The sequence below is a fragment of the Manis javanica genome, chromosome 1 (genome assembly GCF_040802235.1).
Source record: "Manis javanica isolate MJ-LG chromosome 1, MJ_LKY, whole genome shotgun sequence".
In the NCBI taxonomy this organism is placed as follows: Eukaryota; Metazoa; Chordata; class Mammalia; order Pholidota; family Manidae; genus Manis; species Manis javanica.
Genome location: NC_133156.1, coordinates 1,983,296 through 2,055,384, shown reverse-complemented (window position 1 = coordinate 2,055,384; position 72,089 = coordinate 1,983,296). Strand labels below are relative to the sequence as shown.

At 41.0% G+C, this 72,089-nt stretch overlaps 1 pseudogene; it reads right to left on the bottom strand.

Annotated features, from left to right (window-relative positions):
• Nucleotides 1-18,212: 18,212 nt before the first annotated feature.
• LOC140847826 (relaxin receptor 2-like) lies at nucleotides 18,213-62,109 on the bottom strand (annotated as a pseudogene).
• Between the last annotated feature and the right edge of the window lie 9,980 nt (nucleotides 62,110-72,089).

The following is a 72,089-nucleotide window of genomic DNA, read 5'->3' as shown; positions in this document are numbered from 1 at the left end:
AATGGACCCTCCAGTCTTACAGCCTCACACATCATGACATTTTCATGCTCCTGGCCAATACTCTCCTCCCTGAAGAGCGTAGACGAGTTTGGGACTTCACCCAAACGCACGCTACCGAAACCCACAGGACTGACCCCACCTATCCCCCTGGCCCCACTGCTGTCCCTGAACAAGACCCACACTGAGATTATAACACCACTATAGGTCTCCGCTCTCGAGATATTTTTGCCTCCTGCTTAATAGCAGGTCTGAAAAAGACAGCTCGTAAAGTAGTCAATTTTCAAAAGCTCCAAGACATAATTCAAAAGAGAGATGAAATCACCTCCCAAGTTCTTCGACAGACTCACTCAAGCCCTATTACAGTATACCAGCCTAGACCCAGAAACACCTGAAGGAAAACATGTCCTTATGACATACTTCCTAGCTCAAAGCTACCCCGACATTAAAGCTAAACTCAAAAAGTTAGAACAGGGCGCCGCTACCCCACAGAATGAGATCCTAGCAGTGGCCTTTAAAGTCTTTCATAACCGGGAGGAGGAGAAAGAACGCCGTAAACAAAAGGCTGATCAGGCCAATTTCCAAATGTTGGCCCAGCTGATAAAACCACAACCTGGGCGCCCCTCTACAAACAAGACCCCCCCAGGACCTTGTTTCAAATGTGAAAAAGAGGGATATTGGTCAAGGGTGTGCCACTTCCCCAGATCTCCTACCACTCCATGCCCCAGATGCCACAAATAGGGCCCCTGGGGGTCTGATTGCCCAACCACCCAAAGGGGAGGCTGGACGAACAATCCCCATCCTAAGCCCGCCATAGTGGGGCTGGAAGAAGAAGATTGATGGGGCCCGGGGGCTTCTCGCCCGACCAATTCCATCACCAAACAGGAGCCCAGGGTTACTTTAACAGTAGATGGTCGCCCCATCTCCTTCCTCCTAGATACAGGAGCCACCTTCTCAGTCTTGCGAGAATACCAGGGCCCTACCATGCCAGCCATTACTCCTAGAGTTGGAGTAGGAGGTAGACAGATTTTCCCATTAACCCCCCCTCTTTTATGCACAATCCAAGACAATCCCATACCTTTCTCCCACCCCTTCCTGGTTATGCCCCAGTGTCCCATCCCTTTACTAGGACAGGATATCCTTTCTCTCCTCCACGTTTCCATAACTATATCCACTCCCACAGCCCCCAGTACTCCCTTTCTGATGGCCCTCATAGCCAATGACCCCCCTCTACCCAATGAAAGCTCTGGTTCCTCCCTAATACACCCTGTAAATCCCAAAGTTTGGGACATTACAAGCCCCTCCGTGGCCCTATGTCCCCCTGCCTCTATCAAATTACGTGACCCTTCTCAGTATATCTCAGGCCCAATACCCCCTAACCACTACAGCCCTCATAGGCCTCCAACCCATCATTCAAGATCTCTTAAACAAAATTACCTCAGACCCACTCACTCCCAGTTTAATACCCCCATATTAGCTGTTAAAAAAACCAACGGATCTTTCTGCCTTGTCCAAGACCTTCGCCTCATCAACATGGCCGTTGTCCCTATCCATCCCTTAGTTCCAAATCTGTACACCCTTTAATCGCAGATCCCTGCCTCAGCCTCCCACTTCTCAGTCCTAGATCTCAAAGACGCATTTTTCCTATCCCTCTGGACCCCTCCTCCCAAGATATTTTCGCCTTCACCTGGACGGACCCATACACAAGACATTCTGAACAACTCACTTGGACAGTTTTGCCACAAAGCTTCCGAGATAGTCCCCATATTTTTTTTTTTTTGAGAGGGCATCTCTCATATTTATTGATCAAATGGTTGTTAACAACAGTAAAATTCAGTATAGGGGGGTCAATGCTCAATGTACAATCATTAATCCATCTCAAGCCTAATTCTCGTCAGTCTCCAATCTTCTGAAGCATAACGAACAAGTTCTTACATGGTGAACGAATTCTTACATAGTGAATAAATTCTTACATGGTGAACAGTACAAGGGCAGTCATCACAGAAACTTTCGGTTTTGATCATGCAATATGACCTATAAACAATCAGGTCAAATATGAATATTCATTTGATTTTTGTACTTGATCTATATGTTGATCCCCCATTTCTCCTACTTTTATTATTATTTTTATTTTTAATAAAATGCTGAAGTGGTAGGTAGATGCAAGATAAAGGTAGAAAACATAGTTTAGTGCTGTAAGAAGGCAAATGTAGATGATCAGATGATCAGGTGTGTGCCTATGGACTAAGTATTAATCCAGGCTAGACAAGGGCATCAAGACATCCACGGATGCAGAAGATTTCTCTCAAAGCAGGGGGGGTGAGGTTCTGAGCCTCACCTCTGTTGATCCCCAAATTCTCACCTGATGGACCCCCTGCGACTGTGCCTGTCTTAGGTTGTTCCTCCCTTGAGGAATCTTACCCGTCTCTGGCTAACCAGTCATCTTCCGGGGCCATACAGGGAAATGTAAAGTTGGTAAGTGAGAGAGAAGCCATATTGTTTGCAAAGGTTAGCTTTTTACTTCTTTGCAGATTTATGCCCTGTGGCTTCTATGTCCAGCACTTGTCTCAAGGTATCTTTACCACCTGGAGGAATTATGATACTCGGTAAATTCGATATGAGGCACGAATTCTATTTAAGGGTTGTAATTAGGAAGGAAGAAGAAAAGCTATAGATGTAGAATACGAAGGAAACTTGGGAGGATTGATTATTTCTTTGACATATCTTCTTGTATAGTACCTTAAGTATGTATAGGTTTTAAACTACTAACTAATTTGCACACATATATTAACATAATAGGAATACGGTGACATAAACAAAGCAAATCTATAATTACCATCCATCTCCAGTGAAGCCAAGAAAACCATTTAGGCACCCTAGGCATTTGTGAAAATTTATCTATGATATGATGGATATTGTCCAACTGTACTTGAACCATCAGACAAATTAAAGCAGCCCATTTCTGGGATCTGTTCACATCCCATAAGTTCTTTTAACCATAGATAGTCTATAGTCATGAGATTTTGGAGTGCTACAACTTGCACCCCTCCCAACTCCTGGTTGAGTTCCAACAGTACAGATCCGGTCAAATTCGTTGTCTCACTGTATGCACATGCCAGCCTAGACATCTCCCTCCTCATTCTTATGGCAAGTCCAGGAGATGGTGGGCTGGATGCAGCCACACCCGCAGCATCGTCCGAATCCCTGTGGAGGCTTTTTGATGATCATCCCCCGGCACAAGTCCTCCAGAGAGTGCTGATGCCGGAAGCTCCTCCTCATATCGTATCTTAGTTCATTTTCTGGGTATCCAAGCTAGGCCTTGATCTCCTGCATAGAAACAAACAGACCCTTTGCCCACACTTTGACATGCCCTCTATACCACTGTGCAGAACTCATTGGAGGTCAGCACACAGTAACTGCTTTTTTTTTTTTTTTTTTTAATTAAGAGAAAGGAATATTCTCAGAAAAGAGTACCTCCATAGCTGATCATCTGACACCCTTTAAGTGATCAACATTAAGGATATTTAAAGCATGCGTTGATCTTTGATTTACCAATAGTTTTATCCTATTAAGGAGTAATCCCCCTTTTCCTTCTTCCTTTCTTTCTTTCTTTCTTTTTTTTTTTATTTTAAATTTTTAATCTACACTTATATGAAGAATACTATGTTTACTATGCTCTCCCCTATATCAGGTCCCCCCTAACAACCACATTACAGTTACTGTCCATCAGCTTAGCAAAATGTTGTAGAGTCACTACTTGTCCTCTCTGTGTTGTGCAGCCCACCCTCCCCTTGCTCCCTCCCCCCCATGCATGCTAATCTTAATAACCCCCTTTTTCTTCCCCCCCCTTATCCCTCCCTGCCCACCCATCCTCCCCAGTTCCTTTCCCTTTGGTACCTGTTAGTCCATTTTTGGGTTCTGTAACTTCACTGCTGTTTTGTTCCTTCAGTTTTTCCTTTGTTCCTATACTTCTCAGATGAGTGACATCATTTGGTATTTCTCTTTCTCCGCTTGGCTTATTTCACTGAGCATAATACTCTCCAGCTCCATCCATGTTGCTGCAAATGGTTGGATTTTTCCACTTCTTATGGCTGAGTAGTATTCCATTGTGTATATGTACCACATCTTCTTTATCCATTCATCTACCGATGGACATTTAGGTTGCTTCCAATTCTTGGCTATTGTAAATAGTGCTGCGATAAACGTAGGGGTGCATCTGTCTTTCTCAAACTTGATTGCTGCGTTCTTAGGGTAAATTCCTAGGAGTTGGATTCCTGGGTCAAAAGGTAGGTTTGTTTTGAGCATTTTGATGAACCTCCAAACTGCTTTCCACAATGGTTGAACTAATTTACATTCCCACCAGCAGTGTAGGAGGGTTCCCCTTTCTCCACAGCCTCGCCAACATTTGTTGTTGTTTGTCTTTTGGATGGCAGCTATCCTTACTGGTGTGAGGTGATACCTCATTGTAGTTTTAATTTGCATTTCACTGATAATTAGCGATGTGGAGCATCTTTTCATGTGTCTCTTGGCCATCTGTATTTCTTTTTTGGAGAACTGTCTGTTCAGTTCCTCTGCCCATTTTTTAATTGGGTTATTTGTTTTTTGTTTGTTGAGGCGTGTGAGCTCTTTATATATTCTGGACGTCAAGCCTTTATCGGATCTGTCATTTTCAAATATATTCTCCCATAGTGTAGGGTTCCTTTTTGTTCTATTGATGGTGTCTTTCTCTGTACAGAAGCTTTTCAGCTTAATGTAGTCCCACTTGCTCATTTTTGCTGTTGTTTTCCTTGCCCGGGGAGATATGTTCAAGAAGAGATCACTCATGTTTATGTCTAAGAGGTTTTTGCCTATGTTTTTTTCCAAGAGTTTAATGGTTTCATGCCTTACATTCAGGTCTTTGATCCATTTTGAGTTTACCTTTGTATATGGGGTTAGACAATGGTCCAGTTTCATTCTCCTACATGTAGCTGTCCAGTTTTGCCAGCACCATCTGTTGAAGAGACTGTCATTTTGCCATTGTATGTCCATGGCTCCTTTATCAAATATTAATTGACCATATATGTTTGGGTTAATTTCTGGGGTCTCTAATCTGTTCCACTGGTCTGTGGCTCTGTTCTTGTGCCAGTACCAAATTGTCTTGATTACTATGGCTTTGTAGTAGAGCTTGAAGTTGGGGAGTGAGATCCCCCCTACTTTATTCTTCTTTTTCAGGATTGCTTTGGCTATTCGGGGTCTTTGGTGTTTCCATATGAATTTTTGAATTATTTGTTCCAATTCATTGAAGAATGTTGCTGGTAATTTGAGAGGGATTGCATCAAATCTGTATATTGCTTTGAGCAGGATGGCCATTTTGACGATATTAATTCTTCCTAGCCATGAGCATGGGATGAGTTTCCATTTATTAGTGTCCCCTTTAATTTCTCTTAAGAGTGACTTGTAGTTTTCAGAGTATAAGTCTTTCACTTCCTTGGTTAGGTTTATTCCTAGGTATTTTATTCTTTTTGATGCAATGGTGAATGGAATTGTTTTCCTGATTTCTCTTTCTATTGATTCGTTGTTAGTGTATAGGAAAGCTACAGATTTCTGTGTGTTGATTTTGTATCCTGCAACTTTGCTGTATTCCGATATCAGTTCTAGTAGTTTTGGAGTGGAGTCTTTAGGGTTTTTTATGTACAGTATCATATCATCTGCAAATAGTGACAGTTTAACTTCTTCTTTACCAATCTGGATTCCTTGTATTTCTTTGTTTTGTCTGATTGCCGTGGCTAGGACCTCCAGTACTATGTTAAATAACAGTGGGGAGAGTGGGCATCCCTGTCTGGTTCCCGATCTCAGTGGAAATGCTTTCAGCTTCTCGCTGTTCAGTATAATGCTGGCTGTGGGTTTATCATATATGGCCTTTATTATGTTGAGGTACTTGCCCTCTATTCCCATTTTGCTGAGAGTTTTTATCATGAATGGATGTTGAATTTTGTCAAATGCTTTTTCAGCATCTATGGAGATGATCATGTGGTTTTTGACTTTCTTTTTGTTGATGTGGTGGATGATGTTGATGGATTTTCGAATGTTGTACCATCCCTGCATCCCTGGGATGAACCCCACTTGGTCATGGTGTATGATCCTTTTGATATACTGTTGAATTCTGTTTGCTAATATTTTATTGAGTATTTTTGCATCTACATTCATCAGGGATATTGGTCTGTAATTTTCTTTTTTGGTGGGGTCTTTTCCTGGTTTTGGTATTAGGGTGATGTTGGCTTCATAGAATGAGTTTGGGAGTATTCCCTCTTCTTCTATTTTGTGGAACACTTTAAGGAGAATGGTTATTATGTCTTCTCTGTGTGTCTGATAAAATTCCGAGGTAAATCCGTCCGTCCCCGGGGTTTTGTTCTTGGGTAGTTTTTTGATTACTGTTTCAATTTCTTTGCTTGTAATTGGTTTGTTTAACTTTTGTGTTTCTTCCTTGGTCAGTCTTGGGAGGTTGTATTTTTCTAGGAAGTTGTCCATTTCTTCTAGGTTTTCCAGCTTGTTGGCATATAGGTTTTCATAGTAGTCTTTAATAATTCTTTGTATTTCTGTGGAGTCTGTCGTGATTTTTCCATTCTCATTTCTGATTATGTTGATTTGTGTTGACTCTCTTTTTCTCTTAATAAGTTGGGCTAGAGGCTTATCTATTTTGTTTATTTTCTCAAAGAACCAGCTCTTGGTTTCGTTGATTTTTGCTATTGTTTTATTCTTCTCAATTTTGTTTATTTCTTCTCTGATCTTTATTATGTCCCTCCTTCTGCTGACTTTAGGCCTCATTTGTTCTTCTTTTTCCAGTTTTAATAATTGTGATGTTAGACTATTCATTTGGGATTGTTCTTCCTTCTTCACGTGTGCCTGGATCACTATATACTTTCCTCCTAAGACTGCTTTTGCTTCGTCCCACAGAAGTTGGGGCTTTGTTTTGTTGTTGTCATTTGTTTCTATATATTCCTTGATCTCTATTTTGATTTGTTCGTTGATCCATTGATTATTTATTAGCATGTTGTTAAGCCTCCATGTGTTTGTGAGCCTTTTTGTTTTCTTTGTAGAATTTATTTCCAGTTTTATACCTTTGTGGTCTGAAAAATTGGTTCGTAGAATTTCAGTATTTTGGAATTTACTGAGGCTCTTTTTGTGAGCTAGTATGTGGTCTATTCTGGAGAATGTTCCATGTGCACTTGAGAAGATTGTATATCCTGTTGCTTTTGGATGTAGAGTTCTATAGATGTCTATTAGGTCCATCTGTTCTAGTGTGTTGTTCAGTGCCTGTGTGTCCTTACTAATTTTCTGCCCGGTGGATCTATCCTTTGGGGTGAGTGGTGTGTTGAAGTCTCCTAAAATGAATGCATTGCAGTCTTTTTCTCTCTTTAGTTCTGTTAGTATTTGTTTCACATATGCTGGTGCTCCTGTGTTGGGTGCATATATATTTAGAATGGTTATATCCTCTTGTAGGACTGAGCCCTTTATCATTATGTAGTGTCCTTCTTTATCTCTTGGTACTTTCTTTGTTTTGAAGTCTATTTTGTCTGATATTAGTACTGCAACCTCTGCTTTCTTCTCACTGATGTTTGCCTGAATATGTTTTTCCATCCCTTTACTTTTAGTCTGTGCATGTCTTTGGGTTTGAGTTGAGTTTCTTGTAAGCAGCATATAGATGGGTCTTGCTTTTTTATCCATTCTATTCCTCTGTGTCTTTTGATTGGTGCATTAAGTCCATTTACATTTAGGGTGACTATTGAGAGATATGTACTTATTTCCATTGCAGGCTTTAGATTCATGGTTACCAAAGGTTCAAGGTTATCTTCTTTACTATCTTACTGCCTATCTTAGCTCGCTTATTGAGCTGTTATATACACTGTCTGGAGATTCTTTTCTTCTCTCCTTTCTTATTCCTCCTCCTCCATTCTTCATATGTTGTTTGTTTTGTTCTGTGCTCTTTTTAGGAGTGCTCCCATCTAGAGCAGTCCCTGTAAGATGCCCTGTAGAGGTGGTTCGTGGGAAGCAAATTCCCTCAGCTTTTTCTTGTCTGGGAATTGTTTAATCCCACCCTCATATTTAAATGATAGACGTGCTGGATACAGTATCCTTGGTTCAAGGCCCTTCTGTTTCATTGCATTAAATATATCATGCCATTCTCTTCTGGCCTGTAAGGTTTCTGTCGAGAAGTCTGATGTTATACTGATGGGTTTTCCTTTATAGGTGACCTTTTTCTCTCTAGCTGCCTTTAAAACTCTTTCCTTGTCCTTGATCCTTGCCATTTTAATTATTATGTGTCTTGGTGTTGTCCTCCTTGGATCCTTTCTGTTGGGGGTTCTGTGTAATTCCGTGGTCTCTTCGATTATTTCCTCCCCCAGTTTGGGGAAGTTTTCAGCAATTATTTCTTCAAAGACACTTTCTATCCCTTTTCCTCTTTCTTCCTCTTCTGGTATCCCTATAATACGAATGTTTTTCCTTTTGTATTGGTCACATATTTCTCTTAGTGTTGTTTCATTCCTGGAGATCCTTTTATCTCTCTCTATGTCAGCTTCTATACGTTCCTGTTCTCTGGCTTCTATTCCTTCAATGGCCTCTTGCATCTTATCCATTCTGCTTATAAATCCTTCCAGGGATTGTTTCACTTCTGTGATCTCTTTCCTGACATCTGTGATCTCCTTCCGGACTTCATCCCACTGCTCTTGCATTTTTCTCTGCATCTCATCCCATTGCTCTTGCATTTTTTTCTGCATCTCTGTCAGCATGTTCATGATTTTTATTTTGAATTCTTTTTCAGGAGGACTAGTTAGGTCTGTCTCCTTCTCAGGTGTTGTCTCTGTGATCTTTGTCTGCCTGTAGTTTTGCCTTTTCATGGTGATAGAGATAGTTTGCAGAGCTGGTACAAGTGACCGCTGGAAGAGCTTCCCTTCTTGTTGGTTTGTAGCCTTTTCCTGGGAGAATAGCGACCTCTAGTGGCTTGTGCTGGGCAGCTGTGCGCAGACAGGGCTTCTGCTTCCTGCCCAGTTGCTTTGGGGTTTATCTCCGCTGTTGCTGTGGGCTTGGCCTGGCTGGGGCTGTTCCTCCAAAATGGTGGAGCCCCGTTGGAGGGGGAGCAGCCAGGAGACTATTTATCTCCGTAAGGGGCCTCTGTGCTCCCTGCTGCCCAGGGGGTTAGAGTGCCCAGAGATCCCCAGATTCCCTGCCTCTGGTCTAAGTGACCTGTCCTGCCCCTTTAAGACTTCCAAAAAGCACTCTCCAAACCAAAACAACAACAGCAACAAAAAGGAAAAAACAAGCGATTTTTTTTTTTTTTTTTTTTGTCCTCAGGTGCCGGTCCCAGGCACCCGCTCACTGGTCCTGCTGCCCTGTCTCCCTAGCACCAGGGTCCCTGTCCTTTCAAGGCTTCCAAAAAGCACCCACCCACCGGTCCCGCAGGGAAGGAACGCTCGATATTCTTTGTCCTCAGGCACTGGTCCCAGGCACACGCTCACCAGTCCCTCCGCCCTGCCTCCCTAGCACCGGGGTCCCTGTCCCTTCAAGGCTTCCAAAAAGCACTCGCCAAAAAGAGAGAACAAAAGGGGAAAAACGCGCGATTTCTTCCGTCCTCAGGTGCCGGTCTCAGGCACCCACCCCCCCGGTCCCACAGGGAAAAACGCGGGATATTCTTTGTCCTCAGGTGCCGGTCCCAGGCACCCGCTCACCAGTCCCGCCGCCCTGCCTCCCTAGCACCGGGGTCCCTGTCCCTTTTAGGCTTCCAAAAAGCACTCGCAGAAAAGAGAAAAAAAAAAGGGGAAAAACGCGCGATTTCCTCTGTCCTCAAGTGCCGGTCTCAGGCACCCGCCCACCGGTCCCGCAGGGAAAACTGTGGGATATTCTTTGTCCTCAGGCGCCGGTCCCAGGCACCCGCTCACCAGTCCCGCCACCCTGCCTCCCTAGCACTGGGGTCCCCGTCCCTTCAAGGCTTCCAAAAAGCGCTCGCCAAAAAGAGAAAAAAAAAAAAAAGGGGAAAAACGCGCGACTTCCTCCGTCCTCAGGCACCGGTCTCAGGCACCCGCCCGCCGGTCCCGCAGGGAGAAACGCGGGGTGTTCTTTGTCCTCCAGCGCCGTTTCCAGGCACCTGCTCACCGGTCCCGCCACCCTACCTCCCCAGCAACGGGGGCCTGTCCCTCTAAGGCTTCCAAAAAGCGCTCGCCAAAAAAAAAAAAAAAAAAACCGCTCCGGTTTCTCTCCACCCGCCGGGAGCCGGAGGGAGGGGCGCTCGGGTCCCGCCGGGCCGGGGCTTGTATCTTACCCCCTTCGCAAGGCGCTGGTTCCTTGCAGGTGTGGATGTGGTCTGGATGTTGTCCTGTGTCCTGTGGTCTCTATTTTAGGAAGATTTTTCTTTGTTATATTTTCATAGCTCTATGTGTTTTTGGGAGGAGATTTCCACTGCTCTACTCACACCACCATCCTGGCTCCGCCAGTCCCCATATTTTTATACAGGTCCTAGCTCAGGCCCTCAAACAGTTTCATCATGATCACTCCAAGTCCACCTTATTACAATACATGGACAATCTTCTACTCTGCAGTCCCTCGTGGGAACAGTCTCAACTTGACACTGCCTCCCTACTTAACCTTCTAGCTTCCAGAGGTTACCGAGTATCCCCCATCAAAGCTCAAATCTCTTCCCCTCCTGCCACTTACCTCAGATTACTTCTATCTCAACAAAGAAAGTCCATTACCTTAGACAGAAAATGGCTCCTCTCTGACCTGCCCGTTCCCAAAACCAAGACAGAAATCCTTTCCTTTCTAGGCCTGGCTAGATATTTTAGAGCGTAGATCCCTAACTTCTCCCTGTTGGCAAGACCCCTATATGACCTCTGCAAGGGCCCCCCTGAAGAACCATTATCCTCCTCACCCCGACACTCCTTCATTAAGCTCCGTCAAGCCCTTGTGGAAGCGCCAGCTCTCCATCTTCCCGATTTGTTGAAGCCCTTCTCATTATACATTCATGAGAGGTCCAGTCAAGCTCTAGGAGTCCTAGGCCAATATTATGGCCCATCCTTTGCCCCAGTAGCTTATCTCTCCAAGCAATTAGACCCCACAGTTCAGGGATGGGACCCCTGCCTACGAGCATTAGCTGCTAGACAGCTCTTGCAGAAGGAAGCTCATAAACTGAAATTCAGGGCACCCCTTACCATTCTGTCCCCACATCACCTAAAAGATCTCTTAACCTACAAAGATTTACAGACTCTCCCTCCCTCCAGACTCCTGACCTTACTGTCTTCTTTCCTCCAAAATCCCATTCACCCCCTTTGCCATCCATACCCGAATCATGACTTTTTCCTCCTTTACTGCTCTCTCGCTTTTTTTTCCTCATTCCTATTGTCTTCCCCACCACCCCAGCCTCCTTTGTATGGCGATTCAAAGTCAGACAGACTTACACACAGCATCAAACAAAAGTTACTGCCCTCATTGCCACACCAGACTGCCCTCTGAAAAGCTGCTCTGAGCCTTTATACCTCCACTTTCCTCCCTCCACCGAAGTGTTCACTAGCAGCTACCCTTATTCTCCCTACCTCTGCTTCCTCTATGACCAAAAACAAGCCTATTGCAGGCGATGGCCAGACACCTACAGGAGATGTCCCTACTAGTCTTGTGCCATTCACTACATGGGTAACTTCCAGTACCCACAGTATTACTCCTCCAACCGTTTCATGAAATATCCCAACAGCTCATTCTCCTTATCAATCCCAGATCCCTGGGACTCTTGATGAGCTGCCAGAGTCACAGCCTCAGTTTACTATGGGGCGTCCTCGACCCCCCACGGTACCCTTCATATCTCTCGAAAGTATGTTCCCTCTCACTCCCAGATCTCTCAAGTTGCATCAGATATCAGACATTCCGAAAAAGTCCTTATCCAAACTCTTGACTGCGCCTCTTCATCTTATCACCTCCCCTCTTCCCATTTCTCCTACTCTTCATTACAGCTCATTCAGGACACCACCATCTTTCTCAGCCACACCCTTAACACCACCAATTGTTTCTTGTGTGCATCACTACAGCGCCCACTGCTGACCGCCGTGCCCCTTAATATTTCCAACTACTCCTTCCATGCAGAACGACAACCCTCTGCCCCCTGGCAGACATACCCCTATGAGAACCAGAATATGCAGATAATCTCACCATCCACCACTGTGTAGGCCCGACTCCACCACCCTCCAGCGCACTTCACTGCCTCTCTATCTACACCCCTACCTCCGGCTCTAAGACTTTTATGCAACCAGGACACTTCTTTTGGTGTAATGGCAGTCTTTTCAACTCACTGCCTCTCAACTCCGATACACCCTGCATTCTCGTCACCCTAATCCCACAGCTTACACTTTACAGCATGGCAGAATTTCTTGAGTTCCAACCTCCCTTGCTCTCACGCACAAAAAGAGCTGCTTTCCTTCCCATCATGGTCAATATCTCTTTGATCACCTCAGCCATTGGGGCAGGGTTTTTGGGAGAAGCCTTGGGTCTCTCTCTATGGGCAGTTAGAGATCTCAACACCAAACTTTAGGGAGCCCTGACATCCACTGCTGATTCCCTAGCCTCTCTCCAAAGACAGGTCACATCGCTACCTAAAGTCACCCTTCAAAACCGGCGGGCCTTAGATCTGTTTACAGCCGAGAAGGGTGGCACCTGCGTCTTCCTGCAAGAACAGTGCTGCTATTACATCAACGAATCCAGCATTGTAGAAACTGACATCACCAAACTCACCGACCTTGCCTCCAGCCTCCACTCTGCTTCCAATTCCAACCCATTCTCTTCAATACTAACAAACCCCCTCCTCACCTGGCTCTGGCCCATTGCAGGCCCCATAATAATCATTCTTCTTGCCTGTCTCTTCTTACCCTGTATAATAAAGTTAATCAAATCCCAAGTCGGAAAAATCTCTAATCAAGCTTTCAACCAGCTTTTACTCAGGAACTACCAGCTTCTGGCCACAGAAGATCCCTCACCCTCACGTGACCTCCTCACCACACGCGGAGATGGACCCCTCTCTCCGCTGGAAACTGTTCCTAGAAACAATGGCTGCAGATGCCTGGCTTCTGGCACCTGTATCCTCCTGGCACCACCATTAGAATCAACAAGTCCTCGACCTATAGTTACAGGGAACCTTCATTGATTTCCAACCTGAAGAAGTCCACATCTACTCATCCTTACTGTGGGGGGTCCTATTAACCCTTTCTTCCCAATCCTCAAGCCCTCACTCCCTTCTCTACCCCTGTTCAGCAGGAAGCAGAGAGAAAGCAACGTCCACAACCCCATAGAGGAAAAAGGGGGGAATGAAGGGCCCCCACCAGTAAGATGGCAAACTTCTGGCTTCTCTTCGGGGTCCTCGGTTCCCACCAGCACCACCTGAAGCCCAATCACCTCTCGCCCTCCCTCCCAATCCCAGCACCTAGCCAACAGCCACCAGCCCTGTAGAAGTGACACCTCAATCAATTCATGCCCCTTCCTATATAACCCAGAACCTTTCCCTAATAAAGCGGAACTCTCCGGTGAATTGCTGCTGTGTGTCGCTCCTTTCCTTTCACCCTCCATTCCAAGAAAAGAGTTTAAAGGAGGAAGTGGTCATTAGGAATAAATCCTCCAGAAAGGTCAAGTAATGGGGACACCCTCAGGGGCGTGGTGGGGGTGGAGGCTTTCAGGGATTGAGAGGTCAAAGCACTGATGAAATGCTTTCAAATGTTCAGTTATAAAGAGCCGGTGAGCATCAGACAGATGCTAAAGGAGGGTGTAGGCTGGTGGGGCTGTCTTGTTAGATGCGAGTCATCTGGGCACTGTGGGCTGAGGGGCAGGAGCTGACAGAGAGGGAGGGGAGGAGGGTACAAGAGCTCACGGCTGATGGTGCCAAGGATGAAACAAAGGTCAATCCCGGGTCCAGAAATACATGTTTTATCCTAGTTCTATGAGGGATTTAGATATGTCATTGTTGCTTTCTCTGGATCACACTTTTCTCAGGAATATACCCAGTTATACACACTCGACTTCCCTGTGCATCTGTGTCTGTTTTAGGGGGTATTGTAGGTGATAGGAGACCTGTTTATACACTCACGTGAAGAGAGGAGTCTGAGATTTACAGTTAAAATGGTCACGTGTTGATTGCCACGCTGTCTGCCTTCCCAGATTTTGCTGGCAATAGGTCACTTAACTTTTAAGTTGTGCCGACTGCCCTGCTGTTGTGATCTGCCATGTCTTAGAAAAGCTTCATTGTTTGAAGCTATGCCTCAGTTTTCTTTCCCAAATAGAACAGGGCCCTGTAATGCTCCCCTGGAGACGTGGATTTCCTGTGCATTGAGTCTGCCTGAGAAATGTGTGACATCCCAGGAAAACGGAGAATTGGATGATCCTTGAACTTCATGTGAACTTTTGGATTTTTACTTCACACAGATCGTCAGGAAGTGGTTTAATCCAAGTTATAGATCTTCCCAGAAATGGGACAAGACATTGGTTTATGTGACAGGATCTTAACGAACTCGGGTACAGAGAATGGAGGAGATTGAAAGATGCTTGGCTAGGTCTTACAGCAGTTGATGGCTGAACAACTGCAACTATGACCCCAACCCACTGACATCTCACCCTGCATTTCCTCACCCTAAGTGGATGTTGTCTGTAACAGGAAAGTGTATAGCTTCCATTACAAAACCATTACTGAACTAAACACCCTAGCACCATGAGTTCAGAAAATCAGTACACAGGTGACAGTTTTATTGGTTCCCAGACAGCCCAGAAATAATTTCTTCTTGTATCCAAACTAGTTAGGAGTCTATAACTCAAAATAGTTAGGAATTTGCTCAGGTCCCAGAGGCAAGAGGTGTCACCGAGGGCTGGGGCCAGGCGCTTTCAGAGAGCAGATCCCCATTTCTGAATCTGCAGTTTTGTCACATGGCCTTATTATTTTCTATTTCTTCATTTGTAGTTTCTCTTTCCTGTGCATGTCATGTGAAAGTATGTCCTGAAGACTATGCTAATGAAGCACACTGAGTAATGAATAGGTTTCAATCGGGACTTTAGGAAGAATTTCTCAAGGACTGAGATCTCCTACTGAAAAAATATTTAAAGGGAGAATAGTCTGATTTAGCTTTATTTTCCTTGTTCAGAAATAAACATTATTATTAAATATTCATCTTCATTTTTCATAAACAGTATAATAGACAGCTGACATTAAATTAGGTAAATATATTGTAACTCTGGGGGGAAAACATGTTCCCAGCCTGGGGCAAATTACCTCTGAAGCCAAAATCATCAAAAGGAGAAATAAAGTGAGAGAAACTTGTTTATTGCTTGAGGCAGTCATCCACTTCTGCTTGCCCCTGTCTCACTATCCCACTGCAAAAAGGGCCCTACTAAACCTCTCCAGGTCAGATATACCATTGCTCCGCCCACCCTTGTAATCCCCTATTAATATGTAGATGGGCTACTTCTCTCCACACTTTGGAAACACCTATTAATGTGGAGATGCACTAAGGTTAGATGAGAGATTCTGGAAATACTGTCATTTTACCCACATATATAAACAGATATATACAAAGAGAGATGTTTGAAATCACTTTTTCTTATTCACCAGGGTAAGAGAATAAGAAAACACAAATGCTTATCTTCAATACTTTGTTTCTTGAGTAAAGTATCTAAGTCTATGTATTTAATATGAATATATGCCCACTTACTCTACACTGCAAAAACTAAAAAGAAATACACCGGAAGATGCATTTCCTTAAGATGCCCTTGGAGCATTTATAAAGCAATAGTGTGGATATCGTTGGTGACACTTTACCATCTCTCATTTGTATCTTGTGCCTTCTCTGGATCTCTGCATTGCTTATGAACTTGAGGATGGAAAGCACAGTGAAGAATCACCTTGGGTGAGATAAATTCTGGAAAATGTTACATGACTGGATTTGTAGCAAATTACCAAATACTGACTTTTTCAGGCCCCCGAGTCAGCCTGAAGAGACAAACGTTGAGGGGGTGGGTTTGCCTCATGATGAGAGTCCATGATGCTATGGAGACCAGGTAGATGGAGATGCAAAAGTGTGGGGCAAGGTAGGGGTGGGGGACTCTGATACTGCTGCCTGTCTACAGAAGCTCGGATATGTGTGTCTCGTTTAAAGCCCTGGGCCATCAAGAAGCTAGTTCAGCAACTGCAGTGGACATCAACTATTTTAATTTTAATTGGAGATAAACATTAGGAATGGAACAAAATGATGTGAATAAGCTTAGCCATGTGTAACACAGACAAACCATGTACCCTCTTTTTGTACACTTCTCTGATGCGCCACGTCAATTTTTTCGGGTATCTTTTTTTTTCAAGACAAGATGTCAATCACACACAGACACACAGAAGGAATACAGACCAGGTAATTCACCCTTATCATTTCCTACTCAGAGATGGCACAGTCCATGGCCACTTAAATTCTGGAGCAATGTTTAATTGATGTTTATATTGTTGTGGAAAATGATTCAGAGGTGGTATTTTCATAACCACACAGAAGCACTGGGTTTAAAAAACAAGTCTGGCCTAATAAAAAAGACCTCATTCGATCCAGGTAAAAGACTATTATTTGCTAAAATCAAACATACTCCTGATGGCTTTCTGCTTACACAGCAGTACAGAATGAGATTGTTAATCACACAGCTGTCAGAATTCAATTCCGTACCATTTGTTGGCATGCTGCTGACCAGTACGTTGCTTCCATTTCTCTGTGCAATGTGCTCCCACCTTCCTTGGCTCTCCTGACCTTCTGATTTTCCTCATGTCCTCATCTCAGCAGCAGGAGCACGGACCTCACAGACTCGGTTCCCCCACGTTTGATTCATAGGTTATGCTTGACGTTTCTCAAGATGGGGAGATTCACATTCGTGCTAAGATTGCAATACCCTAGGCTCAGGGTCTATTATTTACTTATGCTCCTGATGTTGGGAACTGTATTAGGAAATAAATAATATGGTGATCAAGAACTGGCAAAAGACATTTAGTAAAATGTTAGTGAATGTAGAAAGCAACTGATTGTTTGGAACTAAGCTAAAAGCTGGGAAGCAACCAATCATAGTGAAGATACAAGATGGAGAAAAGTTCAAAACCATAAGGAAAAAGGCAGCCTACCTGATGTGTAGGAACATTATTTGTAGAATCCTACTGGAAAGATTTCACTGATGTAAGAAATATCTCACTTGATTAAAAGGAAGGACCATATGTGATGGCTTTAGTCAATACTAAGTAACAACAGGTAAGTGACTAGAACAGCTGTGATGCAGAAACTGAGATTCTTCCTTGCCTGGATGCTACTGGATAAAAGGTCGTCCCATTAACAAATAATCGAGACGACCTGGTATTCTCGGTCAGTTGCTTACATTTCGTTTCATTAAAGGAACTCGGAATGGAGCGCACAGTGAATAAGCGAGGCTACCGCCTCTTGCTTTGGTAAAAGGGGAGAGAAAGAAAAAGGTAAGATGTGTCTTATTAAATGAAGCTGTTTCCGAGCTATACTGTCTGTCAGGAGAAACGTGGCTAATAGTCAATAAATCCACGGTCTGTTAAACTGAAAGTAATATATGGACAAATGCAAAATATAATTTTATTTACCTGATTTTTTTCACATATACTTCCAGTATAAACCATAGCGAGGCCTTCGCAAGTACTTCTCATTTTCAAAAAACGAATCCAAACTTACTGGGCTTTTTGTTAACAACAATGGGAATTTACCAGAATAAGCAAATGGTCCCAATCAAACCACTATTCTTAAATCCTCTTTAACACCTCTTATTTGTGTGTTCTCTGAAGGCAGAACTTTCCAGCAATGACAGTTACACTTAAAATTACTTAAGAATATAGATCTTATTAATATTTTCATAAAAATGTTTAAATGTAAATCTTGACAATTTGTCCACTTTTCCTCTTGGGCCTGCAAAGCAATATCCTGTTTGGAATCTGTTCTTCTGACATTAAGTAAAAGCCTAGAAGGCAAATGGTACTGGGCTTCGTCCGTCTACCTCTCTGGTCATATGCTAGGTGTCATAGCCTGTATGATGTTCTGCTTTCAAAGTTGCTACTCCCCCGCCTCCGTAGGGCTGGACTTGAGAAATCCTGGCTCAGAAATCCTGGGCTAGCAATTCAGCAGTAAGCTGCTGATTTAATTTGACATGGAAAAAGTAAAGAAAGCCATGTTCTTACGGCCACACTGGAATTGCATGTCATGAATGTCTTTATTTTATGGACAGTGCACCTCAGTTTAAAAGCAGAGCAAGCAGTGCCCACATGCGGGCCTGGTAGGTTGGTAGTGCTGACTAGCTAGAGACCAGCTGCACAACAGCCTCCTGTTAGTTGATTCACTAGTGCATTTCAAGGATGCAGGGTGAGAAGAACCCTCAGGTACAGTTCTCAGCACAGCTTGTAAGTAGTAAAGCTGCCGCCAGAATGCAGTCCCAGCGGGCATTCGGTTGTGCCCTCCTTGCAGAAAGCTTGGCCGTTGGTAAAGCTGAAAGGCTTTGTAGATGTCATTGTCCAAGTGCTGTACTTTTTTATAGGTAGCCCACCAATGTCCAGTGAGACAAAACCATTATTAGGAAATTGGTTTCCCCATACTGTCGCCAAGGGCTATTTTGTTCAGAACCCCAAGTTTAAGTGAACAGGAATCATCTGTCCACACAATGGACGTGGATAAACTCTTGTTTTTAGTTTTGAAAATTGATTTCCTTTGATGTTTGTGCAGCAGCTGTTAAAACTTGTCCTTGAAGAGCTGGTTGTGAGTGTGTAGAGGATGGGGTTCAAGGCACTGTTGACCAGCAGGAAGAAAACGACCACCCAGGAAGTGATTGTGCCTGGAGAAGGAAGCAGAGAATGAAAAGCAGAAGTTGGCATTTTAAAGAGACACAAAATGCACATGACCTTGTGTAGTCAGGGGTATTTTCGAGAAGGCTGCCTAGTTCCTTTAAGTTTTCTCTCACCTTATTGAATATTTATGGAAGCTATGAATTCAAGTTCCTACCATTTAACATCTCTGAATGTCAGTAACCACTTCGTGAGTTGTTGTGAGGCCAACGGAGAGGAAATGTGTGAATGCATTTCACAAACTATAAATTGGTATGTAGTGGTATTTTTGTTATTATTGCCTTTCCTTATAAAAAATAAGAAAATGAGGGAATCATTCTTAACCAGTGGAACAGTGTTCAGGAAACTGTGGAGCTGGGTCAGATCTGACCTTGACCCTAACTGCAGCCCTGAAGGCCTTCTTGCCCCCCTCATATTCCAGGGGTTCTCAGCAGACAGGACTCTGACAGTTTGAAGGGCAGAAAGGAAGGCATCTCCAAACTTAAGGAAGTCCTTTTATGTAGAGCCTCACAAATGCTAAAAGAATATTAAGGGAAAGATGCCACAAAATGTTCTTTGTGAGGATAAAATCTGGGATGATGCTGTACCTTCCGAATACATCATTTGCTTGGTTCGGAGGAAGTGGATTTCCCTGTTACGTGCAGCTAAGACGCCTCTTAGCTATGTCACTGTGGGCAAACTGTCTCAGCTCCCTAGACCTCCCCTGCCTTCTGTGTGAAAGGGGGCCCCCGTAACTTACTGGGAACTTACTGGATGGACGTCAGGGGCCTGGGCCAGTGTCAGCTCTGCTGACATCCCTTTTCAGCATCAGTGCCTGAGGCTGATTCTCCACTCCACCCCCAGTAGGAGGCCTCCTCCCCCTTTTCAAAGAGCTCCAGATAGAAGCTGGATGGTGAGACCAGAGGTACTATGCCTCTCACTCTCTGTCATCCCCCCTGTAATTTTCTTACCCTGCAAACCCCGTGACTTGTTCCTCTTTGCCCTCTTCCTTCCTTCCAACCTTTCTGGTTTTCTCCTTTTTTCTGATTCTTCTCTGACTGCTCACCTGACCTGTCCCCAGTCTCCTTTCTCTATGTCTACCCCCCTTTCTTCCCAACCCATCTTCTCTTTATTGTCCCTATTTATTTATTTTTAACTGGAAAGAATAGGGAAGAAAAAGATCTATATTTGGCATATCTTAGACTTATTAAAGTTTCATATTAGTATATTATTTGACTTTAATTTTTAAAAAAGGAGAAACTAGGCACAGTTCATGACTGAAAAAAAACAGGGTAAGTTGCTTTTTGCCTGTTGGGTCCACCAAGGAACTGGCTCAGGAAAGAGACTTCCCACTCAGTGTCATGGGGACACTCTCAGGACTCCCCTGAGATTGCAGGGCTAATGCTGGCTTATCTTTTTGGTCTGACCCCACTGCTGTCGGTGACAAGAAGCCTCCACCAGAGTTCTTGGTGGAGACCAGAATGGGCTTAGGACAGTGGGTGCATTTCTGGCAACACCGTGGGAAGCCAGGCAAGGAAGAAGGGGCTTAGCCAGATGTGAAGAAGATTTCTAGGTGCACTGAGCTGTTCAAGACAAACCTCAAAGTACACACTATAAACATAGAGAACGGCAGTGTGGTCTGATAATGTTTTCACAAGACATTTTTTCTGATTCCAGTTCCCCACCATGATCTGAAATGTCTTAGTCTCCCAGAGGATGATGACTGCTCTTGCTGCCATCAGATACCCTTGATCACCTATCATCTCCTGATTCTAAATCAGAGAATGTTGTGGGCTGAATAGCATTCCCCCAAGTTCATATGTTGAAATCCTGCCCTCCCAGAACCTCAGAGTGTGATTATATTTGGAGATTGGGCCTTCAAAATTTTAGGTTGAGTCCATTAGGAAGGGCCTTCTTCCAATCTGATGGGTGTCCTTATAAGAATGGAAGTCTTGGATACACACAGAGACACTGAGTATGTGCACCAGAGAGGGGACCCCATGAGGACCCCGTGAGAAGGTGGCTACACTGAGGAGAAGCCAAGGAGAGAGGCCCCCACAGGAATCTGCCAACACCTTATCCTGGTGCAAGAAATGCATTTCTGCTGTGTAAGTCTACGGTATTTGTTATGACAGCCCCAGCAGACTAGCACAAGGAGAGAAACCCTTAAGGAGTTAACAGATTCAAAGAACATTAAAACTGGGAGGCATCTGAGAGACCATCTGGGAACAGCCTGGGTGAGATGAGGTGAGGTCCTAAGTTCCCTCAGTGGCAAGGTCAGGACAGGAACCCAGGACTCCTGCCTCCCCCGGTCCTTCTCCCACCACACGGGCTGCCTCTTCCACAGCCAGCTCTGTGGTGGAGAAGGGCACTGAAAGGTGTAGAAAGAGGAGCCAGGGAGGATGACACCCCACCAGCCCCATCTACCACTCTCGGACCAACTCAGCATCTTTACCTGAAAAAGCATATATTCAATAACATTATGTGGAAAGACAAACCAGACGTGGTCTCTCCTCTCCCGAAGCTTATAATCTGAAGGGGGCAATGAATACACTTAGAAAGTACTACTGATCTGAGGCAGTTCAAATGAAGCTAGTAAGTAAAATGCAAACAGGATATAGCTGACATTTAAGCAACTGGATTGAATGGGAGAGGGGTGGAGAGAGGTCCGGAAGGGGGAGTATTTGGGGTGAACCTTGAGGGATGAGAAGGGGTGTTTAGGAGGCTATTTACTGGTTGAAAGTACAATCCAGATGGAGGCAACAGCTTCGGCAAAGGTAGAACATCAAGGAAAGGCAGATTTTTTAAAAGGCCAATAATTCTAATGGGCCTGGATCACAGAATTAATGAGGGTCAGGTGGGAAGTGAGAAATATTTTAGTGCCAATCCCAGCATTTGGACTTCACTCCATGAGGAATGGAGGCCAAAGGACATCTTGGTCCTGTTGAATTTGCAGGGTAGGATGTAGAAGTTGAGATGTCCAGGAAGCTGCAGTTGACTTGAGACTGTCCATTAGGTTCCTCATCTGGGACATGAGCACTTAATTAACTCTTCTCTTCAGGGATCAGGGATCTCACACACATTCTCATGGCTTCTGCTCCCACCACCCAGGAAGGGCTTTGGAGTAGCTAACCCTTATCAACCTCCTGGATCTCCACTTCTACATCTTCCATGGCTCTAGGTCCATCTCTGCCTTGTTATGAGACTAAGCTGACAGGTTAAGGGGATGCTGTGTGTCATTTTGCAGTGAGGCATTTGACAAGGCCTCCCATGACTTTGTGTACAAGCCAGAGGGGCATAAATTGTGACAGCTGTTACTTGTAAATTCATCATTCTTTTATAAGAGCTTCCGACATGTCAACCACATGCTTGATGCCAGGGTACCAAGACAAATAAGCACAATTTCTGCTCTGGTTGAACTCTCCAAGGAGATTTGCGATAGCCTGAAACGATGAGTTGAAGATGATCACAAACTCTGGTTCACAGGAAGGCAGCCGAGAGCTCTGGGTGGCCCCTAGATGGCTATGACTTCCAGGTCCCAGAAAGGGCGACCTGATAAATTTCTAACTAGTGTGAGGGTTTGCAAACATCTAGCACTCCACAGAGTGGAGCCCAGTGTGACAACCACAGGGCTGGGTCAGACACAGACTGGTGGTTCTTAACCAGAGGTGTATGTGTGCCTCAGGGTCACCTAGGCAAGTTTTCCACAACACCCATGTATATCCCTTTGTCCCTATAGGTTAAACTAAGAAGCTCAGGGTGGAACCTGCGCATGTTCATTTTGATATTTTATGTGTACAGTTGGTCAAGAACCATTATATGTCTCAGGTAGGAGCAAGACACTAAGAGTTAATGTTTTTCTAGCTCCTGTTTTTTGTTATTCTTGTCTGAATTGCACTCCTACCCAGTTGGTATCTTAGAATACTGATTATAAAGCATTGAGGGAAATAACTGGTTGTACTGAAGTTGTACGTATTTATGGAGCATTTACTATACATAAGTCATTGTATTTTGACCTTGCCAAACAAAGAGCATAAGAAGGCACAATGTACTGCGGAATAACCGAAGGGACTGACCTGGTATTTCCACCTGGAAAAGGGAAAGAATTTTAATGACAAACACAGGAATCCAGCAGATGGCATCAGAGAACACTATAAAAAAGAAGCGATTTGCAACGGCCACCTCTCTTCCAATGTGATTCTTCACATCCGAAGTTTGCAAGGCAGTTTTTTGAATGGAACCGAACATGATAGTATAGGAAAAGATGATGATGAGAAAAGCCAGCAAGTTCACACCTGTTGGGAAAAGTTCACACCTTTTAACATTTCAGGTGCATAAATCAACAGGAAAAACATTGTATTACTTAGGTGTTCAATATGGTGCCTCTTATGCTGTATTTCTAAGGAGCATTCTTTTGTATAAGCCCAGTGTTAATCAGCTAAAACCCTAAATCCAGGGCTCTGTGCTGGGAAAAGCAAAAGGAATTGAGCTTGCCAGATCAAAAAGATACCTCAAATACAAAAACGTTTTATAAAGAATTATAGAACTCCAAGATTCAGAGCTAGGTATGTATCATGAGGTAAATTTTAACTTTTTTGAAACAGGGAAAAGCTATTTTTGTTTTTAGCTCTCTGCAAATTCAAACCTTAAGGGATTACTGTAATCATATATATATATATATATATATGTAAATAAAATAAATATGACCCCATTCCTTTATCTTACAAATATGAATAAGATGATCTTGGAATATCAAGAAGATAATAGCCCCAGGAACAGTATTACTGTTTTTTGGTCTTAAATGAAAGTACTACATAAAACAAAAATACATTATTGTTTTTCTTCAGATTGCTTACTGTACCTTAAACTATCATAACCTGTTAGACATGTTTTAGAAAAAAAGACACAAGAAAAAAAACTTTTAAATTTAACTATATGACTTCTTCAGGGTCAGATACGTTCAGAAGACTCTCACTTAACATCACCATCCTATTATGCTGACTTCTAAGTCACTTTGTTGTATTCCTACTACAATAAAAAATCCCAGGAGCGATCATATAATTCTTCATTGTGAGCATAATACTGGAACATACTTTCAAAGTTGTTTTAAAAAAATGTTCATCTGAATCTAGACTCTGTGGAAGATGGGCAAACTCTAAGGGAAAATTCTATAGATTCACGGTGGTCTGCTGTTTTTATCCAAAACCTTCATATTCCACAGAATCTCATAGTAAAGTCACACTATAGAAGTTTATAAAATTGGTGTATCTTGGGCCTCCTGTCAGGAAGTTTAATTAATAAATAAAAACAACTGTTAAGGAGAACCCTCTGGGACAAATTGTGAAAACAGACTTACAGAAAGGCTCAAAAGTGTATGTTCTGAAAACCCCACAGGTCCATAAGAAGCTAACAACCAAGGAGCCTGGGGGCGGGGCGTGTGGAAACTACTCTCCTCGCAGCTTTCCTCTAAATCTAATTCTATTCTCAAATAAATAATTTAAAACTGTGTTTTCTTATGTTCTTCAGGCAGAAAAAAGGGCTCCAGGAGTCATCATCCAGGTGAGCCATGGGTATAGAGATGATGATGTGTGTGTGCGCGGGGGAGGGGGGCGCATGAGTGCACGTGTGTGTGCACATGTGTGTTTGCATGCTGTAGGTCTTTGTCTGGAGCATATCCCCTCTTAGCCTCCTCCCTGCCCCTAACTGAGTTCCAGCTGCACCCAGTTTCTTTCGCCTTTCGTCTCGGCCTGTTCCTTGGCTTTGGGCCTTGAGATCCACTGTCTTTTCCTGGAAAGGACGTCACCTGGCTAGTGCCTCCTAACCCTTTGGGCTTCAGTTGGGAGTCATTTCTGTTGGGAAGCCTGTTGGGCCCTGCGATTTGGGGCTCCTAGAATGTCCTGCTCTCCTCCTTCGTGGTTTTGTCAGCCTGTGACGGAAGGATGTTGACTTGTCTTCATCCTCCTTTCTGGCTGTAGGTCTGTGAGGGCCCATCTGTTGTATCTCCAGTCCGCAAGGGAGTGCGTGGCCTATAGTAAGTGCTTATTAAATCCTTGTTGAATCAGTGAATGTAAAGGAGCATACGTGTGTGTCTGTGAATGTGTCTGGCGTGCACCAATGCTGGGAACAGCTTACCATATCCTGGTGTAACATATCTCTGAAAAATAACTACAAAACAGGGTGGTATCTGAAGAGTGTTATCAAAATGGCACCAAAAAAGTGTATTTTTCAGAGAGGGAGGGGAAGGAATCACTGGAGAAGAGATGGGGACAGTGGTTAGGACCATTCTCTGATTAGTTTAAACTTGTTCTTGCAGTAGCAGGGAGTCATAGAAGGTCTCTGAGCAGAGGCACCCAGTCTTTTTGGCACCCAAGTGGTGAGCAGATAAAGAAAAATAAGGCCCCCTACAGGCGAAAAGACCAATAAGAGCTGATGTAATAATTCCAGGCTGAGATTGTCAGGTTTTTAAGGAAGGTAATAGCAGTAGGTAGAGACTGGAAGAAATAGAAGACAGGCATATTTTGATGTAAAATATTTGATGAAAAAGAAAGGGTTATAAAGCATATTGACCACTTAGCTGAGGGGAATTGAAATGCTAAGAAACAGAGGACATGAGAATGGCCTTAACTTGAAGCAGAAGAGATACCTGTTGGAAAATAAGAAATGTGTTTTTTTAACATTAAATGCCTGATCTTCTCATTCATCTGTTACAGAGAAGGTGGGGGCTTCTTTTCTAAAAAATTAGGAGAAATTAAAACCTTGATCACTCTTACATTGCTGACTTTAGAACTACACTCACCAAGATAATAAATCTTCTTGGTGTTTCATATAGATAATCTCCTGCTAGTGAGTTTCCATAATTTCATCATTATTATTTATCTAATTCATTCTAGGTTGTAAAACAGAATATGAGTTCGAATAACTTGGTAGGGTTACAGGACAAGGCGCTAAAATAGAATTCCTTCAGCTCATAGTCACTACGTGAAAAGCAAAGGGTCTTAGAGATAATGCAAGATCAGCCAGAGATCCAGACAGTGTTTTTGTTCCCCCTACTGAATCTCTATAATAAGAAGTTTAATAAACATTTCCATACATATGGAGCAAGAACTTTTCTTTAGGAACGCACACAGTCTTGTGTACTTTCTGAGATAGACAAACATGCCTTTGCTGAACTTTCTGCTATTTCTACTGCAATTCATTTGTCCAGGAAATGAAAAAATGTAATTTACCTAGGAAAATGCCCAGAGAATATCCTTTGCTCCCGACGTCTTCTGTTTGGTCATAATAAAGGGGGAAACAGACTCCATTTTTTCCATAAAAGTTTCCAAAATAATCCTCATTCCAAAAGGGAATCACCGCTATTAAAAACCCCACGATCCAGATGCCCAAGAGGATGACCGGAGGTCTGCCGTTTTCCAGGACGAAGGTTACTGAAGGGAAAGACAATGGCCAGGAACTTCTCCAGAGTCAAGTAGGTCAGCAAGAGCACGGAGACATTGGTGGACAGCAAGGCCAGGAACCCCATGAGGCGTCACTGCAAGCTCTCCATCCACAGCAGCGCGTACTTCTGATACTGCCCGCGGTATTTTATATGGGAAAAGCCAATGAAGAACAGATAGACGCCCATCAGGCAGTCTGCACCTGTTGGGGGACCAGTACAGAGTGTGTGGTTGCCCCGAATCTCTGGTGCTCCCACCTAGATCTACATCTTTCATCCTGTATTAAATAGACGTCAGTAACACCTACAACTCTACCTGGAAAGCAACGGACTTCAAGTAAATGTAATGTTTTTAAAGTACCACCTCGGATCTTTGTTTGATCATTTAAAAGAACAGTGGTGGTGGCGGGGGTGTAATTTTGTGAGGGGAGTTAGTTTTTAAACAGTAGATACGTATTACACAGTTAATCAAGGGAAATATTTTCTGGGCTTGAGGAGCATTGGTGCTATTATAATTGAAGGTTAAACAAAGCTTAGTTTTATAACCCATGACCTGTCCTCTGCATCCATCCTTGACTCATTGGTTCCTCGTGACCCCATTTCTAAGACATAACTGCTAGGAGTAGGTGCTCGATCACTGCAAACCTATGCAATATAGAACAGAGTGGCCCAAGGGAACAGTGCCTTCATACTTAGAAAAATGAATTGCCCAGCATATATAATTCACATTAAATGCCATTGCTGAAGGCCAATATATGTCTAGTCACAGCTCACAGAAGATAAAAAACATACTTACAACAAAGGATTTTGATGGACATAGCGTGAGTCGTATTTTCAGCTTTAATGATAGATCTCATGCCAAAGATAAAAAGATTTCCAAGGCAGGTTATGAAAGCTACAACCCAGACAAATATTCTGAGGATATTGTAAGCCAAGAGGTCCTCAAATGAAGAAATGCCGTCAGTCAAGGGCATACATATTCGGACATGGGGAGCATAGGAGCAGTATCAAAAGTTTTTAAAATAACTAAAGTGAAAGGGAAAAAAAAGAGTCACTTTACATGCAATGACACAATGAGCAGCTGCAATCCCATGAGCTCTGTTAGGTGTGTGACTTCACTAGATCTGTTTGTATTTGTTTAGTAGTGATAATGTAACTATAGAGCTCTTTATTCAATACTACTCTACCCTGGGTAATGTTCTCGTTTTAAAAATGAAGAACTGAAAAGACAAATGAATTTGGTGTCTTGTCAGAGGCAAGTCAGGGGAGGACATGAGATTGAAAGTGTCTGGGACCCTGTATTTTCCCCCGCATCATATTGGACTCTTCTCTAGGGTTTTATAAAAAGGAGATTGCTACTGCTAAATTCATCTTTACCAACAGTCAGGCTCTTGTGTTCGGGGTGTAAGGGACCCAGAGTAACTCATTAGGAGCATTCCTGCATTGCACTTAGTTTTAAATAGACTCACTTAAGCCAGGCCTCCTTTTCTCTGACATGGGCAGGAAGGGAGGGTCTCTGCCACTAGGAAAATTCAGTCTCACTGGGGCTGGGAGGAGAAGCAGCGGCCTTAAACACAGATTTCTGATCAGGGCCTGGAAAGACTTAAAATAATGTCTAGAGGGAAAGGTAGGTTTACGTGTGATCACTGTATTTATGACGTAGGTGTGTGCAGTCTTGAGGTGTTTGAACTGGGAGGTCATTTGGTTTATTGATAGTCCCCAAATATCTGTGTTTAGGATTTTCTCCCATAAAACTCATTCTATGAATTTTTTTTCACCATATTTTCAAGTTCATTTCTTTCCATCTATTTTTCTGTCATCTCCCCATTCAGTTTCTGGACCAGCAAGTTAGACAAAGCTTTATCTGGCCCTGGCGGGACTGGCCCCTGAGGCCTCACTGCCTCCCTTCCTCACTCTCTCCATCCAGACATGCTGACCGTCTAATTCTCAAGCAGGCCAGGCTCATCCCCTGCCCAGGGCAGCTCTTGGACTGCTCCTTCTGCCTGGAAGGTTCTTCCCCCAGATATGGGCAGGGCTGCCTTCTCCCTCCCTCCAGGTCAGCTCAAATGTCACGTCTCTCTGATACCCCTTCGTCTTGCTTTACTTTTCCTCACTGAATTTATGAACTTTTTGAGCATTGACTTCTTTACTCTGAATGGCAACTCCATGGGGCAGCCACTCGTGTCTCCTGTTCAGCCCCGTGTTCTCAGATCCAGCACAGAGCCTGACCCCTGGGAAGTCCTTAGTACTCAGCAAATACTTAGGTGAACAAAGGAATGATGGGTAATTTGGTTCTGGGCATGTCAGGTAGAGAACCAGGAGACAATCCCTGACCTTAAGTAACTTCCTGTCTAGAGTCCTGATATCATTTGTGCAGTTAAATGCATTTGACATATAATTCTTTTGCTTTCCTCTTCCCTGGAGCCTCCTGGTTCTTTCAGGATTCCACTGTGTCCACTATGTTCAGAGAGAGCCAGCCAGCATCTCTCAGAGACACAACCTCTCCTCCCACTGTGGCTATGGCGCTGGTTGGAAGGTGTAACCAACTGACACATTTTCTGCCAATCATTGGTCCTTCTTGACCTCATCCTCAAGTTTACATGTTAAAGCAGTAGCTTCTCCATCAAATTCTGAAGAGGTTGCATTTCTCTATTTTAAAACGACCTCACATTCTGAGTGCAACAAGGACATGACACCTTCCTTAACTATTTATCTTCTGGTGCCACAGAAAGAGGTGTGGTGAAAACCATGTAGTGTACATCAAATGCTTGTCTTGTAGCAATCCACCTGCTGCACAGATATAAACAAAATGTTCTCCCAAAAGAGCACCTTGGCACCAACCATTTCATCCACTGGCTGCACCCAACTTGTAATCTTAGATCAGAATCCTCCCTATTGTTGTGGATAACAAGGGTTAACTTTTGAGATTATGAACACATAGATTATGCAGTTGATAAAGAAATGATCATGTCATAAGCACATATATTAACACAACTTCCATAGTGCACTTTAGCCAAATCTAGTAAAGTGACTTATCAAAAACTATGATAAAGATTAATTACCTCAATTTTGCAGTGCACTTAGTAACAGTAACACCTGAAATTTATTATAGCACCTTTCTTCCTAGGGACTCAAACCATAGAGCAGCCGACTGCTCATTCATGTGAGGTGAATTAATGATTCCAGGCCTCCTGAATACCATTTAGCCAGCGACTTCATCTCATGTAATATGTGGCACTCTGGTACCCTGATCTCTTAGTGGGCCTCAATTGGATAAACAGCGTGTTTCCAGAGAGAACTGTCATTCGTGTCAGCACATCACAATATTGAACTCTATTTGAACAGGGACCAAAGGTGACAAAATTAAAAAGTTCTCAATAAAAAGACTTTTCTTGCATAAAAACACATTGCAGTGATACATTAGACAGTTTACACTAAAAACACAGGTAACATTGCATCATACTTTCTTCTCCATTTTTTCATGCATACATACATGTGAGAAAGATTCTTCATAGTCTCAAACATTTGTGTATGTATATTTGGAATCTCTATCCCTTCCAGGTCTCTGGAAAATATGCACAATAGGTTGCATGTTTTTAGGGCTGAACTTTTTAGCAATTACATTCTGTCTCATATCAGAAATGCCATGTTTAAAAATCTCTATGTTCCCCCCCAATTCATATCAGGATTTGAAAATTTTACAGGTAGTCTCTTAGAAAATTGCCATTTCTCTTTATGCCCCCTGTAGTTCCAAGCTGATGTGTCCCTTACTGTGCACAATGACATTGTAATAGAATGCACTTGTTCCTTTAATTTAAACATGGCAGATGTGATTTGTGTGATTATGAAATTGGCCTTATGGTTTCATTTTATAAACCATGTGCATTTAGGGTCTCAGACAGAAGCTGATATTTCCAACCAAAGAATATCACTGAAGCAAGTATTGTGAGGATGTGGATTTAATCACATTATAATTTCATGACAGGCCTATGTGTCCTTAGAGGGAACACCAGGGAAGCAGTATGAGCAGCTTCAATTCAGGATAATTGTTCTTAAGACAACAGTGTGAAGGGTAATTCCTTTCACTCCTGCAGGCCCCATCAGTGGCTCTCAGAGGGCTGTAAGGAGAACCCCTATGCTCCTCACTTATCCAGAAGCTTCTTCCAATATGGATGCTTTGAAGACCCTAGGACGGCATGAATTAAGGGAGCCTGCCATGTTCTCAGCAAACACAGGTGGAGAGAGAAAAATCTAAAAAGGCAGAGCCTTACCCCTTTAGGGTTTATTTGGAAAGATGTTTGATTCTCAATTACTTTCTTTTTGGCTAATCCAAATAAGGATTTCTTGGCATGGCTCTGAGTTTTCCTTTGCCCACTGTGTACTTCAGAGAGGAACTGCCCTGTTCTTTGGCAGTCAGGGATGAAATTTAGGGGGAGAAATTTATACACTGAATCATCAGAGGGTCAGTCCATTTGAAAGGATGCCCCCCCTTCTCTCTTCTGTTCCCCAGCTTTCTCCTAGACTTGTCACCACTGTTAGCTTTACAATGGATGGTGAGATTATGTGATTACAAGCTCATAATTTCCAAAACTGCAGAGACCACTGTCTCCTGGGTGCCAAAGAGTGCTATGAATAAGTGGGTGGCCAATAAATATCTGCGAAGTCAACGTGTGAGTCTTTAGGAAAAAAGGAATGAGACAATAAAGAAAGGAGAAACATTGTTTAAGTGCGGAGTAGGTCATCGCTACTCCAACTTGTAGAATGGCCTGATGTGGTGACATGGCATCTCAGCCTCAGAATTCAGTGTGTGCTGAGTGCAGGGAAGAGTCACTCAGCCTGCGTCCTGGGGTCTGTTTTCATATTTAAAAACAATGTGTCATTTATATTTTTTGCTTTTGTATTCTAACTTCTTGAGAGCTGGAACCCAGTCTGTTCCATCAGCAGATGTTCCCTAATATCTTTGAGAGAGAACCTAAATCTTGCAGTATTTTCCAATAGAAAATGATTTATCAAGAATAAAAAAAGTATGGTGTTAAAGATGGGTCTTTGGGATGAAATGAAGTCAGACATTAGGCTGAGATTGGGTCATGTAGTAGAAACAACATGTTTCTGTGCAGAACAAACAAGCAAGCTTCAGCTCACAAGGGCTGTTTGTGGGAAAGGAATCATGAAGCTCGTATGATGAATGGCAGAATTCTTGGCACTGAAGCCAAACATGTTTGAAATTCTAAAACACTACACAAAATGAATTGTCTGTTCCTATTTGTGGGATAGTTTTTTTCTCTACTGATAGAAGAGTAAAAAGCATGCTCTGTAGATCAAGATCAAGTGGACGGTTTTAGCAAAAGGGACAAGGAAAACACAGGTGAATCTTAATTTGTTCTTTTCCAACTGTTTGGTAGCAACACTATTGAAAATTCAATTCTTTGGGAAACTTTAAGATGAGACTCTTGCATATGAACCAGTTTTCAGGAAGGAATTATATCTAGCTTCAAAAGCAGAAAGGGTCTTCACATAATTTGAATGGTTAAAAAAAAGATTCAGTACATACTCCATGGTAACGTCTTTGAATACATGTTTTATGGTAACAACAGTATTTGCAACTGCCCTGAGGATGCAGGCTCAAGTCAGAAGCCTTCATGTATATTAAATACACCCACTTAAACATAAATTTGGGTCTAAGTATATCCACTCAAATGATAATCAACATCCTATTAAATTTCACTTACAGAGACTGGAGTTGTTCAAGGTTTTCAAACTGGTTCTTATGGAGATATAAAAGAGGATTGGATGACAGATTCCTTTAGGAATTAGAAGGAGGAAGAAAGAAGCATGAGAACATTATTATTTCAAAGATCAAGATGTTGCCATTTTCAATCTGATGAGAGTAGGAAAAACTTACAATTTTTGTAGAAGCATGAGGTTTTCCAAAAAATGTGGGGGTGGTAGCTCCATTATCATATTGCTAGACAGGTCCCTGTGGGTGACAGTGAAAGAGGCAATTACATTGGAAATAAATGACCATACTTATTACTCTTCATAATTATCATCATCCCATTTGACATAACAGAAAATATGCTCCACTTTACCCAACCTGATAAACTGGTTTACCCAACTAGCCAAATGGGTGTGGTTCTCCATCATTCTCAGATGTGATACTTTGCTCATCCAGTTCCTGCCTGGAATTTACCCCTCAGCCCTTCTCCAGCACATTCCTAAACTGGCTTCAACATTTACTTTGATTTATTTCCTCTGTTTTATGTACCCCTATGTACACTTTGATTTCTCCATTGTTTTTGTGATTTCTACTTGGTTCATGTATGATGATATCTTGTTTATCCAACTATACTGTAAGCTTTCTGAAGTTAAGACCTTCATCTTCAACTTATTTCTCATTCCCAACTAAGATAGTATTGGCCACACAGTATCTGCCCAGATAACCTTGAATGAATAAATTCGACACATTTTTAACTTATTTTAATATGGTACTATTTTTCACAGGAAACTGAGAATTTAGAACTGAATATAATAGGACTGTCCAATCTGGAAAGAATCATAGGGAAGTATTTCTACAGAATGTGGAAAAGAGATGTCTTAAGACCCAGAAGAAATCAGGGATCTTTAGGGGTCCAAAATATCCCTCTGAGTCAGAGAAGATGTTAAGAGTGAAACAGATGTGAAGTTGCCTAAGAGTCAAAGAAAAGATCCTGTTTTTTGGAGCTGCTGATATGTGGGAGTTACAAACAACTAGGACTTAGGTCTTTCACAGAGGGAGCTTACAACTAGGGTAAGCAACTAGACTATAAAGCTAGGATGGAACCAAGTGCTATTACCGAAGTACAGATAAACATCAAGGAAGAAGTCGTCAAAGTGGGCCTGGGAAATTAGGAAGTGTTTGGTCAAAGCTTGGTGATTTTTATGGGTGGAATAAAAGAAGAGGATCGTTCAGGTGAGGGTTAAGCAGGGTCAGAGAAACAGACATTGGTAATTCAGGACATCTGCAGGAGTCAGCAAATGGTCCAACGTGGGTAGAGGGGGAAATGTATGGGAAGATATGGAGACAAAATGGGAAGGCCAAGGGTACATTCTGAAGCAGGGTTTCCCATAGTATGTCCAGGCGTCAGGATCAGGGAGGGTGCTGGCAAAGAGCATATTCACGGTGTCCACTCCAGAAGCATTAGGCGGGAATCTCTGGGAGGGAGCCTGGTAATCTGCAATGTAAAGGCCATATCCCCGTGTGGTTCTTCTGAACATTAACATTCAAGAACTGCGTCAAAAGACTTTGCTCAACAGCAGGCACCAAGGATCGAGGACATTAAACAGCACGCGGTGGCATATGTCCCATGTTCTGACTGTGGGATGATGATTCGTTCAGAAGCCTGAAAAGTCATAGAGGCAAAGGAGAGAGACCAGGCCGGAGTCTCTGGCCCTGTCCCAGGGGGGACCTGCTGGGCCTTCAACGGGGCACAGGTAGGGCTTGCGGTCAGCTAGGGTATGAGGAGTAGAGATGGGCAGAGGGAGACGGAGCCGCCTTCCAGCCGGCTGCTAGGAAGGATGCTGATAGCACTAGGACAGCAAGTCCGGGGGAAGAAGCTGGCAGTGGGGTAAGGGTCATGTACAAATTACTTCTGAGGTGCTGCTTTGACATCCCAGTGGAGACATCCTGGGAATTCTGATCTGATGCTCCAGATGTGAGGAGCACACCTGGGTCGTGTGCAGAAGGAAAGCCACAGGTATGCAGGTGGAGAGAGCGTGCCAGCAGAGCAAGAGGACGGTGATCTTGTGCACCTAGAACACGTTGAAGTGTCTATTGAAAAGTCAAGTTGAAAATCAAGGACAGTCTTTCATGGGGAACAGACTTTAGTGGCCTCACCTAAGTGTGCTTATTGCTCTCTGGGAGGGGTGTCTTGAATTCCCTCCACTCGTGTAACCCGAATTCAAGTGTCCCTGTGAGGAATGAGTGAGCTCTTCTGAGGGAGCTGTCTGTAATTTTTTGCCATCGCATGATAACATTTTCAGTTCTAATACACGGTCTTGCACAAAGTAAGTACTCCTAAATATTTGTGGGTTTGACTTATGATACTTACTTATTAGATTGAGTTATCGTAATTATTTGAGAATTACTTTTCAAATTCTCTTACCAAGTTATTTTTTTCCCCAGCCCTTTCTGGATGTCAGTACAAGGCATACAGAATGGGGGAGAGATTAATTTAGAAATTATTTTCCATTTTTAGGATTTAGATCAAGAGAATGATTTCTCTACCTTAATTGCTATGATTTGTAATGTAACAGACTTAATTTTAACTTCCAGTGATACGATAATTGCATTAGTAGCAATGAATTAATAGCAAGCCAGATGCTTTTTACAAGGCTCAGATCTACAAACATATATTTGGACAGAAAAAAATTACACAAGCTCTCTGAATATTTTTCAGTGAACCTACTACTACTCTTCATGCTGGATATTTGTATTTTTTTCATGTACCCTAGAGGCAATAAGTGTCTTCATTCCTTTGTTCCATTATAATTCATATTATGTCAGTCAGTCACTTATTCATTCAGCAAACATTTAGTGAGAATTAACTATATTCCAGCCATTAGACATGATGATCCCTGAGTTTAAGGAGCTATGGAAAACTCATTTATCCCAAACACACACACACACACACACACACACACACACACACACACACACACACACACATATATGAAATAACCCAAAGAAAATAGGGAAATTTGAGTAGGTTAAATCCATATTAAGCCCACTGTCCAATTTCCATTTGCTTTTGGTGTTAGGATAATGTTGGTTTTCTTAATTGATTTTGAATATCCGGTATTCTGCAGGATTTTGATTGCTGGTAGTGGAAAGGCAGTCTCACTTAGTCATTTAAGTTTATAATCTAAGAAGAAGCAATCAGATTCTTCTGGTAGACAGTGCTACTTACAGTTCTCCTAAATTTTTTAATGAGGCAAATGTCGTCTCTGGAACAAAATCAATTTGATTTCTAGGCAGAAACCTGCAAGACACGGTGAGAGTCAGCCCTGGTATTTGCGTCTGGCGTAACCGCCCGCTCTCACTGGGAGCTGCCATTGATCTGGGTGTAACTTAATGAGCCTCCTTTGAAGTCCTGAAGTGAGGCATGTTCTGTGGTCGAGCGCAGGCAGGAGTTTCTCACAGAGGATACCCGGATGTCCAGGAACTGCTGCCATAACTAATTGGGGGTGCTGGGTGTGGTCTATAAAGTGGCACCTTGTTTGGATTCTCGTTACCTTAGAAAGTGTTTCTTTCCTAATATTCCCAGGTGTAATGTCAAGTCTGGACATTGTTAATAGTTTTCAGAGAGGCTGTGAGACAATCCTTGCATAAGGAATGTTCCTTAGGAGAAGATGAGGAAAAGCAATGCTCGAACCAACCTCATAGCAGTTTCTGGGGCCACAGACAAATTTTAAATGTGGTGGGGGGATGGTGTTTTTACATTTCCTTTGTCTAGAAATGTACTCCTCCAAGCATAACAGCAAAAGGACGGGGTCAGCAGCTAACTGCCTTACAGAGGTGTTAACACATAAGATGATGAGTATGAAAGTGATGCAAAAGCTACATGGAGCTATCAAAAAAAATAGAAGCTGTCAATGTAATTTGTTTGGTTTCAGTGTTCTTTCTCGTTATCCATGAGAAAAAAAAATAAATTCTGCATCTCCTAAGTGGGGATAGCTTCTTTCCTCATTAAATATGCTAATCTGAAATCTCATTAATAAATACACACCCTGGAAGTAGCCTTATCTCTTCCTTTGTTGGAGAAGAGGGGTTAAACCACTAGGAATGGATATACTCTTATTTTTCTTTTCCAGCCATCCACCCAGCCAACAAACTACCAAGTGCTTACTACATGTGGACAACTAAGGCTAAAACAAAGGCAAAATTCTTCACTTTCTAAGCTTACCAGTGCAAAAGTTGCCCGTTAACTGATCTTTCCGCCTTCCTGACTCCACAGAAACATAATCAGTAATCAGAATCACCAATCAGAACCTTTGGCCAATCAGAGTACATTAGACAGTCTTCCTTTTAGAATAAAATTATGGCTTTCTTCTTTAGAAAGAGAGAGAGAGAGACATCAAGTAATCAGTGTGATTGGCAGTGACAACTAATTGTCGATTAGCTAACCACTTTCACACACATTATCCCATTTCCTTGGTGATGATGGGCTGGGTACCAGTTCATCGGAGAGGATGCACAGAAATGATGATTGCCCTCAGATAAAAGGAGAGCCGCTGGAGACTTAAATGGTGGGCGATTGAGCATAAGGCTCAGCCCCACCATCAGGATCAAAACCCATGTATTCATTTTCTAATACTGCAGTGTCAGACCAAGGCTGAACACAGAACACAACTTTAAAATTCCTTGTCAATATTTTCATGTGATTTCCAAATCCCTTGGTCTTCCCCTCATTTGCTGAATTCCATTGTGTACTTACAGCACAGTGAGTGAACTGCATGACAGAAAGGTGGAATTCGTAAGGTATTTTATTCCATTGCCTTCCAAATCCCTAGAAAGTGTGGAGGAAAAACATTTTTAATGTTTTTGCACAAATCATATATCTAGAGGCACCTTTGTTGATATAACAGCTCTGAGCTTTATTTTTAATTCATTCCAAGGTTTATGTCTGTCTCCTAATTATTGTGGGGCTGGTTTAATGCACATTATGCCTCCTTTTCCCTTCCGATTAATATTAGAACTTAATAAAATTGAGGAAAAGAACAGCCGATCATTTTACTGAGCGTTTCTCTGTGCTGAATACCATGCTATTAATTACTATAATATCGCCACAATAATAGCAGTAACTATAATGTATTGGGCTTTGATGGTACCAGGTGCTGTTCTGAGGGCCTAACACAGCACTCCCCCTAAGCTGGTATCATTACCCCCCTTTTAACATAAGAGGAATTTGAGGCTTGGAAGTGCACTTTCCTTCCTGTCACATAGCTGATAAGCAGTGGGACTGACCTCGTTATCCAGGTCTGTCTGAATGTAAACACTGACCATGGCATCATAGACCGTTACCTCCCTCATTTCCCCCCAACATCAGGAGGATATTTTTGTCTCTATTTTGCTGAAGGGGAAATTCAGGCCAAAGTGCCTTCCAAATACTGAATTGCAGAGTCAGGATGCGTGTCCCATCCTGCGAGGTGGAAAGCCAGGGCTCTCTCTGTGGGGGGCCAGGGACGCTGTTGCTGAGCGCAGTGCTGCTCCCAGGGTGGCTGTGGGGGGCCTCTGTTCCCTGGAAACTTATTAGAAATGAAGATTCTGGGCTCCACCGCAGACCCTGGATCTTAAAACATAGGACTGAGGTCCAACCGTCTATGCTAACAAGTGCTCGCCTTATTTGCGATGCACGCTGATGCTGGAGAAGCCCTGGTGGAGAGATGACACTGTGCCGATGGCTCCTTAAAACAGGGGCGGCACACGTACCCCGGGAATGCCCTCGGCTACACTGCTGCATTGCTGCTTCCTGCAGGGCCTCAGAACGAGAGTGTTGACTTTTCTGCCAACTTGTATTTATAGTTAGTCTTGGACAGTCTTCCTTACATATGATAGTAGCTATTTTGCTGCCTTTGAACCTTACTCAAGTTCATACTGAAACCACCAATCCATTTGTCATTTCCCTTGAAACCCTATTTTAAAGCCATTTAGGAGGTCTTGTAGGAGCTCAATATTTTTTTCACTGTCAAAATATGGATTAAAATAATAAGCACTGTAGCCTCTTAAAAGTCTGAATCTCGTTAAATGGGAAAAATGTTTTTATGTCCCACAAGTGTTAAGAGAGTGACATACTCACAGTAGACCTCTATTGACTTAAAAGCCTTTTGGTGGCAGGTGTATAAATAAATACAAAAAATAATCAGTAAATAAATACAAGGTATCATCTTATAGGTACCCTGATTTCGCAATGAGCGGAGGGGACAGTACAGTCACATGTCACAGGGCAGGGAGTCACTGGCTGTGACAGTATTGCCTGTCTCAGGAGACTGAGAAGGTGAATATGACAGGGAACGGCAGGTAGTGGTGGGGAAACTTTACATAAGCGAGACTTACATAAATGCTTTAATGACGTATTGGTTAAAAGCTAACAAGGAATAGAAATGGTTTAGCACATTCATTTAATAAGGATTTGTTGAGCACTTATTATGTGTTGATCATGGTGTCAATATCAGGATATAAAATCACAAGATAGGTTTCTGCCCTCAGAATTTACAGAACCCTACAGGGAAAACAAGTAAATGAACGATTCTATGCTGATAGTACTGTGAGATAGGGGTGTGGTGTAGACAATGGGTGGCTTGCTGGAAGTCTGTTCATGGTGTAACGGGAACATGGAGGCAGCCACGGAAATTGGTTGGTATGTCCGGGGTGGCTTCCTGGAGTGATGCTTAAGTGGACTTTTGAAGGAAATGTTGGAGTTAATCAAAGGAATAACTGAGTAAGACTGTCCAAGGTGAAGGAACAGTATGTGCTCAGGAAATTGATCAGAGGAGCTGTGGATTGGTGGCACATGAGGGGGGCAGGGAAAGAGACTAGATGGGGGGAGGGATAGAAAATGAGAGGTCCTGAGTGCTTCGGGGGAAGTTTGAACTTTACCCTGACAGCCGTGGGAATTCTCCAAAGATTTAAACCAGGAAGTAACAATGGGATTTGGGGTTTGGAAAGAAGATCATGGATGGGCTTTTTCGGTAATCATGAATTAACTTCAGGATTACTTTCCTTAATCCAGTCAAATAGCAAATTAACCCCTAAATGCATACTCACATCCAGTTGAGGTGAGGCATTTGGGTGCACATCTCCTTGGGAAGGGCTTCCAAGTGGTTATTAACCATAGACCTGAACACAAATAAGACATTAGAAACACAGTGACCTGCCACTTTGCAAACAGCATTTTTACTGTTTCCACAAATTGAAAATGTGCATGCTAAAATCGATAAAGTAGGATGAAGAATATAAATGTAACTGCCTCTTCAGAATGGCCTCTAGACATGGATATGGTGTCGGTAAGGGAGCAGACGTCACAGAAACCACAAATGGAAAAGTACAATCTACAACCTAGGAATAAATATGCACTTTAATTTTATGAAATGAATCAAAAGTATATATTGGGTAATAACTTTGAAGTCCATGGTAATTTTCCTTGTGAATTTCAAATTTACAATCATTTCCAGCATCGTACATCCAAAGTTTCTTTTTAAGGGAAACACTAATCATTTCTAATATTAAAGTGCTGCATTGGAAACTGCATTAAATCTAAGAAGTGAGAATAGGAGGCATTTGGGGAGAGAAAACAGCTCATCAGCATGTTAAGCGGCATGATTAATTTATGATATTGTGGCTCCTTTTGACAAATGGAAAAATAATGAGCTATATGATCAACTGTAAAGGAACATAATAAAACCCTGCTGATAAATCATTCCAGTGTATTAATAAGCACGGAAAATGTAATTATGAGAAAAGCTCTGTAGGATGAAGATTTTAGGATTTTCAGTGACTCTTGCTGGGCACAGGCACATTTTACTCTGTTAAAAATGTAGTTGGAGCTGACCCCCTGGGAGATTCTAACAGACTTATATGTAGTCAGGAGATAAACATGAATAGTATCTTTGGTCAAAAACTGCAGATAAAAACATGCCTGAGGACTAAAGGAAATTAAAAAAGAAATCAACTGGTAGACTCAAAATATACCTGGAGATACGGCCAGGAAGTAGCAACAGTAATATTGTGGCTGGAAAGACAGGAAAGGTTTTGAGTAATACAAATTTTAATTTGATTTTGTTAAAGCCCTGTGCGTAAGCTAGTGTTTGGTGTCCTTGCAATTTATAGACAGATGTATCGAAATGTAGAGGAATACTTACAGGAAAAATAAGGACTTCAATCCTGTAAACAACCGCTGTGAAATTCTGGCAATTGGATTGTCGTCTAGAATTCTGACAAAACACATCACAAACACGTCCAGCATCAGAGACATTTGTGGAATGAAAGCAGAAAAACATAAAAGGCCTATGACGATCCTGCTTCCCCCAACACCTGCCCTTGATCTTGCTGCCCTTCCACACTCGGCACCCTTCTCTCCCTCAAGAGCGTTTCCGGCTCCCCATGGTTGGAGCTGTCCTTTGCTCCAAATCCCTACAAGCCCCATGCCAGCACTTGTCAGGTCTATGCTGCTTGCTTCCTCTTCCTGCTTCCACCTCCCACTGGACTTAAAGACCCAGGTCATACCCTTCACCTCTGGATACTTGGGTCTGGCACAAGCTGCACTGATTGACTGACTGAGTACGGGCTCCATAAATGCTTAGACCTACTGACTGACCAAATGAAGAATGAATGGACAAAGGCTCAGGAAATCACGAATGGTTCAGCGGTCTCATGACGTTCATGTGATTGTAAGGTCTGTACAAACTCATGAAGGCCTTTGAAGATGAAAGACTGAAAATATTTAAATATTCAAATCACTGGTTTTTAACTATATATGGTGTTTTCCTAGAAAATATTAGATGAAGGGGAAATTTGCCTTCCTTCCCTTTCCCTTTGAAGCTAGGTACCATTTCATCTTCCTCTCAGAATTCCTGATGTAGGATTTAGAGAGGGAGTTAACATGAGCACCTACTATATGCCAGGGGCTCTGCATGTGGCACTTCATATGTGCATTGTGATTTAATCCTCACAACAGGACTCTTCAAAAGGAATTAGGACTACAGTTTACAGATGAGAAAAAAGAGGTCTAAGAAGACTAAGAGCATTGCCTGGAACATTAAGCACGGGGCCAGGGCATATCCAAGGATCTGCATGAAGCTGATGTCCTGGCTTTGCCCCCTAGACCAGGCCAACCTATGGAAACTGGGCAAATACAGAGAGCCCTGCAACTGATGGAAACAAACAGGTATCTAGGCTGGAGCTGCAGGCTCAGGCTGGAAAGTGGTGAAACGCCAGGAGCTATCATATTTTCAGACTTTTCTATGAATGCTCTGGAAATCACAAAAGTCCTGAACTGGCTTACTTTTCTGGTGAGTGGTTCTCAACAGATGGCATTCCCCCAGGGGCATTGGAAATGTCTGGAGATACTGTGGGTTGTCACAACTCTGGAAGCGAGAGCTGCTGGCATCTGGTGGGGTAGAGAGACCACAGATGCTGCTGACCACCCTAAAATACACAGGACATATTTTCCCCACACTCCAGTCAAAGAATTATCTGGCCCCAAATACCAATAGAGTTGAGATTGAGAAAACCTGCTGTGGGTAAACACCAGATGGATGGGCCAAGCAAGCTTACTGCTGGGCTCAGAAGGCCCCCTGGAAAAGCATGGTGCCAGTTTCCTCACACACAACTTTCATTCGGCATGCCATTATCTGAATTGCTTGGGTAAAGTGCTCCAGATTGTATGACAATCAGAAAAACAAGATACACAAATGGAATTAAGACCAGGATCCTTTGTGGAGGAAGAAAGAGCTAGCATACTTACAGCCAAGTGAGCTGATGCAAGTCTTTGAATACTCCAGGTCTGAGAGCTGTAATGCAGTTGTGGCTGAGATACCTACAAACAGCATGGGTGAGTTAATTAGGCAAAGTCTATACTGTCTGTCATTCACATATAATTAGAATATGAGCTTCTCATGATGATTATGAAGTATGGACATCTGTTTCTGAAAGCACTCTGCCGGCTGAGCAGAAGAGGAAAAATCAAAACACAACCAAGAAATACAGATGTCCCCAAGCCTAGTGTTTGCAATCCCAGGGCCAGTCCTGGAAAGTGCCTCAGAATAGTGTGTGGAATATTACAGTATGTTAGAGTATGACTGTAATAAATATGTGGGGCGATTTTTGCTTTTGTCCTTTTGGGTCATATCCTTAAAAGTCTAGCATTTTAAGAAAGTACATAGGTAAGTTAGCAAGGGTTAGAAAAAATAAAATGCTCAAGAATTGTGGAAATAAGCCTCACTTGAGAAGATAAGGTTAAGGAGAACCTTTGCATCCACCTTATGGTAAAACTAGGAATCTTTTAATAATTCCTTCAGGGTAATAACTAATCTAAGTACTTTGTGATAACCTGTTCCTCCTGTTTCTTTATAGTCAAATCATCCCTTTTAAATATACCATTCTACCCTTTAATCTATACTGAAAATTGTACTCATAATATAACTGTAAAGAAGTTACTCACAATATTTGCAGATTATGTAATCCAAAATATGCTTTCCTGGATACGTGTCTAATACAGTTATGCTGCAGGAATCTGGTAGGAATAAGACAAATGCCATGTGATTACGGTTTTTGTACTTAGTAGGCTGTTGGGTGGGCTCTCCACTTTCTTTACCTAAAGACAATTTGTGAAACTGGTTTATAAACTCCCAAACCCTATTCTCATGTTGAACCCAGCCAATGCATGCTGTCCCCCTACCATCCCTCCAGTGAGACTCAGGCATGCATGATTTGGACCATGGAACTCCAGTGCGATGTGTTGGTGGAGGGAACTAGTCCTGTTGCCACAAACCGGAAGTCTGGGGGCCTTCTTGTTCTGACTTGCTGGAGTCTCACACCACGTGAGACTGGCCAGCCTCTCACTGCTGAGCTGTCTTGCTCTCTCTGCTCAGAGTTCCACCCTGAACTCCTCATTAACTCCCCAAAAGGGAGAGGGCAAGTCTTAATCATTTCTATTTTGAGATACAGAGTGAGAAGCACAAAGCCAGCTGGCGAGGTCCCAAGTAGCATCAGTAGTTGAACTGGGGCTAGTATACACAGGGTCATGCCTTGTTTAACCTCTGAAGCAATTTAGCAATATAGTATTGATTCAATAATAGCACTGTTGGAAGCAATCTAAGTAAATAATTTCCATTTCCTGTGCTCATTATACAATGGGAGGTTAGCCCTGAATTCATATTTTCTAAAGACCTTTCAGGACAGGAAATAATATCACTAATAATAGTAACTAATGGCACATAGTCCTTTGAATGACTTTCCTTTCTCTTTTTTTATTTGGTTTGGCTCTTGCTATATATAATATGTAACATTTACTTGTTACGTTACTTCACTGCAAATCTATGCTGAAACATATGCTCATTCAGCCACCTGTGAATTTTGTTATGCCACAATTATTTCCTAGCAAAACTTCCCAGCCTTTGAGTCATGAATGTTGTACCAGGTATGCCAGGATATTGAAGCCCTCAGCCCCATAGACAGCTAGGTAAAGAGGAGACGAGGCTCCAGTTACCAGCAAACCCATTTTTTTTACCCTAAATGTTGAACAAATATTGTCATTTTATCTGTGTACTGCCACGTGGAAAGATCGGTACTACAGAGCACCTGCAATACATCCATAGCAGTTCAGAAAGCATCAATTTCTCTCCTACAAAGTAGACCGGAATCCCAGAAGACCTTGTGCCATTCATTCCAAACCCACAGTCTCTGGACGGTGTCTGTGAGAAGACGCTTCCCATTGCAACATAAATTCTGCCTTTGGTTTAAAGTTCTACTATGAATAAAATAAACCCATATAGATCAGTATCCGTTTCAGCATTTTCAAAGCCCTTGCAGTGATGTAATGAAAGTTAATATGATAAATTATGTTACAACACCATGTGAAAAAGGGAAAAGCATATATTATAAGAAAGGTATATTGAAGTTCCTCCTAAATATAAAATGTACTACCTATCTAGTGCTGTTTACATTTTATTCAGGGTAAGTAATTCAAAAGCACCATGCACATTTTACCCACATGTTGTCAGTACTGAAGGGATGCATGTAATCGTGAGTTCTGAATTTGACCTTGTGCATTTGATCTGCATGACTCATCTGACATGTACAGCCTAACTGCCTTCCTGACCGTGAGTTAAGATTCCAATGCCTACAATAATAAAGCCTCCAGTCTTCTATTTAGTCAGCTTGCTGGCACCCTGTTGAGAACTGGAGTCCCAGATATCTTGTCTCAGACTTAGGCTGCTGCATTTTCACTTGATCCCCTAGCACCTGCTTTCTTCTTTGTGGAATAGTAGCTAGGTGAATATAAGGGGAAATTCGGAAACATGACAATTTGGCAATGGTGTCCTCTTTTTATACAGAGCTGAGATAGGAGCCCATTTAATATACTTTACATGAAATGGCTTTTCTAAGAATAACTTACTAGTTCATGAATTCCTGCTGTTTCAGCTGTCAGGGATTTTCAAGCAGAAATGCCAGGAATTTATGTACCTGAAACTAGAGCAAATAAATGCTGTAATGACATGTGTGTTTATAGGCTATTTTTTAATCCAACATTTTGCATTCATGAGTCAGGCAGACTTGAATTACATTTTGCTGCCAATAATTGCATTGAATAAGAACCCAGTTTGAGAAGGAATTCCTGGTTTATGTAAGGTTTATATTACAATGAGGAGGAAAATTGCTGTTGGTTTCCATGGTAGCAGTGATAAACTATTATAGTCAATCTCCTGAATTATATTTTATTTCTCTGAAAGGTCATCTGAAATTGCTCCCCTCCATGCAATGTTAGAAAGGCTAGATATAGTAAAAGATTATTAAAATGAATAAGCTGATCAGTAGTAAAAGCATTCAGATAAGTTGAGCAAGAGTTACCCATCTGGCAACTAGAATTTCATTTTGATTTAGGAATTTGTTTTTCTGGACGCCTAAATGGCCTCTATTCCACTGTGAATATTTACAGCATTCCAGACCAGAGAGTTACTTAGCATTAAATATTAAATTTGGTGACCTCCTAGGATCTATCCCAATACAACTTAAAAATGAATATTAAGTTTATTGGTTCAATACAATCTAAACCACACCTTTGGGTAGGCCTTTTCCTTGGTCAAACAGAATAAAACTGAAATTCTTTAGCCAGGAATTTAAAGGTCCTACAATTATGATTCAATGATTTCTCCAGCATATGTTTCATTGTTTCCTATGGGAACCCTTTTCTCTTATAAAACTGCCCTTTTCTCTCTTGTCACAATATCCTTTGAGGGTTTCTGATTATGTTTTTCATTCTCCCTGCTGAAGATGCTCCCCACTTTTGCTTTAGTCCTGTGGGTTAGTTGTACACATCATTCCTTCAACAAATAATCATTGATCCTCATGTGTGTTTGACATATGCAACATTGAGGGGTGGTGGTACATGGTACTGGGAGAAAACTAGGACCATCCAACTCAGAAGGAGGTGGTCAGTGGGGGTGGTTCTTCAAAATTCAAGGTTTAATGGGAAGGGTTCATAAAAATGGAATCGTAGTCCAAATAATGATCTAAGTCATGTTCAAAATCAAGAGAGTAAAGAATACTGTGGGAAATGGAAATATATTTCTAGTTATACTTTATAAATAAGAAAATGTTAAGGAAATGACCAAGCCTAGTGTATGGAAACTGTTTTATAATATGATGAAATAATATATAAATATAAATGCTCAACTCCTACATTATTCCTGTCATCTCAGTCCAAGAGATAATCTCAGGATGGCAATGAATAGAGAGAATACAGGGTCGTTGCAGTTCAAGCCCAGATGGTAGAGTACATTCATCAAAATGAGTTAAAGCCCTCTGGCTTGGGCAGTTTCTCCTAGAAATTGAGAAACACCAAAAATGAAAACACAGAATCATGACCAATTACTGAGGAATCTTGAAAGGAGAAGATCAGCTGGAAAATTAAAGATGGAAAGCATAGTTTTCATTTTTCAAAAATGGAAAAAGTAGATTTCACAAGCTCCGGCTGGATGAGCTTGACATTTGTTTAAGGAGAGATCATAGAGCAGGCTCATAGGACACTGCTCTGTGAGCACCTCAAAGAGGGAGAGAACAGGGCATGTCAGATCCTCCTGACCTTCTTCTCTGAAAGACTGATCGACAGAAATGCTCAGTATAATGTCAACTAGACACTGATCATGTGTTTTCATGATGTGTTTATGGATGAAACAGAAGACAATACTTATTGTCTGAAGGATGATGATAACAGGCTCTGGAAAGGTGACTTGGCCACATCCTCTCTGGTATTTTACACCAGATCTTGGGTAAAGATGGGTCATCTTATTTTCAGATGACAAAGTGCTGGGAGGATAGTGAGTAGGTGGAGTTTTGCTACCTTGGTTACTTGAGCTGTTGTAATGCAGAATTTGGAAGAAAAGGTAGTGTTTAAGGACAGGAGATACCAGGGCTGGGCTGAGCCCAGGGGTTGGAGAAGAGTGGCAGGAGCTGCTGGGAGGCGTGAGTGGAGCGGCCGTAAGGAAGGGTTGCCAAGCTTATGATTGGCTCTACAAGCTTCTAGTAACACTTGTGAAGAACTTGAGTCATTCTCAAAGCAGAGTTTGGCTCCTGGACATTTTCCTTGATGGTTAACAATATTCTGAGACTGGACCGTGTGGATAAGCTTCCAAAGGATCATGATCGGAGGTCTGGCTTTGAGGCCAAGCTCTGCTATTCATCAGCTGGCTGACTCCGGGCAAACAACCTCTCTTTCCCGAGTATGTTTCCTCATCCTGAAAGGGACCTTCATGATTTCTGCCTCACCTTGCAAATTTTGAGGATCAGATAAGAATTCCAAATCTTGGAACCCTTTGTAAACGTTAAAAAGTGACATATGAATATAAGGCATTGCACCTTGCATGGCATAGACACTTAGTGAATATTCATTGATGACAGTCTCCTAGTCTCTTTCTCTGAGGCTCTAGGAGAATCAAATTGCCTAGAAAGCATCAAATAGCACCTTGCATCAGGAGAACCCTTGCTGGATGATACTCCGGTTATGATGTGGTACCTAAGTTCCCTCAAAGCAGAATTAAATATTTATATGGAGAAGTTTCCAGCTGATTCAGGCAGTTAAGGTTAATCCCTACTCTTTTTAACTAGGAAAAACTGGGGCCTGAATTAGCAAAATTAGTGATTCCATATTCTTCCATTGAGTGGAATAGCAGATACTATGAGAGATAAATACAGACGTAGCACAAGGCTTTGGGTCAGAGGTCTGGGAAAGCACTTGGCCTGAGAAGTCTAATTTTAATGCTCCTTTGCTTGATCCTCAATTGATCCTTCTGCCCCCCCAAAAGATGGTTTTCCCCAAATTAGAAGGAAAAACATGTATACAAGTGGGGGGTGGTCTGTGTGTTGAAGAGCAGTATGTGTTGGTAGAAGATTCAATTAGATGCTAGAACAATTTCTTTCCATCTCTATGTTTCTGGTTATTGTGAAATAAATGCTGCATTAGGCATCCGAAGACAGGCTCTAATTCTAGCTTTTCCACTAACTAGTTCTGGATCTTAGGTAACTCATTTAACCATTGCAGACTTTAATTACCTCATGAATAATGAAAAGATTTAATTAGAGATTCATAAAACTTCTATGACTCCAGGTAATAGAATTTCAACAGGTGCTCTAAACTGTGAATCTTGTCCCTTTTTTCTGCTAGTGCTCTTTTTTGTCCTCCCTTGAGCGTAAGTGAGGCAGTGCAAGGACAATATTGATTCACAGAATGAGTATGTGGTGATCCTAAGAATTCCCAGTAAGATTAAAAGCCGTGTGTTCTCTAGAGGAATCTGGAAACCCAGAGCTAATGCACAGCTACTCCTGTGTGACAATGACAGTGTGACCACATTTCCAGGATTGAGAAGAAGGTCCTGACTGCAGATGAAATTCACACAGGCTATAGTCAAACCCAGGCATGGTTATCTATGTTCACATAAAATTCTACCTCACTAATGGACCTACATCAATGACTCCCTTTCTTGTACTAGGGATTCTGGACCTGGATTCATGAACAGCACGCAGCTGTCGGTGGGATCTGAAATCAAACATGTTTGTCCAGTATCAGCAAAGGATCAGACTTTTTTCATTCCTGGTTTTGACATATTCCACATTTCTAAAAACTCTTCCTCTGTGCCAAATGTTGATGGATAAAATAAGCTGATGGCCCTGCCAAGGGGCCTTACAGCGTAACTTGGCTAATTTTTAAGTCTACTCTAATGACCATCTTGGCAAGTATAGAAACTTGATCTCTCCATTAACCCAGAGTGACTGGGCATAGAGGGACTGATGCACAGTAGTCAAACTCATAAAAGTTTGAATAATCTCATTTTCTTTACTCAAATGGGAACTATCTTATTCCACAAATAAGAATGTTTCCCAAATATGTTAGTATGAGTAATTTGGAAAGTTAATGTAGTTATCATAAAGTTGTTTGGTGAGCTGGCAATCAAAGCAAGGACTCTCTATCAAGAGACAGTTATGTAAATTGTGACAATTAGCAGTCCATCCCTGTCCCCCCATAGAGGCTGTCTCTAGGTCATATACCTCTGACCCTGGCTTGCTTTCTAGGATGATATTGGCAACATTTTGACACTTTGTTCATTACTGATTACCATTTTTTCACTGCTGACTGCAACCAATTTATTAACATTTTATTTCCTCCGATATACTCTTATCCCTGATTTCACTCAGATTGTGTTTTTGCTCCTATTGGGAGACAGCCTGTAGCCTGTCATGTGTTTCAAATGATCTGATTATTCTTGCCTATGCTCACATTTTTCATTGAAGTTAAAAAGTGCATCTAATGTCTCTGAATCTGCAATGTCATTTTCCAAATATCTTGGAGAAAATCATTTAACTATGTGTTTTCTTATTAAAATGCCTGTTCTCAACTCTTAACTCTATAAAAGTAGTTTAAATCAAAATTAGCTCAGCTATGTTATGAAATGTAAAGGTACTACTTTTCAATGCTTTCTTTTCTAATCTTCACTATATTTAGAAAAATTAATTTAATGATAAAGGTAATCAACATTGTATTTCATTTTACTTTAGGATCAAAAATATCTTAAACAAAACATCACAAGGATTTCCCCCTAAAAAACACTATTAATAGCTACTTACATCTTTTTAAGTTCTGTGTATTTGATTAAACTTTATCTGGAAGACTGAATTTTTTTTCTTAAGAGACCTAAAATAACATGTAAATCAGACTACATTATGGTTGTTATGACCAACCAAACTCTTCCTTAGAAACTGTGCTTGAGAAGAAAATATCTGGTAATGTTCCAAGCTACTTAACACACACTTGAAAAAAAAAAAGTAACTTAAAACTTTATCATGGCAGAAGAAAAAGCTTAGGAAGTACAATTAAAGCAGTTTGCAAACATTTGACAAGTCTAGTCAGCTAGTTAATAGTCTGGAATGTCTACAGTGATTTAACTTTTTTACTCTACTTAACAAAACCAAAAAGTCCACAAATCCTAACCAACTCACGCATGCCCAAATTATGACATGACTGAAATTCCTGAGGCTCTCAAAAGGTTTTTTTCACAGCACAGAAAAACTCACAGGATGATGACATAGCTAGTTTCATAGCTCTTATATCTCTGCAGTCTTGGCCACCATTAAAAATGAGATCAACTATGTGAGTATTCTTCCTTTTTGAGTTTTCTTTTTAGTTGTACAGATCTGGCATTTTCCTAATAATACATACATCAGAAAGCAATTAAAAATAAGAACTCCGGACATCTGTGAACTAAAGCATAACCTGGCTAATTCAACATAGAGTGTTGAATATGTTTTTTTCCCTGGAGAAGGACTGGAATTCTCTGATGGCTGGTGGTCTTAAAAGCAGGTGCTGTTATTTTGCCAATATACAAGTAGCATAAAACAGAACAAAGACACATTGGATCAGGTTACATGGCTTTCATATGACTTTAGGGGCAAATAGCATGAGGATTTGACATCTACTCACAGTAATGTGGCATTGCTGGAAGTCAGGGGCACGAACTTTAAGCCAGCATCCATGCATTCCAGCTCAGTTTCTTTGCAGTCACAGTGCTGTGGAAACTGGTCTAGAACTAGGGGCAAAAAGAGTGAGATTTCACTAGGGCAAAAATACTTTGCTTTAATTATGACTTTGTCTCTAAGAACTGATGTTGTTCTCTTTGCATTGAATGTATATGACATTTATGTCTTGTTAAAAGGACTAACTCAGCCCTGTGATAAAAACAAGTCAGAATCCTTTCCTAGTCAAATATAGACTGATGTGGTGTTCATCTCAGTTCTAGCTTCCAGGGGTCACTTCATAGGCATATAATAAGTGATTAGAAAGAAGCCACAGAAAAATTTAAATATCAGAAAAGTATCTAGTAAAGTAATATTAAGTTTTCCTCAATGAAAAATGTTACTATAATTGCATGTATCTCTGTGGTATAATCTTTAAACTTGAATGGGTATAATTGAGGCAATTTGATTTAATTGAATGGCACAAAGAGCTTGCTCAATAAATACTGTTAATTTAAATTCAGTTCAGTTCTTTTCCCATTTTCAAACCTCTTAGAGCTGTGAGAAGTTGCAGGTTTTTATAATAGACACCATTGCACCTTATTAAAATAAAAAGTCAGATACCCTGTCATTTTGGTTCTTGTTTTTCCTGGCTAGGAAGTTAAAGTAGGTCGTACAAGTTGTTGAGAAGCTGTAAAGTTGAGAAAAACTTAGATCCAGCTATATGAAGCATTCAGAAGAAAGAAGAAGGTTTCAGAATTTACTCTGAAGAAACTTACATAATTATGGAAATAATGGCATATAAAGGTGTGAAGAATCTGTGGAGAAACCAGGCCAAGTCACTCCATGGGGCAGTCACTTTGTGTGGATGTGTTTGTGTTTGTGTGTATGTGTGTGTGTTCGGCAGAGAGAATGACCGGGCTATACTAATGGAGCATTTGATTTTGTCTCTGATTCTATGGGTATTTGTTTTGATGGCACTAAGAAAAATGAGAATTATTTTCAAATTTTAACTTTTAAAATTTGTTGAAATCTGATTATAAGTTCTCTCAAGTTGCTCTGCTTCTTCTAGATCACTTTTAAACTTTATTTTAAAAATTAACTTCACTGAATTTTAGTAAATTCAACACACTTATTTTGAATGCCTGCTCAATTCAAAAGATGCATTTTAGCATACAAAGTTTTGGGAAATAGTCAATGTTGTTTATAGGTTTATGCTAGGTAGCTCAGCTTCCTAAAGATAAGTTCAAAATGTTTACTTTAACATATATTTGCATTGAAAATAGTGGTTATTAGATTAAAACCTTGAGGTTGCAGACTTCTATTTACCGATAAATAGATGTTCTCTAGGGGCAAAATTGTCCCAGGGAGAAAACCACCATCCTAACCCATTCTCTACAATTCTGGTGGAGGGATCATTTTCACATATATTTCTTATCCTGTGCTTCTCCTCCTCATTGAAAGAAAATAAGCACACGACTTGGGGGGCTGCCCACTGTGTACAGCAGTGACGGCCACATGGGACATGTGTAAGGCATCAGGGAGAGAATATTAGGACTTCCAGTTCTGTCTGTTTCTAATCTTCTTCATTTCTAAATTTATACATGATATACTTGTGAATAAGTCTATAATAAGTGGTAATTATAAACTGGTATTATAAAGTATATAAGATATTGTCAATGCAGTATTTAATACATATATACATTATGTATGTAATCATATGTAATTACTAATGTGTATATAAAAACATATATGCACCTACATAACTATGTCTATATTCACAGTATACATATATAATACATGTATATACATAAACATATTTCTATCTCCAGCATCAAGGCCAATCTCCAAAGTGTGTACCCAGAGCCCCTTAGGGGCTGGCCCCTCTCTGGGTTCATGTCCTTCACCTTGTGCACTCAGAACCATTGCCAAAGGCATGGGGAACCATGTTCTTTACCTTCCCATTCCAGCACTTTCCTGGCCTTGCTTTCCTGCTCATCCTGTTACCTCCTACCCTTCCCTCCATCTAAGGATTTCAAAGTCCATCTCACTGTCATCTTTTCTGTGGATCTTTCCCCACTCCCAGCAGGGCAATCATTTCTACCAGTGGGCGTCCACGTTGCCTGTGCAAACATAAATCTTCCAATTTAGCATTAATAGTGTATCCTTCCTGCCTCTGTAAGGATTTGTCTTTCTTACTGCAATGTGAACTATGTATTTGTGGGTTGGGGCCACATCTTACGATAGTCTCAGTGTCTGATGTAGGGGCCGGAAAGTAGTTAGTGCTCAATATCTTTATTGAAGGAAATAATTAGAGGGAATAAGATCTTTATTATTTGTCACAATCATTCAATGCCTATATATTCTTGCAATGATAGACTAATACATAAAATGATCATGAATTGAGAATGTCTTTTTCTTCTTTCTTTTCAGCCTATGGGCAAACAACAGATGAGTTGACCCTTGAAATACTCTGAACTGAAATTGAAATTCTAAAGGGAATTTATCACACTACCCATATAAATCCATAAGCCACAAACCGTGTTGCTTGCAAAGCTGATAATGAGTCTTTGAACCAATACCACTTACAGCACTCCTGTGTTAATGTCACATTATTAGCATTTCCATGGACTGTGCCAAATATAGTTGCCCATCCACTTGTGTCTCCTGTGAAATAGTTATGAATATGTGTCAGTTATTCTATAAACCAAATATCAAACTACAAAGCAAAAGTATAAAAATTTGATAATGAAATCAATTAAAAATTTGTTTAAGTATTAATAACATCAATGGTAAGGGACAAAGAGCTAGGTAAACATTTGGAGTTTTCCCCTTTTTCACAGTTACAAATATTTCAAATGTATTTATCTTGAAATATATAATGGAAATCAGTAATTATTTTACATACACGTATCCATCTTGGAAACTGTCACCTATTTCTATGCTGACATTTTAAATTATCTTAATTTTGAGGTCCTCAGAATAATACAATATAATCTGAATTCTGTTTTGTCAAATGCATAAGCATTACATATTACATTGATAGATGTAATGAGTTCTGATAAAAGTCATGTCTCCTGATCTTTTTAATAAAGCAAAAATGAAATTCCTTTTCATGAAGGCTATCCATTCCTGTTGAAAGAAATAATATTTTCTTAATTTGTCAGAAGATATGATTTTGCTTATTTGCCAAGGTTCTTTTCCTTTTTTTGCAATAAAATCATATTCATTTTAAAAAGGAGGCATCATTTGAAGTATAATTACTTTAGCATATGCTCTTAAAAAGGTATACACATCATATGTATGATAGCAAAGTCCACACAGACAGAAAAGTCAGTTTAAAATGTTGTCCACAGGTGCCTTTGAGCCCTGCGATCTTTAATTAATTTCTGTCTTATAATACTTTCAATGGTTTTTTAAATGATTCAATTTGATGCCTTTGTAGGAATTATCTAATTTGCATTCAGAATATCCTCATGAGGCAGATAAGCCTGCAGAATCTCTGATCCCCGTGCCATGAGGAGGAAAGGCCAGGAGCTTGATTCACTTGCCCATGGGCATCCGGAGGGCTGCCCCCTATCACCGATTGAGAACCTGCGACGGACTTCTTTGTTTTAGGCTCTGGGACAGCAAAATAAATCAGCCACAAATAAACTCTTTTCGAGGAACCCATGTCTAGTGACATAAGTATGTGAAAAGACAAGAAGGTCCTTAGTACATCACAGCAGATACACTAGGATGCTGTGGCCACAGACCAGGTGCTCATCCTAGACTGATGGGGAGCTTCCGGGTCAGGGCACATGGCCAAGGCAGCCAGCCTCTCCATGAGGAGGGGACACCTGGTCAATGAATTCATTCTCAGGGCGGGATTAGGATATTCTTGCAACTGAACCATATTAGTAATCCTTAAGGAGGTAGCCACAGGAAGCCATTTAAAATCAAAATCTGGGGATCCAAGGAGATTTCAAAATACAACTTCAATTTTTTTTTTACAACTTCAATTTTTATAAAATATTTTAAATTCTACAATACTGTATTTTATACATGTTGTTCTGTATTTTATAATATATTTTATAATACTGTATTTCTGGAATTCAGCAACCTTTAGGAAAATTCAGGTCATCACGACAAATCAATCAGGGATCAATTACTTGTGTTCCCTATAGAAGAGCAGATCCGCCCCGCTGCCTGGTGAGCATTACTGTTCCGTGTGCAGGTATCAGGCGGACTCACCGCAGTTGCCCTCGTCAGCCCCGTTCCCGCAGTCGTTCATGCCGTCGCAATGGAAAGCGCGGGGCAGGCACTTGGTCAGATTCCCGCAGGGAAAATTTCCTTTTGGGCACAAAGGAGTGACTGTACCGCCTTCAGTCAGTGCAAAATCTAAGGGAAAGGGGACCAAAATGTTATGTAATAGCAAGAAAGTGCTAATATGGCTGAGCTCTTGTCATGGTGCCCCATTCATTTTACTTCCCCAGGAACACTCTGTGTTGAATCTGTCTCATGTTATTCTCAGTGCAAAATTTCTTTGAAATTCTTAATTAGAACGTTCTACCCAATCACCATCATGAACCCAACACCAGCCGTACCAGCAATGGAGTCAAGGCCGATTTTGACTCCACTTGATGAAGGCAATAGTAAACAAAACCCAAGCTACTGTGCTACTTTTGTATGAAATCAAAGCTAGCAGAATCCAACAGAGGGATTTGCTTACTCATTAGTCCTTTACAAGGATTTGAGGTGACATATAATAATAGACGCATAGGCAAAAGGACGGCTGAAGCATGAATTAGGAGTGCAGAACCACCTCTGAATAAGGAGAGCTAATAGTAATAATATCTGACACTCACTGAGATTACCATGTGCCAGGCCTTTGCATAATGGTTATCTCAGCTACTCCTTCATCCATGTGTGGGTGATACTGTCCTTTATGTTTCCGGAGTAAGGAGGTCAAATGCCATCACCCATCTGGAAAGTCACATATGGCTGGTTTAAATCACCCCCATCCCCAGTCCCAGAGACCCACTCTTAACCACTCTGCTCTGAGGACATCAACTGAGTCAGGAACCTACATTTCAAGAAGCATATGTCCCCTATGAGTACGAACTAACAACAGTCCCTGTGTTGAGAACGTAAGAGAAGACAAGAGTTGAACAACTGCTGGGTTGAATGAAGGAATGCGGTAAGGACATATAACTAGCACTGAGAACATGTCCTGCTCTGTGGATAGGATGACCAAAACATGCCAGACATTTAGACGTAAGAGACAGTCTTTCAATTTTATAACAGTACTTTTCAGAAAATAAAGAGGTATGTTCTTTGTAAATACTAAAATTGTGGAAGTCACGTAGTTTTAAAAAAGGGGGACAAGGTGAAATGTCACAGAAGCTGATTTAAAGAGACTGTAGACTCAGGCATGGCTACAGGTCATTATGAGTAATTGAAGGAAGAGAGGGGTGTTTGCAAAGTTCCTAACCATGCCCCTGAATCATGGCCAGAAATTTCCTTGAGTCAATGGTAAGATGTTTGTTAATATAGTGGAAAGATAGAGAACAAACCTTCGTGGAGCACCATCTACATTGTACTGGGCGTATCCTAATTATCTCACTTTAATCTTAATAGCAATTTTGTGTGGTTGGTGTTATTACTTCCATGGAAAGATGACAAAATGAAGCCTGAGACTATGACGGCACTTCTGACTCTGGTTCTTCAGGAAATGCCCTTGTTACATCTGGGTCCTTCAAGAAAATGCTGACATGGAGTGGTCTGCTGCCCCACCCAGGCAGGCTACCAGGCTTTCCTCAAGATAGTGGAGCCTGATGGCCCTTGTTGGTTAGCAAATAAGACCCCTTACCACAAGGCAGGAATTTCATATAGGCACTAAAGACATGTCTGAGCTACATGTGCATGTTAAGCTTTTAGTGATTTCATTAGAGAGGAAGAGTAGTGATCTCATTACTTGAGCTTTAGACCTTGAGTCATAATGACCCTCAAAATCCCATAAATGCAAAGAAGGGGAGTCTGGCCCTCTCTGGGGGACAGTCAATGTGACAGTGACACTGTCCCCCAGAAGCTGATGCATCTGCTAGGCCTTTCCTAAGTGGGGATGTGGCCTATGCTTTCTATCCACTGGATTTTTGTTCTTACAAAAGCAAAAAACATTTTCTCTGCTTCTAAGGGAGTGACAGATGAATGATTTACTACCAGCAATTAGGCACTAGAGACCAGTCAGGTGTGACTATTTTAGGGACCCTCAGCTGCACGCCTGTGGAGTTTGGCTTGTGAAGCCTATTCACCCAGCAAGAAGCATACTGAGTCTTAGATTTTTAAATCTCTTAATTTCTTTTGTGTAAAGATTTCTGTAGAGAGCAGAGTCATAAAAACTAGTAGTCCTTCTATGTTTGGAACATGAATGAATGAGAATCAATACATCTCAGTGCAACAGTTTTGGAATTTTTTAAAGAGAGTTACTCACAGTTAGAAATAAGTTTTGTATTACAAATAAGCAAGCTCGCACATGAACACCACTGAAAACAATTTCTCAAATACTCCTTGCCTTTTACTATGTGGGATGTGCTCTGATCATTGCTCTTCTGACTTACTCAGTTGAAAAGGACTCATAGGCCACTATGTTGATCTGTGACCCACTATTTAAAAATGTACCTTAATGAAGTGCTCTGGAAATTATCAGACCTGCCTGGATTAGAATTCGCTCTGCCACTCACTGGTGGTGTGACTTTGAGCAAGATACTTGATCTCTAAACTTTTGTTTTCTCATATTTAAAATAAAGTAATGATAAGATCTCCCATATGAGTATGTTTCAGGAGCTGGCCAAGCTAAGGCTTGTGAAGTACTGGAGACTGCAGGGCTCTCAGTTAACCTTGTCATACAGGCAATTTCAGCACAAGCTCAGAAAAGAGGACTTAAGGAAGGTGTGGTGCAGAGGGAGGATTGCTGTGCCTTAGCATTGCACCATGTTTTGTGACCTCTATGAAAAAATAATAGGAGCTGTAATAAAGCTTCCCCTACTTCTCCACGTTTTTCTCTCTTAACTGCCCTAGGACATTACAGCTTCTGTTTTAAGCAGCCTCAACTCTCTTTTGAAAATTAATGGGGTCTTTTAATGATAAATAAGCAATGAAAATGTCATGAACTTTTAATAATAATACTTTCTTAACGATCCAGAAAAATGGCTCAAACATTTGATCAAAGACAATTTTGCAATAGAAGGCTGAGGCCTTATAAGGTATTTTGAAGACAGTATTTTGTGTTCCCTCATGAGATTTACCATGAAGATAACCTTGAGTTCTTTGAGGGCTGGATCCAAGTAATGCCCATCTCCCAGCGACAGACTCACTTAGGGGGAAACAAACATTCAACTGTTACAGATGAGAGGGATCAAGATAGTTTCTTTTTCTGTGGGAAACCTGGGTCACACCTAGAAAGGATGCGTGAGGGAGGGGAGGAGGAAGACTGGCCATGCGCAGAGTTTGTCCATTGCGTTTCTCATAATTCCCCACTTTCACCCCAGAAAATCTTCCTGAAGACATCTTAAGGTATAAATTTTATATGAATTGAAAGTAAATAAATGAAATCTATCCCCTACCCCTTGCCCTCTGCATCCTAAATCCCCATCCTGTAACTTAGGCCTGGGTACACGATGCTCAATAACTTTTTAAATTAATGAATGAATTAATGGATCCTTTAGGAATAAAAGAGGAATCAAAGGAAGAGGCCCTTACAAGACTTAAACCTCCCAAAGTTTCAGGCTTACATTTTTATTCCGATGACAAAATATTGTTTAGTCTTCTATTTACACCATTTATCATTCTGTTCTGTCATACAATTTAAAAATAATTAAAAATCCCTGCTGTATTTGGCACATAATGAAAAAGAATCAATAGACATCTGTAAAGGGTATATTCGGCTATCTATTCTTCCTGCCATCTGTGGGAATGGAAAAAATGAGCTTTTATGGAAAGTTGGGGGTTATAAAAATCGAGGATGCCTACATTAAAGCTATGTTGATAGCTTCCACAGCAAATTCTGTGGGGCCCCTGCCGAACACACAGCCGAGGGGAGGTGTGAGCACTGGAGAAAATCACTCAGGAATAGTCTCTCTTCTTCTCTCTTATGGTCAATATTCTGGACATGTCTGTGCAAAGGGACTTAAAATGACTCTTTGATAGCTTTTTGAAGCCTGCTGGGCTGCTGCCCAAGGACGTTTTTTTTTTTTCCTGCCCACCAACACCTTCCTTGTGTTACTGGGAAACAATAGGTGAGAACGACCTTTTAGGTTCTCAGTTTAAGAATCCAAGGAGATATACATACCCTTCTTTGCTTTCTCTGATTCTCTTCCAGGGTTAGTCCTGCTTACAGCTGGCCAAAGCCTTTACCCATCAGCCTGCTGTTCTGGCTGAGTCTCTCTCCACAGTGAGGCCAGAGACGACGACCCCATGGCCTCAGGGATTTGGGGACCACAGAGGGTCCAGGCCAGGGTCCATTTCCCAGAGTGCACCACTCCTAGCGGAGTTCGTTCCTGTTCAGATGCAGATGAAGCCTCTGCCATGGATGCCAGAGAGCCAGCCCCTCTAGAAAGAGCAGCACCAGGGGAACCGCTCCTTTAGCGTCAAGAAAATGTTAACCGAATGCCCTCTAGGTGCTAGGTCAAGGGTCAGACAACATCCATTCCCACCTGGGACACAGGATCTCTAAGAGGGGCAGCCACACCATTCAGTACAGCCCCCACGAGAAGCAAAGGTGATTCAGCTCATTCGAGTCCACCCACTGGAGACCCTCCCACTTTGTGGACATGTCTGAGCCTCACTGAAAGCCCACCATGGTGGGGCAGATGATTCACTGTTTCTGTGAAGGAAACCAATAAAGTCTTGCTAAGAAAGCTTTTATGTGATGGTGAGTGGAGAGGAATTGGCCTCTTGTGTGTTGTTTCCTCAGCTTAGAAATCTTACACCTTTATTCTACTGTTTGCCCTGACAGGATTGCGTGGCCACATCAGTCAGTAAGTACAAGATCCAGACCCCATTTCATGCACACTTTTACCCCACCTCCTTCCCATTTCAAAGATGCCTGCCTTCAAGGAAGGTCACCGAACCCCATTTCTGTCATGTTTTTCAGGACAAACCAAATGCCTGTCAATTTCCCTCAGGCTTCTTCTACTCACAGATTTTCTCAGAAAACTGTCATCCCATCTCCCTCTTCAGATATTGTCTGATGTTTAGACAAACTGATTTATGGTAATGATACATACCTATGTGGAATAAAGTATGGGCTGGATACATGTTGACTGACAGTAGAAAACAGGTGAATTTCAAATTGTCAATATCATTCTCACCAGGGGTAGATTTCAGCCCCATGTCTCCCCTAGGCTGGTGCATTTATGTGGATCACACATAAATCCACATAAGGGCACAAGGAATGCTTGTCTCCCCAAACGATCTCTTTTACTGACCAGGAAACTGTATACACTTCACCTTGAGAGATGCTTTCTTTTAGCTGAAAGCTTGCCTTTTAGTCTTCAAACACCTGTCTTGTTCTGCTTGAGTCTGAGAGACTACGTTCTTCCTACAAGCTGCCTGAGCACAATGAACTCAGAGAATGAACGCTGTGGCGTGTGAAGGTTAGGTGGATATGGGGAGGGTGTCTGTGCAGGGGACAGGGTGCAGCCTGATGGGAAATGTGGAGAGGACAGAAAGGGACAGTTGTGCTCTTTGCCTCTCCCTTTATCCCTCTCGGATTCGTTGACTGCCCCGTCCCAAGGGACTTTCACTGGCTATTATTCCTCTTGGTGGTCATTCTCCCCAATTCGAGTCTCATTGGATTACAGATTTCTGTGCATCCCAGACTTCGGTGGACCTGACACGGGCATGGGACCCCTTCACACTGATGGACTAGTGCTGAGCCTTGTAGACACTGCACAGTATTGGCTGGAGTTCTGGAAGCATCTTTTCTGGTGGACCAAGGACACAGGTCTCCCTTTCTGCCCTCAGTGTAGCCTCTCCTCTGTGTTCTGCATTCCATCTAACTGCCTCTTCTCAGAATCTCTCTTCTGCTAATTATTTCCTTTACCTCTTACATTTTCAATACTCCTGTCTTTCCCCTTAAGGGATTTTCTGTTAACATTAATCTTATTCAATCTCCTCCAGTCAACCAACTAAACCAGCCAACCACTCAAGCAAGCAAGCACCCAATCGACTCAAATCCTACTCTGTCCACACGAGGACAGAGGCACACATGTCTCCTTTCAAAAGTAAATTCCCCCAAAAAATCAGTCAAGTCAGTGTCTCCACGTCCTCACCACCCTTTTTTCTTCTGAAAAGCATTCTGTCTTGGCCCTGCTGCTCTGCTGTTATTCTTCACACCAGAAGCACTAATATCCTCTTTGTTACTAAATACAGTAAGCATTTCAGAGTTCTCTGCAGCGCTAACGCAGCCAACCGCAGTCACCAAGTAGAAATCCTTCTCTGCCCTGGCTTCGTGGTGTTGCACAGCCTTGCTTTACTTCCTCTTTCTCCATAATCTCCAAAGGTTCCCTTATCACCACCCCTTTTCTCCGTAATGCTCTGGCTTCCTTTCCTTTGCCAGTTCTTTGAGGGTCACCAATACACAGATGAGGTCCGAGGTTTCTGACACCAATAGGATGAACTGAAGAAGTTAGAGGGACCTGCAAAAAGTTACTAATTTTTAGTTTTGCAAATAAGAACATTAAAAACCCCTGAGTGACTGTGTTTTATAATAATGGTTTGTTAGAAAAATAGTATTTTATTGTTAAAATGAGAGAGAACATACCCACAGAAGAAAAGACAATCCTTTGAAAGGAAGGCATTTAGCTTTGTGAAAACCTAATTTATTTAGGCTCATGGACTGGTAAAACTTACATTCCTGACAGCAGTGGCCTGAAACAGTGCTCTAATATGTGTGAGAAAATGGAATCTGGCAATGTTACCGGAATTCTCTGGGAAGGTTAGCTCTCTGTTGTATAACTCACAGATATTTTCTCCCAGTTTGTCACTTGTCTTTAACTCTGCTCATGACAGGGGCTCCAGAGAGAGAACTATCAGATCCTGACTTTAAAATAACTATGCAAACTGAAAACAGAAGGTAATTTACTTGATTCAATTAAGGATATTTATAAAAACCTATAAGAGAGTATACTCAATGGTGAATTTTTTATGGCTTTCCCTTTGAGACTAGGAACAGCACAGCAATATTCCCTATTACTACATTTCTTCAACATTGTGTGGAAGGGCTTAGCAAATTCAGTAAGGCAAGTAAATCAGTTGTATAATTATTGGAAGAGAAGAAATAAGTCTGTCATTATTCATGACTGGTACAATTGTGAACATAAAAAATCTAGAATAATAAACTATTAGTGTTAATGAGTTTAGCAAGGTGTCCACAAAATCAATTTAATTTCTATATATCAGCAACGAACAATTAGAAAATGAAATGTTTAAAAAAAATACCCTTTACTATCACATCAACTGTTTCATATATTTAGGAATAAAACTAACAAAAATCTGCAAGACATTTATGCAAAGTATATAAAATTATTAAGAGACATTAGAGACTTAAATGAATGGAGACTTACTATTTTAAAGATGTTAACACTTACCTCAAATTCATCTATAGGTTCAAAACAACAAAAATCCAGGAGTGTGCATGTATATGTGAGCAGAAATGGGTAAGTTGCTTCTGAAAGGCACATGGTAATGCAGGAGAGAAAGAGGCAGCCAAGTCAGCTTTGAAGAAAGAGAACACATTGAGAGAACTCATCTGTGTGTCAAGACTCACAGTGGTGCAATACTCTAAGCAGCACGATATCAGGGCAGACTGAAACCTAGATCAATGGAGCAGAACAGATAGCTCAGACACACACACATATGGACACTTGATTTATGACCTGGTGGCACTGCAGAGCACCGTTGAGTATGGTCACTTAGAGGTAGATTATGCTACATATTAAAGGTAAACCAAGGAAATTTCCAGAAGATAATATAGGAGAAAGTCCTTATGACTTTGGGGTAGAGATTTTAAGAAAATACAAAAACAACAAACAAAAGCATCACTCATAAGAGAAAAGAGAGAGAAACTAGACTAAACTTAGGAAATGTTGAAAGATAAAATGTCACTATTAAGAAAGTATGAAAGTAAGCTGCAGAGGAGATGTTTCAAAAACTTTCAAAGTCTATAGTTAGAATACATCCTAATACTCTCTAATACATATGTATTCTATATTTATATTTATGCATATTTATATTATCTATATACATTATATATATATGTATATATATATACACACATATATATTAGAGAGAGAGTGGTCCTACTTATTAATAAAGAAAAGATTAACAGTAAATAGAAAAAGTAGCAAGAGCTTGCTTGAATAGACTCTAAATATAAGAGGATATCCAAATAGCCAAAAAAAATCTGAGAAAGTATTAAATCTAATTAGTGATCAGGGAAATGCAAATTTAAACTACAATGAGATAGCACACAGGTTACCAGCATGGCTATAATTTTAAAAAAACAATCATGCACTATTTGACAAGGCTATGGAGCTGTGCAAACTCTCGCACACGGGTGGGACTCTTAATTAGAGCAACTGCTTTAGAAAACAGTTTGTCATTTGTGACCTACCAAACTTGAGGCTCTGGGAACCTTATGAGTTGGCAGTTTTACCTCTAGATACAGATCCGCAGGTCCCCGTAGAAATGCACACCCAGGTGCCCCAAGAGACTCAGACAAGGATATCACAGAAACAGTACTCAGAAAAGGACAAAACTGGAAACAGTCCAACTGTCCTTGCAAAATAAAATGGCTAACAAAAGGATATATTCATCGATGCGTAACATATGGTATTGAAAATGAAGAAACTAAATCATTCAAAGTGATTTCAGATCAAGCATAGCCAGTGGACAGTTCTCCTGTACTTCTTATAATTGCTCTGTGTTCCATCAGGGAAACACGCATTTTATGGTAATAAGACATTTAGACATTAGTTTGCCGTGTTCTGTATGTCCGAAATGCAATTTTTCTCATTTTGCACTTCATCGTTCTGTGATATTTATCTCAAAAATCATTTCTCTGCAAACTTTACTGATCCCTCCACGACCACTCCAGAGGATGAACTTCTCTTTTCTTTGCAGAGCATCTTGCGCATACATCTATTGTAGTATTTATGGCATTTATTATAATTAGAGATATTTTCATTCTTCCTGTAGTTTACTGTGCCCCACCTATGGAAAGGAACTTACTTTATTAATTTTGAATCTCCTGATGCCTAGAAAAGTTCTCCATTTTTAGCACATACCATATGCCTCCAAATTGTTATCCAAACTTAGTTAACATTTTCAAGGATAATAAAATTGTTTTCATAATTGGCCTACTCATACCTAAATCCCTGCATGTGGAAGTGCGGAGCATACAGGTCCTTCAATGATCATGTCAGAAACAGGCTAAGTTTGTGTTGGATATATGCCAGTGTGGGTTAGGTGCACACACAAGTTCTCTGCTCTTTTCCCTTTTCTCATTTGTCTTATATTAATGCTTCTTTTTTTACTTTGGCCTTTTTGCTTGAAGCTATCTCCCATACACAGCAGAGGTAGCAGAGGAGAAGTGGGAAATATCCAGGTGAATTCTATGGCCCACACTGGCTTATTACACTCTATGCTCTACACCTAGAAATCAGGTTATAGGAAAAGGAATTGCCCCATGCTTTTACTCCTTGTAAAACCCCTGCAACGCATACATACAATGAACGAAAATAACACTGCAATGCAAAACAGTGTGCTCTTACTGAGGGCAACCTATTTTCAAAGTAGATAATTTTAGCTTTAGTAGTTACAGCTTAAGTAGTGTCTTGCCAATGGGTTTCAGCCCCAGGCAAGTTCACTATGGATTCAATGAGGCCAAAGAAATGATAGTAGAACAATCTTGGGGTGAAAGGGTTATATCCAACTTTGTTTCCATGGTGGCAGGTCAGTCACTAAAATCCCATCCACTCAGAGTGAGTCTGCACACAGCAAGTCAGACTCTGCCTCTGGACCACTCTGCCCACACAGCTGTCCTCTGGGCCTCTGTCCTCGGCACTGCCACCACTCCAGCCTCTGCTCTGCTCTCCTGCAGCCTTGCAGCCATGCCACCATGTCGCCCATAGCACTGGGTGGAGCTCTCTAGAGTCAATAATGATGTATTGCTCACACATGTGCAGTGAGCTAGCCAACCAGGGCCAGGTGAGAACCCTGACCACAGGAGCTTTCATTTTATCCACCGTAGTTAAGAGTGGCATTTTTTAGTGGGAAGCAGGAAAAAACCATGAAAGAATGGCTTCTAAGCAAGGGAATGGAGTTTTTCAGTACCACTCAGCACAGATTATTTTTCCTGCCAATAGGTAAGTTTACCTACAACTCTTTCACCTCATTCTCAGATAGGATTTGAGGCTTTTGAGGGAACACTTTTTCAGTGTCCCTCAAAGGCAGAATGAAAGCGAATTAATATCTTTTGCATTTCTTACATTTCATGAATTTACATGAAAGGAAATTAAGAGTAGGAGTATCTGCAACAACAGATGCACTACTTTTAGCCTGTGCTGATGAGACAGAAAGTCTCACTCAAAGTGTGAGTAAGAGATGGGGGCTACGGGGGACAGAATGGAGGGGAGAAGGGGGAGACAGAAGAGGCCCCTGAATTAGCACTCTCGTCCAGCAAATGACTAATTCCAGTGTCCACTGGATGGATTATAAACAAAAATTGGATAATGAAATCCAGGTAATGATTGAGAAAGAGAATCTCTCTGCAAATCAGGGCTCTTCCTTGGCCACATATTTCAGGGGATTACTAATTCTTCCAAAGAAGGGAGTGGTAATTAACATCAAGACTGCCTTATAAACATACATATTAATTATACTTCTAAAAATTATACCATCCCTTAAGAGGCTGTATATTGGTCATTAGACAATACAGGTTCAGCTATCCCCCTGCCAACAAATTTAATTTGTCCTCATAATCCCCAAAATTTAAAAAAAAAAACTTTTCAGGTAGAATTAGCAAGTTAAATAATCCAGGTGAACCAATTAGCAATCCTGGTACACACAAAGAACAAAGAATTAGCATCCCTTATTTTTTAAAAAGCCTACTTCTATTTTGATATGTAACCTGTTAATACCAGTTTCCAGAAGTGTGATCCATGCGACAAGTTGATCAGACCCCTGGGACCCTTCTAGAATGGGCAGAATCCCACATCCCACCCTAGACCTATTGAATCTATGGGGGCTGGAGTCCTTGAATCTACTTAATACCATTACAAGTGGTTCTTAGAAACTGAACAATTCTACCAGTGTTATGGCTGAGGCTGAGAGGTTTTTCGGTATGAGGCTGAAGGTCAAAGGCAGGTAAGGATAAGGTGCTGTGACGAGCACAGGTCTACCAGCCCTGAATCCAGCATCCTGTCACTGCGCCGCCTCTCCTAGCCTGTCCCTTATGCTTGTGTAACCCTTTACTTCATGACCACGTCTCTGGTGTGTATGCCTACCCGGGTTCAATCTCTAAGAAGGCAAAATCTCAAGGATAAAAACCACCTTTTCTTAGCTACTGGGTCCAGATGACCTATTGTGAGCAAGTCTTGGATATGCTCCCCATAACATATTCTTTCCCACAGACACAGAAAACGTTGATGTTATGTTTTTTCATTAAAACCCTTAGCTCGTGGAAGAGACCACTCCCCACAGCATAGGACTAGAGGAAAAGCCACTGTCGGGAGAGGAACTGACCCGCTTGGTCAACAGGAGCTGGGGCTGATGAGCAATGAGAGCTGGGTTCTTGCCTGTTTGAGAAGGGGCTGAGTGCCACCTGCCCAGGTGACTCTAGGACCTACAGGAGCCACATGCTGGGACTGAGCCCCTGGGAAGGAATGAGGATTGAAATAGCTCTGCCTGACCACTCAAGGCTGTGATATGCATATTGCCCATTGCCCATGACCAGCAGGGAAAATCAGCAGTCACACCTTTGAAAGGGGGTGTGAGATTTGGAATTGGATCACCCACGAGGTGAAATCCCTGAGATACTGATATAAACTACAGCCCAGATCTGAACACTCCAATGGCTATATTGAAGCAGTTATGGGACCATTCATAGAGAGACCGTGCAGGAAAATATCCCTCCAAGTTGATGAAAATGTCCAGGGCTCCAAAAAGGGGAGAATTTATACCTGGGGAACTAAATGATGGTGCTTCAAAGAGCTGTCAAAAATCTGTGCAATTTAAAAATCTCATAGAAATAATGGAAGGAATAATATCATGAACAAAACCAGATATAATAGTATTATATAATAATATCATTATAAAACCAGAACAGATTTAAATACAGTTGGAATAATTAGAAAGAAAAATATAGTCACTAACATTTTTCTAAGAATTTTATTGAATAAAAAGTAAAGTAGAGTCAGAGAAAGAGAGAATTGGTTAAAATTATCTCTTCTTCATCAAACATTTATACTGTTAACACACAACTTTCATGGGCAAAGAAGACAATCAGATATTACTAGTGAGAATAATATGACACCAGACAGTGGGTGAGCTAAACAGGGCGATGGCTAGTGCAGATCTATAATACCTTCATAGGAACCCTTTGGAGAGATGTGTTTCAGAATTTATAATTTGTTTTATTTTAGAAAGTTAATATGATATGCACACTATAAATTCCATAACATTCCTTGCTAGGCCTGGGGGGAAAACCCCATAATTAAACACATCAATATTTATCTGCATCACCATGTATGACATTTTGCAAAAGTTTATAAATAAAGGCTCTAAATAGCCTCTGGGTAGATGATGTATTGGCCAATTTTGACCAGATTTGTAGGCAAAAGTGTTAAAACTTTCCATTTTCAGAGCTTTCTGGATTTCAGAATTGTAGATAAATCATCACAGACGTAAAAAACAAGAGCAAACTGGTGTTGAAGATGAAATTCGATCTAACACTTGTTTGGTTCCATTTGGGCACATGTTCCAGCAATCTTAGCAGCAGAAAGGGTGACTGCTGACCAGGCCCGGAGGCACTGGGACTGGACACAAAGAACAGGAAGGAGGCAGGGTCAAAGGGGAGGCGAGAAAAGCAGCTGAAGACTCCGGAGAGGAAGCTCAACAAAGGCAGGGGTACCGAGAGGTGAGGAGTACGTGAGGAGGAGCAACCTGAGGGATCACGGATTCCACGGTGGAAATGTAAAGGCGATGCTAATCATCAGGGAGGAGCAGATACGGGAATCTGAGAGCCCGGGATGCGGGAAGGATGAAGCCTGAGCTGGAGAAGATAGGAGCTCAGAGGGCAAGAGGGTAGAAAATGAGGCAGGAAGACAAGACAGGAGGGTTTCAGAGGCCAAGAAACCTGGGAGACAGAGGTGAGGGTGGGCAGGTGAGGTGCAGAGATGGTGGGAAGAGGGTCAGGGAGGGGATCCCAGACAGAAGTGTGCAGAGGTGGGCGGGAGAAGGGGACACAGGTGGTGGGAAGCCGAACCAAGAAGGGGGCAGCAGCGGGGGGGAGGGGGCAGAGACAGTGGCAGGGCAGAAGCCAGAACAGTGGAGAGGAGGGCGCGCAGGAGGAGAGGCCAAGGATTTGGTCAGTCAGGCTGAGCATATTTCAAAGGCTTTTTTTTTTTTTTACTGTATGATTCCATTTATGTGAATGGAATGTTCAAAATCAAAGGCCTATGACTTAGTATTAAAGTTGACTTTGCAATCGAAATTCCTTTCATATCTTAAAATGTTCAGAAGTCTATTTGTCGCAAAATTATTACATCAGTCATTTCATTTGATTTAGAAGCACTTTTCTGAGGCATTTAGCCATGTGGAAATTTATTGCAAACTTATTTTTTTCTCTAGTCCTCAACAACTGGAAGTAGAGGGGTGAGAAATTGGTATATGTGAGTAAACCATGGAAAAGATGTGTATTTTTCATTTTCAGATAATTCCACTGTTATTTCTCATGTAAAACAAGCACATTCATTTTGCCTGGTGAACGTTAGGTTATATATTTACCAAACAACTAAACCAGGCAGTTTGGGTTCTCAATATTATACATTGAGATATATACATATATTATATAATGCAATATATTATATATGTACATGCTCTCCTAAAAATGCTGTGCATTTATCATTATATAACTATGTACACAAAAACTATTATTAGTTAACTGAGTTTCATTCAGGGCACAATTTCCTAGGATAAAAACACACCATTTTTCAATATCAATTTACCTTAAAGCAGCATCCCAATTGCATCTCTAGAATTTAGCCAATTTTGCCACTTCAAGTGAGAGTCCTCAAAACTCTGAACACATCTGGTCATATTTATTCACCGTGAGATGAACGAATGATAGACATCTGTTGCCACATGTATTTAGCAGTGCTGTTAGAGTTCGCACATCCTGAGTGGTTTTAACGTCGGAGTTTCTGCTATTTTCCCTCCTCCCTCACAGCGGGGCTCCATTCAGCCCCTAGGCAGATGCGTTTCTTTTTTATTACTGGTGTTGCTGTAGCCTTTCAGTATGACTAGCCTGCAGTATAACTGATTTTCGCAGCTATCAGAAGCCTGGATGTAATTGTGTGAAATTAGAATTTAATTGGAAAACCTTTTCTCAAGTTACAGAGACCGATTTGAACTCAGAAAAAGGACGGTCGGAATTGAGCTCTCAGCTTGTCCACTAGGGGGCAGTCAAACACTGCTCACTTCAAAATGCTGCTTTGTTAGCAAATTATTTGAATAAGTAGAAATTGGTAGTTCCTAAGTAACATGCTTAACACTTCATGATTTAAATTTCCCATGTAAGCCCATGTTTGGGTTTGTAATACTGTCCATGACTAGTCCACAAAAAACTGTATTTTTTCAGGGTACGAGGTGGTTTGAAGCTGATTAATAAGGATATCCAGTGAATAAACGGATGATAAAATACAGTAGAAAGTGATAATAAGATGTTACATTTACTTATAAATTAATGTCTGTAGCTTCAGAGAGTATCATTTATTCCTCAAACTCTCAAGTTGGTCTTGGCCAGAAGAAAGAGACAAAATATAATTTCTACCCTTTCCTGTTTGGTTTAGATTTGGTTCTATGAATCTAATACAGATATTGATTAAACTTGAAAAAGCAATCTTTGCTCTTACATAATTTGAAATTACTTTTCTTTGCTTTTTATAGTCTTATAGCTTGTCTATAATTTTATTGTGAAAAAGAAAAAAAGTTTTGCTATTTATGTAGCAAATGATCACTACTTTAATAAATATAAGGAAGATATCAAAGTATTGATTAGCATGTCTAACTTTGAAAATAAATGATTTTAAATATAACAGGTTAAATTAGCAATCCAAAGTAATGTAAGAGTAGAAAATAAAGTTTCCAGAGAATTACAATTAATAAATACTTACCAAGTTGTTACTATGGATCTGAAATAGGGCATTTACGTAGAAATAAAAAACAAATAATAATCATGTGTTTAAAACTTCTTTCCTTCTTTTTCTGGTTTAAAGAACACCATTACATTATGACAAAACTTAAAACATTATTTTACTAATAGCTGTTTTTCATCTCAGATTTTTTGTAAGCAAAAATCAATGAAATGCATTACTGCAAGTAAAAGCAATACTATGGTAAAATTTGGTTAACCTTATATTTCTGTATATTAAAGAATTTTTAAGAGTATAGATGACCTCTATAAAGTGTATTGAACCCAAGAACCTACTTTTAACTGTCCATTTTTAAAAATCACATGAAATTGAATACTGCAAATGTGCATAAGGTATGACCTTCTGAGAGACCTTAAATCAAAGAAATAGATTGCTTTCTACATTTGTTTGTCATGTAAAATGAGCTCATATGGTGTTTCTTCTTAAGAAATACTTCATATAACACATTAGTGATAACTTAAGGTAACAATTTTTCATTAAGAGATTGAAACAAAATATAAATTGTGCTAAGTGCATCAGAATATTTTTAAATAATTTGAAGCATAGTTTTAGTATCACTTCAAATTCAAACTAAAATTTAAATGTTTAAAAAATCTTGTACTTGTTAGTTCTTAAACAATTGCTTATAAACACTGCATTCTAATCCAAGATTTAAAATAGTCAGTTGATCATTTATAAAAAGTGAGTATTTTAAAAGCCTAAAATGAATTTCTCAGAAAATTAAAATAACTTCAAATTGTAACTTATTCTCAGAGAGTTTACAAAGTCTTTAAGAAAGACTATGAACTAAAATAGGTATATTTTTTAATAATAGTAATAAACCCAAAATGCCTTGGATATGATGAATAGATTATTTATTTACTTACAAATGTACAAGCTCACAACAAAACAAGTCCATATTTTTCTTTAAAACCAGGTGAAGATTAGATCTTTTTTCTCAGCTTTACAATAAAAATGCCACTAACTTGAAAATTAGCAATTTGACTGAAATAAACATGTTTAAATATCAAAAACAGAAAAGAGAATTATCAAAATAGGTACACTTTTGTACATTTTTAACAATTTGATATTAGATAGGTTTCCTCTTAGGGAGAGACACTGGTCTTCAGATTTGTCTGTGGCTTTGCGGTTCCCAGCTTAACTAGTTTAACTACATTAATGAAACATAGTAACTAGCAATTGCATACATTTGATGAACAGATTTCAACAGGTTGAAACGTTGTAAGGTAAAATTCTAATTGATTTGTTATCATTGTTTTTTACAAATACTAAAATTTTCTCCATAACTGATATATTCCACAATCTTTTTAAAATATATTTCATTTAGAATTTTAATGACATACAAAGGAATTTTCCATGAAAAATTTGTTGCAACTAGAAATAGCTAGGATGGGACTAGAAACAATGAGTGATAATGTTAATGAAAATGCAGATTGGATGTCTGTTTAGCAAACGCTGAAAGGAGTCTATGATAAATGTGACAGAACTAAAGAGAAATATTATATTCTTTTGGAAACTGCATTCATTTATATGAGAAAGCAGCAGCCTTACCTTTGATATCTATCAGAATGATGAAATGAAGTAGTAGGAACATTGCAATCAATCTGAAGCTGAAGAGATGTTTAATACCAGCAAAATAACAATAGGTTTACAGCGATTGAGTTATCAGATGTATCCTCGTTACACCTCAGAAGGAGTTCTGATATAGTAACTTTGGTACCTCCCACGCGTCTGAGCATGCTCACAGATAGAGCTTTACTAGCATGAGGGGAAACCATCTTTTGACACTACGTAGCCTATCTTTTTTGTTGTTTTGTTTGTTTGTTTATTTCATTTTATTTTAAAATTACAGTTGCACTATTGGTCATTAATTCATCATATATGTACAAAGAGATATAAATGAGACTTTGGTATTATTAGATAAGAAATATATTGTTTTAATCACTTAAAAAATGTCCCCTCAAAGCACACAGTACAATGTGCTTTTATATTTAAAACACAAATATATATGAAGTTGTTAGATATGAAGGGATATAGACTTACACTGAATAGGTGATAAAACTTTTTACAAGCATATTTTCATGCAATAAGCAAGCAACAAAAAGCTACTTACTAGCAAATACATGAAGAACACCTATTCTATTCAAATGCATTTAAATGTTTTTACACAACATACACAAAGATACTAATAACTAATAACTAGTAAAAATATATGGCCTTGTGTTTTACTCATTAATGCATTTACACAATATTTGCAACTTTGTTTACTTCCTCTATAATCATATCTCTTTTTTTAAAGTGGATAATTTTATTCTTGCTTTCAATTCTGTATTGCATGCCTGATAGAAAACATTAATTAAAATTTAGTTCTTATATACCAAAAGCAGCCCCTAAACAGCAGTTCGTGCCAGTTAAAAGTACAGAAAGCGATTTTTGGTTGTAGGGTTTCATTGACCCTTGTGTGGTCATAAAGATTTCTACAAAAGTTCTTTGTAGAGTTTCACTGTCAGAGTCATATATATTTTACTAACAGGGAAATTTATATGCAGACATACAAAGCCATTTGTAGTCCTGATATGGATGGAG